At 37.0% G+C, this 72,089-nt stretch overlaps 1 long non-coding RNA gene across 1 annotated transcript; it reads right to left on the bottom strand.

Moving 5' to 3' along the window:
* Positions 1-38,825: 38,825 nt before the first annotated feature.
* On the bottom strand, positions 38,826-67,555 carry LOC131504327 (uncharacterized). Its single transcript, XR_009257920.1, has 4 exons — positions 67,498-67,555; positions 67,300-67,364; positions 41,269-41,341; positions 38,826-39,024 (listed from the first exon to the last, which is right to left on the bottom strand). It is a non-coding gene; the product is annotated as an uncharacterized LOC131504327 (long non-coding RNA).
* Positions 67,556-72,089: the final 4,534 nt, after the last annotated feature.

Here is a 72,089-nt window from a genome sequence, read left to right as displayed (position 1 = left end):
TTACATTTGATGGTTGGTCTTCTCTCTCCTGGGGCCATTGAGATGCCATCTATGGCAATACTAATGGGCTGCAAACTGCTAAGTATTTGTTCAGCCTGGAGAACCATGTTGACAGGGGCAGGGGTGGGGTCAGAGAGAAAAGGTGCCCCAGCAGCAGCAGCTGTAGCAACTGGGTGACTGTCCCACTGTCCATGGCCCTGTAGCGTCTGCCTGCTTTAGGGCAGTTTTGTTTTGTTTTTTTTTCTCCTGAGCTTGAGACCCTGGTGACACCTGTAGCAACCACACTTTGGAAGATATACTAACCTACTCTAAAGAATAACTCTAATAATACTGAGAATCCAAAAAAATAGTAACTTTTGGGTTAGACATCCATAAGAGGTGACTCAAGGGCATGTCATTAATCCTATGCTAAAGGAATCTGGCAAAATTCACATCTCTACAATGTATAATGAAATATTATCACCTTAGTCATACTGTATGATCTTTGTGCGCTTCACCTTTCCTATCTTTAAATGAGAAGTTTGGCTTTGATAATATTAATGGTACCTTCAAATTCCATGTTTCCATACTTTGTAGTCTAGGCAGGTGAGTTACCATGAATACCATTCACTGTTACAACTATGACACCACTCTTTGTACTACTGTGCAGTTCCCATGGGTATTATATATCTGAAGTTAGAAGTAATAACTGCTTTTTGCTCTCCTGTATAGTGAACCAAGCAAGAAACAGAACTTCATTTGTTCGTAGGACAAGATGTCAAACTCTCATAAACCTCTGTGTATGTGTAATATTCACACTCACATCTGTGTGTGTGAGTGTAAAAGAGAGAGACACAGAGACAAAGAAAACAGAGATTTTTCAGCGATATGGGGAAGAAATTTATTGGTTTTGGGGGAAAATAAGCAAGGAATGATACAAGAAGGGAGCAGCTGAATACGAGGAAATGTTTTTATGGTGTTTCATAATGTACCATGCCTAAGTCCATAGATTCCATGCTAGATTTTCTCTCTAAACAGTTGTGAATATAAGAGTTTCACTTAGTCTGTGGAATGAGTAATTACCAATGATATTTTGGAGCTCCAGTGGCAGAATCTACAATGTACTTTCTGCCTTTATGCTCGTGTTTAACATTATTGTTATATTAAGTATCAGTAATGCAGGCATTTATAATCCTTTTTAAAAATTCTGAAATTTCTTATGCCACTTGAAAGAAACTATATTTTGTTAGAGAGTATTAAGAAACTAAGTCAATTTTTGCTTTGTAAGTCTGTTGTTACGGTAATATAAATGTACTTGTAACATAAGGACAGATCCAGAAAATTAAAGAATGGGAGAAAATTGTGATGTTCTGTAATGGGAGGTTAGATTTTATGAAAAAATTAAGCCAGTGAAGTGCAAAGAGTTTTGTAAATTCATGACTACAGAGTCCGCCATGGTTGACTGGCTCTACAGGATCAGCTTCACACTGGGCATCTGCATTTTATGAGCACCCTGGACATGCAAGTAGGATGAGACTACTGTGGGCACCCTTGCAGTTCTGCCAACTCTTTTCAGGTCATATATGCTGTTATTCACACTTGCATAATGAATTTAATGCTTCTAGAAGAGACGTAAGTTAGGTGTTTGTGTTTCTCTTTTTTCCAACGCTGTTTATCATTTCTTTGCATCTATGTGCTATTGAAACTCCATGTGTCTCTTCATCCTCCATTCCTGTGAGAGCCCGTCTCCTTTGGAACCCATGTCTCTATCAGAAGAGGTATAATAATTTAGGAAATAAGGCATCTGTGGGGCACACAAGCAAAGATGTGTATGTTTTCTCTAAGGGGTCAATCATGGGGAAAAAAATTAGCACAAATGCTGGTCTTGATATTTTATGTCAATATTTCCTTAGAACTTTCTCCACAGAATTCCAGTTACTGGGTAAAATAGTTTATTGTTGTTGGTGGTGGTGTGATAATATGTGATATGATGGAATGCCTAACAGCTCAAAAGTGAGTAACCATTTATTAAAGGCCTGTTAAGTGCATAGAGTCATGGTAAATCTCAGCATGTGGTGGGAAGTACTCTTGGTAGTAAAAATAGAGACAGAGACCCATGGCTGCTAAAGAAACTTGAACTGTCGGTGCTTGAAAGAGTTAGGCTTTCCAGAGGAGGTAACCTTGGAACTATACTACAAAGAAAGAAAAAGACTGTACCACTTTGGAAGTGTTTGCTTTTTGTAATGTGGATATGTGTGTGTAGTGCTTGGCACAATGTAGGCAATCAGGAGTTCACTGTTGACTGAACGAGTGAGTGAATAAACAAACACATAGGTGAGGTTTATGCATGCTAGTTTTCTGTGTTATTTTCAATAACTGAACAAAAAGATTTTTTATGACTTTTTCTTTTCTTTTTCTTGCCCCCATCCCTCCCTACCAAGCTTTCAAAGCTAGAAATTCTTTGTGTGATGTGATCATATTTGAAATTTCAAGAGAGTATTTTACTAGTACAAATAACATATTGGGGTGGATATTTTCTCCTCTCTTGGACCATGTAATGCACTATTGAGAGCACTGTAAAAACAAACAAAAAACAAAATGAGACAAAACCCAAAAAAGCAACAGTACCTAGTACATGAAATCTATGCATGCATTTACAGCCTCAGCTTTGGGGTTTCTTTAGACTTTAGCATGTCTGTCATATTCTCTATCTCACTGTTGCACAGTGAATGGTTGGAAATTTAAAACCTAGTCTTAAATATGCACATGTAAAATATACAAATTATGTGCTCATTCATTTCCGAAATGGAAAACTACATTTTACTGATTTTTTTAAAAATGTTTCTCCTCCTGCTTATGCTTCTCAGTCCCAAGTAAATCCCACATTTTGCCAAGACACTGAGACATAATTCTGGTTCCATCCTTGGGATCCATGGATTTCTCCCAGGATTGTAGTAACTATGTTCCTTTGTAAGGAGTCAAGATATATAGATCTTTTGTTAACTCCATTCTGTTGTAATTTTAGCAGAATTCATTGCATATGCAGGTGGGATATATTACCATTTAGATGGGGTTTTTTTCGTTGTTTTTTTATTTGTTTCATGATGATAATAGAACCATAGGCAGAGGTGTGAATCAGGCCATTATAGGTCTTTCCTTTCTTGTAAGCTGTTATAGTACCTTATCTTATGACCTCATACACATCTGGTATGATTTTTAAGGAGTTTCCTTTCTCTAAAAAATATTCTTTTAGTAAAGTACTTTTGAAAAATGAGAGGTCTTCGAAATTAAAAAAAAGAATTTATAATGATGGATTTCAGGTAGCACAACTGACTCATGGCGAGTATGTGAAGTAAGCTGAAATTAATCATGGGGAAAACTATAGGGAAGGAAATCTTCAGATTAATTAAAGAGAAACTGACTAAACGAGAGCACAGAAATGATGTCCTGATTGTTGGTAAACAGAGAGAATGGATGAAACCAGCAAAAGAGAGGAAAAAAAGGTTGTTTTAAGCATAGGAAAAAAATTCAGTTAACTGAGGTGGACAGTGGTTAGTACAACTACCTAAAGATTCTTCAATTTGACAAGCATATATGAAAAATATTGTGGAATATAAGGCCAGTTTTGGATCCTGTCATCATATCTTTCAACTATATGTCTTTGTGCACATATATATTTACATACACACCATATGTATTTATGTATATGAACTAAATGGTTAAACTGTAAAACTTTTAATTATCTGCCACCAGGGTTTAGGAGCCATGAAACTACGCAAGTAATATCAGAGTCTCTACTTTTTTCCCATGTAAAAATCATTTTTTTTAGTTTAGACTCTAATCAGGAACAGAACACATGAGAGAATCAGATGATACATGTGTCTAAACATAGTGGCATAGTGGCCAGGAGCCAGAGGCAGAGAGTATTCAGGTTGGAGAGCTTCAAGGCCAGAAAAACAGAATAAGACATTTGAGGATTAGTAAATTAAATATAAAATAATTACAGAATCTAGAATACAGTGGGAGAGTCAAACTCCCAAATAAGTGTGGTTGAAGAAAGAGGGATGTTTATCCTGGCAAAGATAAGCATCCATAGAGGCCATGATTACATACCTAAAGGATCATGAAGTGGAAAACAAATTATGTTAATTTTACAGTGTTTTTAACAAAGGTATGGAATTTAGTGAAGAAGCTGGAGGGTTCTGGGATTTTCATTCCCAACACATAAAACTTGGTCATTACCTAGTAGCGTAGAACTAAAATTAATGAGAAGAAGCAAATAGGTAAGAGACTTCTGCTCATTAAAGCAGGAACCTTCCAAAAGTTCCTGCTTCCCAAAGATGGCATATGCTGCTTCCCGACCTTAAGAGCCCCTCATCAGGAGAAAGATTCAGGGTTAGGTTGAGTAATCATGGTTGGAAGATGTTGTAATGTAATGTAAGCCTTTGATTTTGATTAGTCCATGGTTACTTAACTCTCTGATTTTTCATCTACAGAATGGGAATGTACTAGCACTAGCCAAGGTCATGGTTTTAGTGAGAAGTGGATCTGGGATTTGAATCAAGGCCATCTTACATCTGAGCAGAACTCTTAACAACTATATAAATTATTAGAAAGATGTCTCAGGAAAGTCCCGGGTTAAAAGATTTAGCTATTACTATTACTATTACTATTACTATTACTATTACTATTATATACTTAAATAATATTTAGAATGTAGTGAGAGCATTCAGGTTTACTGACAAAGAGTGAAGGGGCTAGACTTAAGCTTTCAGACCTTGGCTCTGTCATTTACTAACTGTAGGACTGTAACTTTAGTGCCTCAGTATCTTCATCTGTAGAATGGGGATAATAATAGTACTGAAAGTGGTTGTAGGTGAAATGATAATGTAAAGTCCTCAGAACAATATCTGGCCCATAATAAGTACTCAATAAATGTCACTGCATTATGATTATTAGCTACGTACAAAAGATCATTTTTAGCCAAGGCAGGGTAGAAATAAAGTATCAGAGATGCCTGTGACACAGAAAGGTCCTCAGAGGTGCTTGCAATTTCATGAGGAAGATTAACATGTGCACAAATAATATAGGTAATTTATCTATGTAGTTCTGTGTTTGAAGGTTATTCTCAGAGTAGATATTGAGTACATGCTACATATGAGAATGCCCATGTTAAGTTTCCAAATTGAAACATTGGTGTGAAGATGAGGAAATGCTGTATGTACGAGACCACCTGTGTCTTAGGGAGCATGAGGAGAGGAGAGCAGGCCAGATGGAAGGAGTGTCTCTGAAATCTGCTCCATCAACATGATTGATGGTCATACCTTCTGGATATAAGACATTTTATTTTTGTCTTTGCTTTAGGTTCTCATTTGTGAGCACACACAGTCCTCCCTGCAAAAAACCAATTCAGTAATACTAATAGTATCTTACCACACATTTTCGTATAAAGAAGTTGCAAATAAAGAAGTTTCACAAGATACCTCAAAGACTGAGAGGTGATCAGTATGTTAAACAATTAATATCCAATATTCAGCAAAAGATGCATAACTTCACTAGTGGAAAATGTTAGATATAAATAGTCAGTAGACTGTTGCCAGAAAAATGCTCCTTGGCATGTGAAATAATCAAGTAAAATTCTTGAAAGATGAATTACTTTCTTGATTTGCATAACTTGGATTCAATACATTTACACAATATTTGCATTGGAAACATATCTCAAGCCAACCAATGGAAAGAATACATGATTTTACCAACATGCTTATACATTAATAACATTACTTGGCAATCTGATGTTTCAAGACCCAGGGTGAATTACTTATTAAAAACCCATATACAGCTATCTGTCTTTATCTTTCTTTCTGTATGAGCCATAATGGCTCTGATTGTTTTCAAAATTATATTTGGACAGGATATGACTGTTACATGAGACCTCTCAAACCAATATCATTTCCCTCACTCATAAAATACATTATACTGCTGTGTGCATTGAGCCAAATCATTAATGAAGGAAACATAACCTAACCTTTATGCCACTGATTTGACCAGCAGTTACACTGTAGCAAGCTAACATCTTGGAAATTGTTTAAAAAGTGAACCTAACATGATTATGAATATTTATGGTAGATTCACTTATTTCTTGAAAATTCATCCTGCCATCTGAACCATTTAATTATTCTTAACTGTTTTCTAAGAGGCTTAACTTTGAGATAGAAAAACAGTATCTGAGTCTTACGTTATTTGTGAAATCAAATAACTGTATTCCTGGAGTACATCCCTTCTCTGTATTTATTTAAACATGCAATAGCTATAATAACTAGTTAAAATCTGTGAAATGTGCAAATTAGGAAGTACATTAACACAGTCCTCACCCTTTTCAGCTTTTAAAAAATATTTGACTTTCTATTACTATCGTAAAGGGCTGCTGAAGTTTCAATTTAGCAGCTGTAACCCATACTTACCAGCAAACTGCTTTATCTGTAGTATTTTCATTTTCTGGACAAGGTAAATCTAGACATTTGAATTTATCAATGACTAAAACTTTTGCATTGGCATATAGTGAAGGAGTTCATATTTGAGATTAAAAAGAGTAAATGACCCTGAATTACAGATTAACTATAAATAGTTTTATTTAATTACCATTTTTACCCAAAACAGTCTTACAAAAATAGAATGTAATTGAATTCTGCCTAACAGGTGTGAATGAGTGAATGTAATTTATCTTGTAGGGAGTGTCTCTGGCTCAGAAAAAGCAACTATGAATGAATTTAATTTAGAGGTTGCAAACAAGGAGGATGGAGCTTCACACAGGGCCACTGACTGTGATGCGGGGCAGCACCCAGCAGGCAAGCAGCAGCGCTGAGATGTGACCTGCAGATATACTTATTTGGGCTTACCTAGTCTTTTTGTCTTTTTTTTTAATCCACCCTGAAAGGGCTGGAGTGCATGGGACTCAATCTCAGGTTCAGTAGAATGTCTTCCTCTTCTTATTGTTTCCACTCATTTATGACACCTGTCTGGTTGCCATCTGGCTTGTCTGTCCCTTATTTAAATAGTGATCAGAGAACAAAGGAATCTGCCTTGAAGAAAACTGGTCTCAAAGCATTCTAAGATATATGATTGTTGATCCTCTATTCTGAAAACAAGGGCATCTGTGCGACAGATGCTTTGATGGTGAGAAAATTACCCTCCTTTACTAAGGTATATTTCCTAGAAATATCTACAACCCGGTTCTAGAAAATTCACTATTTCAGGTATCTAATGTAATCCTGAGTGATTTAAGCCTTCGTGTTTGTCATTTTGCCAGTTATCACTTTATCTTACATATGTCATCCCTTGTAATTGAGATTGCTTTAAAGTATACAAATGTGTGGTTAGTAACAAAATAGTCATTTGTAGAGTCCTTACCAGTGTTTCCAAATTGGAACCTGATTTTCAGAGCCCACTCACAAAACACTGAAGCATCCATCATGCAAAATTATGGAATTTAGACTCTATTGAAGGTGATTCACTCATGGGCAAATAACACATGAGTGCAGTCCTTTCTTCTGTTGGATAAATTTCTGCAATTCTAAAGCTAGGATTCATTAGGAGTAAAGAAACAGACCTGCACTAAACAGTGATTCAGTCATAGGGGATGTCTGTCTAATGGTTCCAGCTGTGACCCTTATCTTCAGAGCAGACACAAGCATCACTATCCCTTAACTATTTTTGGAAGGAAGCTGCTTCCTCCTGGCTAGGAAGAAAAAAAAAAAAGGAAGAAGAGGTAGACTGATGTCTCTTTTGCCATCTCCTCCAGTGTTCTTTTTTGTTAAAGAGTACTTTGCATTCTTTTAAGCAGGATGGCCTGAGAAGGCATTGTGTCTAAATGATCCTCTGGGCTGTTATCAGCCACTGAGGTGCATCGATATGCATGGGGTTGATAAAAATGTTTAAAAGCTTCTAACTGTAGAAGCTTTGGGGGGGGTGGTCAGAGTCTAGAGAGATGCACAAGACAGAGTGGTTTTCTCCCTTTTGGACCCAGGATGTGGAGCAGAGCTTTTGGCTGTCAGTTAAATGTGAGGTATTGGTTGGCACAATTGGAATGAGGAATGAAGATAACTCAGTGTTGTTTAGTACCATTAGAATATTGCAGGCTTTTTAAAAAAGAAAACCAAAAGCATTGGACAAAACTTGGTAAAAATATTGCAGAAAAGTCGTTTCTCACAGAGAATAGCAGAGACTCCATCAATGGCAAGGTGACTTTTTAGGGCAAGAGTGGCCATAGATAAGGAACATCAAGAGAACTGATGCCCTTAGCATTCATGAATTATCCGAGACCCATAGAAATAACTGATGGTGGCAAAATTTGGGATTATGAACCAACCCATTTGGCACCCACCATGAGCAGGTGAAGTCCCAGAACATTTGAGTTATGCTTGTGGCCAATAACAATGCAAAAAGTCCATTATTCACTTTGTTGTCTGTGACATGAAATCACATGGCACTGCATAATGATAAAGTAAACTGCAAAAAGTGCATTCAAGTACTGCTTAGAGTCTGCCTTAAATTGTGAAAATGTTGAGTGGAAAGCTGAAAACCTGCCAGTGCCCATCTATGGTTTATAGTAGATAAGCCATTAGTCTTGGCTAGGTATATCACTTCGTACATTATCGTGCATGCAAAATGTGAACTCCCAAGACCTGTGGGGTATTTAGCATCCAGTAGAGATAGGCCTTTAAGAAAGAGTCTGGATAAAATCACTGCCTCAGAAACAGATATGGTTTTGGGAGGCTACTAATCATTTGAGAAACAATGGATTAGAGGATAGAACCTTATTGTATTAGTTAATTAAAAGCCAATTAGTGCCCTCCCCCTATAAATCAGCAAATAACCTCACCTGAACTATTAAATTATTTTGCAAATTATTGTGATTATAAAAGCTTGGAATGGAGAATTCTAATAACAGAGACTAGTAGAGATTTAATTGGGTCATATCATACAAAGATATCCACTGACATGGAAACTGACATGGAAAACCAGCTTCTATACAAAATTGGAAAATGGGCTAACTATATTGATTATTTCAGGGAAAATAGAGAAAGAGAAGCTTTAAATCAAATCAAGGAAAGCCTGTCTTATGTCAAGATTAAACCAGAAACTGAAAACTCTGATATAAATTAAACCAATGTTCTGTGAGCCCTTAGGAAAAGAGAAGAACACTAAGACCCAGCTTGAGGTTTTAAAGAACAATTCAGCTAAACCACTTCCTTTTTTTTTGTAAAGGATTATTAAAATAATAAATTTGTACATCACCTACATGACTTCAATGAAATATATGGTAAGTTTTCCTGTGATATCACTGCAGTTAAGATGCAGAACTGTAGATGTGTATAGTTTTATGGATTTGTAATTGGTCAGTGTCCCCAAAGACTGTGAATCAAACAAGGTTAATGTAGAGGGAGATCATAGTGATGTGTCATCAAGCTCTCTCCCCAAGGTACCAAGATAGGGCACTGTCTAAGGAGTATACCAGTTACCATGGTGATAAGAGAATTTACTGATCACACTTCATCAGGGCTCATTGACCAGCTTAGCTCACTGATTGTCGGGTCTACAGGGGCATGAGGAAGCAACCTGTCTATTAATCCACGAGCAGTGGGAACAATATTGCCTGAAGAAAATGACTCAAATTGTAGCCAACATGCTCGACATAGGTATTCTTAAACACACACACACACACACACACACACACACACACAAACACAAACAGTAAAACAAACAGAAGCAAGTCCTTAGAGGGAAATGATGAATCAATTTCAGATAGCCAGTTAGATTTTTGAAATTCAAAAATAGGGAAAGACACATATAACCTTAGCTATTTTGGAAAAAGGGACACCTAACTTAAATCTCAGGTCAAAAAAATCTATTTAGTAATTGGAAATAGCTTAAGAGGACAAATATTTCCCCTAAAAATCTTTCAGGAAATTAGAAATGTCATAACTGAAAATAGCTGGTCTGGAAAAGATAAAGGTGGCTCCAATAATTTTGTCTGGGAACTAAGTAAAGGAATGGAGCTTTGGACCAAGAAACTTCAAAGGTGGACACTAGAGAGAAGATGTGAGTCCTGTAGGGACTTGAAAATTTGAAGTGGTTGGACAGATTTTTTTTTTTTAATTTCTCAGCGAGGCAAGGCTATTTTAGTTAAAAACATCAAAAGGAGATACACTCAAATAATAGGAGTTTTCAAAGAGTGGGGACTTTGTCCAATTAGGTTCATTTGGAGTTACCAGGTTACAAAAACTAGCCAAGTTTTGTTTGTGATTGCATAAAGCAGCGGTTGGTTTGATATGTTTTTCAAAATAGGTTTAAGGCTTCTTTTTTTTTTAAACTTTTTTAAATGTTTATTTCTGAGACAGAGAGAGACAGAGCACGAGCAGGGGAGGAGCAGAGAGAGAGGCAGACACAGAATCAGATAACAGGCTCCAGGCTCCGAACACAGAGTCCGATGCAGGGCTTGAACTCACAAACCGTGAGATCATGACCTGAGCTGAAGCTGGTCGCTCAACCGACTGAGCCACCCAGGCGCCCCAAAATAGGTTTAAGTCTTCTGATCCTTCGAGGGATGAGCTGCTGTAGGAGCACAGCCTTAGGCTAAGGGTCATTCTGAATGTTGGTAAGAGTCCAAGAAAGACTGGGAGCACCCTAGAGAAGCAGGTCAGGACCATAAGAGCTTTACCTTAGAAAAGGTATAAGCTAGAGAAAAATTAGGCTTCTTTTATGACAGTAGAAATTGATTAACTATCTTGTTACTCTAGGTTATTCTCATCACCTATCATGATGTCTTGCAAATAAATAGGCATTTAGTCAATGCCAGTGTAAATAAATTCAATAAATATCAAATTTCACTGAAAGGGAGAGAGAGAGAAATAGAGAAAAAGAAAGAGAGATAGAATTTGGTCTGATGCAAAGAAATACAGGGAAGGGTAACTAGCAACATTTTGTGCATATGTTCCTTTTTTTGTTTTTTTTAATGTTTATTCCTGAGAGAAAGAGAGTGAGAGAGTGTGTGCATGCATGAGCGAGCAGGGAGGGGCAGAGAGAGAAGGAGACAGAGGATCCAAAGCAGGCCTGGGCTAACAGCAGAGACCCATGTGGAGCTTGAACCCATGAACCACGAGATCGTGAGCTAAGCCGAAGTCAGACGCTCAACTGACTGAGCCACCACAGGTATCCCAACCTGTATTCCACCACTACACTGTCCTACTTGTTTTACATATATTATCTTTTTCTTTTTCTTTTTTTTTTAATCATCTTGGCAAACTTCAGTTGTTATTATTCCTACTTTACCGGGGAAGGCTCAGAGATATTACAGATTATCCCAAGGTGACACTGTTAGTAAGTATTGGCGTTGCAATTTTAAACCATGTCTTTTAGGTTCCAAAGGTACATATTCTTGCCACCACACCAAGTTGTCAGAAGAGCTCAGTGATTTCAAAATAGATCAGATTTCCTCACAAAGCAGCTAGCTCTCTGTCTCTAGAAATTATAGTATCTTTAGTATTGGAAGGGATCCTTGAGATGGAATTCTCCAAGTCTTTCATGCTATGGATGAGGAATTAAAGCCAAGAGAAGTAAGGAGGCATGCCCAAATGCACAGCAAGAATGGGGCAATGTAAAGCTGTACCTCCTTTTGTGTAACCCCCAACACACTTTTGGCTGTTTATCAAATGTCTATCCTGCACACCAAATAATATATTCTACCCATAAAGTCAGGGGCCTTGATGGTCTTACTTTTTTCATATCCCAGACCTACCATCCATAACAGGATTTAATAAATATTGAATGAAAGAATGAACAAATGAATGAATAGAACCAGAACTTGAATTCAAGTTTTTCACACTGACGTGTTGGAGAGTTTGTGATAATTTATGAGTAGCGGTTCTGTGTTAGAAATGAGCTGCACCGGATAGTCACTCTAGTCCCTTCAAGCACTAGCATCTACAAAACTAAATCAGCTGGTTTCCTGATCTCTCTGCTGCATCCTAGCTAAATTTCTATTTTAGCATTTACCACAGTGCACTGAAAAAAATGTTTACATCTCTGTCTTTCCTACTAGATTAAAATTACATGAGAACTGGGGCTGAGTGTGTCCTTGTAATAGTTTCCAGCACTTAATGTGGGGCCTTGTACCTCACAGGTGCTCATCAAATCTTCATTGACCTGAATTGCTATAAATTCAACTAGGATTCTTAGAATGTATTTAGATATCTATCACTTTGCTTCGTGTGTTAAGTACTCCTGGTTGAAGATATGTGGGAAGGTGTTTATTGAATTGATTGGCTTTCCAGTTTGGTTTTTATTTGAACAGAGTTAGGTAGGTTAGGTAGGTTTTATTTGAACAGAGATCAGGCATTGCAAAGAAACCTGTGATCTCCTTGGCCTATATGGCACAGGGCCTTTCACAGATCCAGGTACGCTTTTGAATTCGGTGTGAATTCTGCATTTATAGAAAGATCTGGTGCTCAAAATTAGCTTCATTAGGCAGTTGGACTTTAACAGAGTGGCATGAGATCAGGAAGGACTCTTTTAGTAATAGGTACAGAAAGACATAGTGTGCATAGATGAATTCTCCTTTAAATAAAAACTGAGTCAGATTTTAGAATGAAATTCTGTAGTGCTGTCAAACTGTTTGAAACTGGAGTTGGCAGTTGTCCTTTCAAACTGTTATTTCAGAGCACGTGTCCCAGAAGGGACAGCTAAGAATGTTTGTCATATTTGAACTCTTTCCAGAGCCATTCAGCAGGATACTGGCAGTCCACTTTCCGTGTTAATTATTTCTGCCCTGATTGCCTGGCAACACATAACATGGGAAGTATTATACTTTGCTATTTGTGAATGCTTCCAGCTGAATGAAGGAAGAAAATGGAATACAAAGTCAGCTGGAGATGCAACTTAATAAGTTAGGTGTTTTTTGATTGAAAATTTGTTATGGATGAAGTGGTTTGTAATCCCATGATTGTATGTGTTAACCACAAATTCAGAGTTTGAGAGTATCACAGTGGGTCTTGGTGGAAAGAAAACACTGACTGATCTTAATAGCCACCACACTAAAATCTATGAACATGAATGGTCTCCTTTATAGGAAGAGTGGACTTGCTATAAGCCCACATTATTTTATTATTTTATTTTATTTCCTTATTAGTTTGTTTGTTTTACATTGTTGCATCTGGAAGTTTAATTCAGATAAAGGAAAGTAAGAATCAAGTGGGATGGACAAAGACGTCATCACTGCCACAAAAGCAACAACAGTGAGGATTGGGGTAAACTGGAAAGTAATAAGGGTTTTTGATCAGTGACTTAGGCTCAATAGGAGATTCTTAGCACACTGCTAGGAGAAAGCTCTGCCTATGTCTGTGGTCATTAGAAAACAATGACACATTTATGCATTATTTCCACAACTTCAATAATTACTTAAAATGATTCTCTGAAATCATTCTCTTAAAATGATTCTCTTTTCTTCTTGCTGTGTTCATGAAAGCTGCCATGAATGACAGCATCAAACATGGTAGTGTTGCATTCCGTGCTGCTAGGTAATGCGAAATGATGATCCAGTAGAAATCAGTGCCGAAAAGGAGTTGAAAATGCAATTATTAATGTGTTCAGAGATACCTTTTTATTGATGAAGTAAGTACTGAGTTGTAAGGGCTCAGTAAACAATCCATACCGTAAAAAAATTGTATGTGAAGATCGAGATCAATCTTGAAAATAGACTTTTTCCATAATAATTTGGACTTCAAATATTTATTCAGATTATTAGATTGTTACATCCTCAGTTAAACTAGATTAAAAAAAGATAAAAGCCCAAGCATATTCTTAGAGCAGATACACTTAGTTGCACATGTAAAATCCCTGTAAAAACCGTACCAAGTACAGACAAAAAGTTGGGGGCAGAAAAGTGGCCTTTAGGCCATTTCCTTTAGTCCTGCTTTCTACACGGGTTAGTTTAGAGCCAAAAAGAGGAATTAGAACTGTGTCTTCCCATGGGTATTGTAAAGATTAAATTAAGTAAGAAATCCCAAATTCCTTAGGCGAGCTTGAGTTAAAATGGGATTATTTTGATAATAGCCATATTTTTCTGCTTCCTTGTTTGTTTGTTTCTTTGTTTGTTTGTTTTTAGTGCCCTAACTGCCAATACCCCAGGCTTTCCCCTGTCCTCACCTTTTAGGGAAAATATACCCTTTTGGGAGTCCTCATATGTGTTTCTAGGCCAGCACAGTCTTTTCTTCCATCATTTAGGACTCTTTCTTCCTCAGTTATGGCCATAAACAAGATCTTTCCTTTTGTTCTCTGTTTCCTGCACTGCCACTTCCTCTTTGTTCTGAACCCTGCCCACAGTGAGCTGCTGTTTGTTTTGTTTTTTTGTTTGTTTTGGTGTTTTTTTGTTTTGTTTTGTTTTTTGCCACAATAATACCAGTACTATTCTAGAGTCCTTAAAGTGCCAAAGTGTGGAGGTATTTGGTGGAAGTGGAGGTGAATGCTGCTCTCACCTTTTTTGTGTGAGGCACTCTCGTAGGCAGCAGAACAGTATTGCTTCCACTCTGATGTCTTGCAGATTTCCTAGATGCAAAGGAAAGCTCTTTTAATCATTCAAACTTTTTAAAAATTTAAATCCAAGTTAATTAATATATAGTGTAATAATGATTTCAGGAGTAGAATTTTGTGATCCATCACTTACATAAAACACACAGTGCTCATCCCAAGTACCCTCCCTAAAGCCCATTTACCCATTTAGACCATCCCCCCACCCTGTATCCCTCCAGCAGTCCTCAGTTTACCTGTATTTAAGACTGTCTTATGGTTTGCCTCCCTCTCTGCTTTTATCTTATTTTTGCTCCCTTCCCCTATGTTCATCTTAAACATTCAAACTTATACTCTTCCTGGGACTTCAGACCCAAGTTCATGAAGGTTAACCTAAGAGGCAAAGCTATGTGAATAAATATCAGCAAATGTTTTGAGGTCCATACCCCCTCTGCCCTTAGACCAAACTTGTCTGTCCAGGTCTTTTTATGTAAACCTTGTGGGGAAATTCCCCCTGATAAGGCTTCTCAATATCTTATGCAAGTAAACTTCTAGCAGTATAGACTCATTTCATCTGATAAAACAGTTTAAAACTGTTTTACTCCTAATAGTAGAGATATAATGTAGAAAAGAGGTAGCAATTGTGGTCTGGGGGTCACATTCGTCCTGGTGCTTATGTTGATATGGTCTGGCCAGCTAATTGTATTTTATGTTATTAAGTGGTTGGAAAAAAAATAAAATGGAGAATATTTTGTGATGTGAAAATTTTAAATTCCATATCCATTAATACAGTTTTATTGGAAAACAGCCATACCCATTTTTTGCAAATTGTCTGTGGCTGTTTTCACACTACAATGGCAGAATTGGGTAGTTGAGCCATCATAAACCTCAAATATTTAGCATCTGGTTCTTTAGGGGAAAAGTTTACCTACTCCTGACAGAGTAAAGATGGAACCACCACTTTAGGTGAAGGTCTGTATTGTGGAGTTTGACTTTTTAGCAAGAGCTCAATAAACATTAGTTTCAGTTATCCCTTTCTAACACATTACAGTATGGTGATTTGCAGTCTTTTTCTCCTCCCTCCCTCTCCTTCCTTCCCACCTTCCCCTCCCCATCCCCTCCCTCCTCCCCTCTCTCCCTTCCTTCTTCCCTTCCTTCCTTCCTCTCTTTTTCTTTCATCTGCAATAACTTTTACCTTTCCTGGTGAGTATTTCACTCATTCCTTAATTTTTCTCAGTGTATGACAAGAAGTGACTTTAAAATATTTTATGTCAGATCAGTGTTTCTTAAAAATTTCATTCTAAAGTGCAATTTTAATATACTCTAATTAATAATAGTCAAAACATTAAAGACATTTTGATTTTTTTCTCAATTAAATGTCAAACATGGTTGTTTCATTTACTTTAGATAAATTTTGCTAGAAAAAGCATGACTTATGGGCAAATACATTTTAAAATATCATTTGAGGACCAAAAGTATATTAAAATGTATATGGAAGCTTAACTGTGTATTTATAATATTAAACATTGGCAATTTTGAGCATTGGCACTTTTATGAATTGATATTTGATATTCTTGCACTTTGTGTTTAAAAATGTGTTTTGCAATTTCATTTTTATGTAAGTTTAAAAGTTTTATATAAACTTAAGTATTTTATACAATATTTATATGATTTACCTTCTTGTTATTTAATGTTTGTTTTATGATTAATGAAATAAGAAAAGTCTCAGGCTTCTGTTTGCAAACAATTTAACAGAAATAGCACAGTATGTAAGTGGATAATCTTTCTTATAAAAGAAAAGGCAAAATGAGTGATCATTATTTTTTCACCTTTTTATTTTGTTTTTAAAGTAATAGACGTATCTTGATATTATACAATTATTTTATTTAGGTGAATAAACTTTATTAACCATGAATATTTTTTAAAAAGTTTATCTATTCTGAGAGAGAGAGAGAGAGAGAGAGAGAGAGAGAGAGAGAGAGAGAATGTGTCAGCAGAGGGGAGCAGAGAGAGAGAGAGGGAGAGAGAGAGAATCCCAAGCATTGTGCTCACAGCACAGAGCCTCATGCAGGGCTCGAACTCACGAACCGTGAGATCATGACCTGAGCTGAAGTCAAGAGTCAGACGCTCAACCCACTGAGCCACCCAGGTGCCCCTGAAAAAATTTTTTTTTTTTTAATCATGAACAGCGTGAAGGTAAGGATGTATCTTCATTTTCACATTTCAGGGATTAGCAAAATGAGTACTTTTTGGGTGAGTTGATTATGGAATGGATAAATAATTATCTTTAACTTTGTATGCCACTAGCATAATCACCCAGCACAAACATCTTCACCATCTCGGCCATGAGATGTCTTATCTTTCCCCACTCCTACTCAGCACATAGCTGCCTGGCCCCGTGAGTGCTCTTACTTTTTCTGGAGGAGGGTATTGCTTTCTCTGTATTGAAGTCGTATCTCCTGACAATGGATGCTGCCATCATCCTAAAGTAAGGAAAACAGGCTCCATCCATTTGTTTGAAAGGACAGCATGAGGTTATAGCAGAATAAGCTTGTGCTATTTGTTTTCTATGGCAGTGTTCTCCAAACATTTGAGTGTGTACCTTGTTTATACATTTTTTAGTATACTCCTTCATAGGTAGATAGATGCATAGATACATAGATGGATGTGGATAGATGGATTAATGAGTGTAGTGATGAGGATAGATGGATCTGAATGAATTACTTCAGATAAGTATATAAATAACCTTTAATTTTGACAATTCTTTTAAATACATTGCCTCAAGATATCTAGTGCACATAAATGTAGTAGATAACATTTTTTTATATAGTTCTATCCTATTTCAAATAATTGTGAGCATCCATTATAGAAGACAATGTAACGCATAAATCACTTGAAAATGTCATAAATCATGATGTCCTGAGAGTTAACAAATGTTGGACTACTTAGCATATCGTATGTGATGGAAGGCTGATCACATATGGCCCTGGTGCATGTATCAGTATCTAGATGTGCAATAAAAATTATTTAAAGTAGTTTTTCTACTTTTTCTATAGAAGACATAAGTAGAAATTCTAACATATTACCTTACATTCCAGTGGATTGTCTTGCACATCTTCTGGGTAAAAGAAGCTCATTTTTGGCAATTATTTTGTTGTACCTCTGGATGTGTGGCTTTTTCAGTTCATTACATTCCTTCTCCTGATGTAATAATTCTAAAGATTTGTGTCAGGAGACAAAAATGAATTAACTTTAGTGTGCTGCCTTTAAAATTTTCTGTTCTGTCATCTAGCCCTAATCCTGGATACCTCCAGACTAACATCCCTCCAGACTAACATCCTTCCTTATTTAGAGCATGGCCTGGAAGGCTAAAGAATGGCAGTCATTCCTCAACAAATGAGCAGGTCTAGGTGCGAGGTTCAGTGGGTTTATTCTCTATGTCTCTTTGGAGCTATCAAGCCCTCCTGTAGTTAGACACATTTAGTCCTACTCTGTCAACCTATTCATGCATTCCTGGTGTTCTCATTAGTTTTGTAGATTGGAGCTCATTTTAGGACCTCAGATAAATTAGTAATCTTGCAGGAGTCTCATCCTTAGAGAGTTGAAACAAGTCAGCATGTAGGGGATAGGGAGGAGATAGTATGTAAGTTTTGTTCCACATGCTAGTATCAGTTATTTTGTGGATGTTTAGTCATATATGAGCAATGAGTAAAGGGTTGGGAAATAGGGTGTCAAACTTTTGAGGTGCTTTGATTCCAAGGTTGATATTAAATTCTGCATTCAAACATTACCATATATAAAATGGAAATAGCAACTAGTAGAAGTCTTATTAATAGGCCAGAAGTGCTTAAATGTCCACCATTAGAATCATGCTCTTGGACTAAGATGTTCATTACCCAGAATTAGGATAGAAACACTAATCTTAGAAGAAAAGCTTATTCATTCATTCGAAAATATTTCTTTGGTACCTACTTACCTACTGTGTATTCACTGCTTGGCCCTGGGTATAAAAGGAGGGCAGTGTTAAAAAAACAATTTCCAGAACTTATCAATTCACAAATTGAATACTGAATGACCACTTTCTGTTTAGAACTGTGCTTTGGTATTGTGTGGAAACAAAAAGCGTATGGGGCGCCTGGGTGGCGCAGTCGGTTAAGCGTCCGACTTCAGCCAGGTCACGATCTCACGGTCCGTGAGTTCGAGCCCCGCGTCAGGCTCTGGGCTGATGGCTCGGAGCCTGGAGCCTGTTTCCAATTCTGTGTCTCCCTCTCTCTCTGCCCCTCCCCCGTTCATGCTCTGTCTCTCTCTGTCCCAAAAATAAATAAAAAACGTTGGAAAAAAAAAATTAAAAAAAAAAAAAAAATAGGCCAGAAGTGCTTAAATGTCCACCATTAGAATCATGCTCTTGGACTAAGATGTTCATTACCCAGAATTAGGATAGAAACACTAATCTTAGAAGAAAAGCTTATTCATTCATTCGAAAATATTTCTTTGGTACCTACTTACCTACTGTGTATTCACTGCTTGGCCCTGGGTATAAAAGGAGGGCAGTGTTAAAAAAACAATTTCCAGAACTTATCAATTCACAAATTGAATACTGAATGACCACTTTCTGTTTAGAACTGTGCTTTGGTATTGTGTGGAAACAAAAAGCGTATGGGGCGCCTGGGTGGCGCAATCGGTTAAGCGTCCGACTTCAGCCAGGTCACGATCTCGCGGTCCGTGAGTTCGAGCCCCGCGTCGGGCTCTGGGCTGATGGCTCGGAGCCTGGAGCCTGTTTCCAATTCTGTGTCTCCCTCTCTCTCTGCCCCTCCCCCGTTCATGCTCTGTCTCTCTCTGTCCCAAAAATAAAATAAAAAACGTTGAAAAAAAAAATTAAAAAAAAAAAAAAAAAGAAACAAGCGTAAAAGGAGGTCACACAACCTATTTAGTTGAGTAGGTTCTGAGAGAAGATACTTACTGTCTTACAGAAATCTTGTCCTTTTTATACTTTGGTGCATCCATGTGAAAATTTGGAATAATAGCTTCATTACAGGTGTTAAGATTTAGTTCATTCATGATGATGATAAGATCTCTAAGTCAGAAGCCTCCTTAGGTAAGGGGATCATTTAAGTGTCATAAGTAGAGAATATAATTGCATTCATGTTCATATATTGAATAAATTCTACCTTGTAAACATTGACTGAGTCTCATTAAGACGAAGTAATAAGATTCTCTGCTAACAAATACCATTTTCTCGAGTATGCATTTGCTTCTACAAGATCAAAATCCTCCTTCTGAGAAGAGTTGCCAGTGACATGTTTAAAAGACCCATTTTAACAGGAAAAGTTACAAAGCCAAGTAAGTTTAATTGCATGTCACCTCTTGGTTTTGACAAAATATAATGGCACAAGTTGCTAGTAAACTTAATTATGTAGATTTATTTTAGCTTAACAAAATATATGCTATATAGAGTAAGTGGTTAGCTATGAGCCAAGTTTTAACTTGATCTTCTTTTTTTATTACAGTGAAAATGCTCATGAAAGAATGATTTAAATTAATGAACTTTACCAGTGTAATTGTTGTCAAAAACAGTTTTATACTGGAAAAATACCCCTTCTTATGTTATAAGGAAATATATAAGGACCCCTTTTCAATGCGTAAGCAGAAATTTGCTAACGATATTACAACTCCTTGTCTGGCCTTGTGCCTCTGCCAAGACTCCCCAGAATTTCCATAATTACTCTCTAACTACTAGTGTTCAACTTTTTTTGAAGCCACTTCTTAGAATATGTTGTATGGGGACAGAGATTGTTAACTAAATGAAGATTCATGGTCTTTTGATGACACCCACCCTACCCCATTCCTCCCCATGCTATTTTTTTTTTGCCCATTTCTTCAGTTCCATTATTCTTCTTTTGTGCACTAAAATGAAAAACAAAAACAAAAAAACCCCAAAAGTTGGAGGCATATTTGACTCCTCCTTCTCTTTCAGCACCTCCCACTCTTTCTTAAATATTTTCTGATGTCAGTGTTTCCCATTCATTCTCCTTTCTATCACCTAGCCTGGGAGAGAGCAATTGCCTTTTCATTTATCCCCTGGTCTTCCTCCTCTTTAACCAATCCAGTACCTATGATTAATATAACTAAGATAGAGATTTTATCACTGCCCTGCTCAGTGTTTATATATAGCCAGGAAAAAGTTCAAAACCTTCTCTTGACCTTTAACCTCTTCCATATGACAACTTATGTCTATCAATCCATGTGCATTTTCATTCTTGCCAGGCTTGACACCATATCCAGACCACAGCATTTTCAGCTTTGGTTTTGTTTTTGTTCAGAGTGTTCCCATTTCCTGTTATTCCTTCTCCCTCATCAAATCTTTCCCAACTTTCCTGACTCAGCTGAAATCCTAACTTATTTACATAGCTTCTCCAAGTTTCCCAGCTCCAATTGATTAATTCTTCAAGGTAAAAGAAATCTCAGAAACTATGTAAATGTGCCTCTTCATTGTACACAAAAAGAAATTGTTAGTCCTAGTTAGAGGCAGTCATGGTTAGAAACAAACCTGTGATTTGAGCCCCTTTGCTTTCCTTCCTGCTTTATCTTGTTGCCTTTCTAACCTGCTTGAAGAAGTGATGGCATTTAAGAGTTATATATTCTCTGTTTGGTGATTAAGGATATACTACCTTGCATTACTGCCGAACTATTTTATCTGTATGTGCTTGTTCTTGCTCTCTATTCTGTAGGCTCTGAAAAATAAGGGACTGTGTATCACATGCCCTTCAGTGGTAAGCAAATTCAAGCAATTGTAAATACTTAGTGCTTGGAAGGCTTGAATGTAGCCTTTAAAATTAGATCTAAAATTCTAATGAGGTCCCTGGTTTGTTTTTTGGTTTTTTTTTTTTGCTAATGTGTTCCACTTGAACATTAAATCATATTTTATTCTTAAAGAATAACAAACTGTTTAGATATTCAGCATTTAGCCAAGTAATGAAGCAAAGGGTATGAAGATTGGATAGTATTAGAAGGTAGAATTCAGATATTTAGGTTAAGAAATAAATCCAAATACCTTAATGCAATTTGCTAATTAAAAGATAATTTCCAAAATAAAATTAAGATGACATGTTTTGCCAAATTGTTGGATTTTCTTCAAAATCATTTTTTATATAGTTGATTAATATTATTGGATTAAGGGGAAATATTAGTATATGCATAGTAATGTCATTATTCCTTTGGTAAATAAAAGAATTTTTTTTCTTCCTATGTCTTGTTTGTAGCCTGTAACACTTGGGGAATCTCCAATAATTAATTAACTAGACAAGCTTTTGAACTATAGAGAGACATACATGAAGTCTAGCTTCTCCTGATATAAAAGAAATTGTCCTTGACCTATAGATACCAACTCCTGATATTGTCTCCTCATTAGGGGCAAACTAAAAATTATCTGTAACATTAACAATATCCAAATATAATAACACAGTAAACAGTTTAAATTTAGGACAGAAAAAATATGTTATCTCTCATTAATTACCACCTTGCTGATGAACAACAGTGATGATCTATGAGTTAATGCAAAGTCAATGGAACAAAAGTTAATTTTTTAAAATGTCATTTACCATCCTGAGAAAGTCTACATGCAACATTACATTTCTCACTTTCTGCAAGTCTTGGAAAGACATAAAATTTTCCTGGTTTCGTCAGCAGTGAAAATGCCTTCACACGGGCCTATAGTTGATGACATTGTAGTGAAAGCTCTCCAAACACTAATTGGAAATTAAAAAAAAAATCTTGACAACACCTCACTACATCATAGTTATGTTTCATCACCTTAGACATTCATTATCACTCACCACATACACATATGTTAATGGGAAAAATTATTTAGAATTGTCTTGTATTGCAGAGTCAAAGTATTTCTCTTTCTCTTTTTTAATCTTGTTAAATTATTTTTGGGTGACTAACAACATGTGATATTGAATTGTAATTTTATATGTGTCTTATTGTGCAGAGCAATATAGATGCCCCCCCCCCCATTTTTAAAGAAATTCTTTAGAGACAGTTCTTCCAAAGAAAAAATTGAAATATTAGGTTTCCTCACAACATTAAGAGAAAGACATTAGGGATGCCTGGGTGGCTCAGTCGGTTAAGTGTCCGACTTTGGCTCAGGTCATGATCTCATGGTTCATGGATTCAAGCCCGCATAAGGTTCTGTCCTGACAGCTCAGAGCCTGGAGGCTGCTTCAGATTCTGTGTCTCCCTCTCTCTCTGACCCTCCCCAACTCGTACTCTGTCTCTGTCTCTGTCTCTCTCTCAGAAAGAAACAAACATTAAAAAAATTTTTAAAAAAGGATGATCCTTTAAAAAAAAAAGACATTATGCACTCTTTTCATATTTATGTGATTTATTAGAAGATCATCACTATCTATATGACTTTAATTTTCTTAGTATTTGAAAAATTATTTCAATTTTTTTTCATCAATGAAATATTAATTGACATTTTAGTTGTTTATGATGATTAATGAAAATTATTGAATGAGGTACATAGAGTACATTTTAATATTTGAGAACAAAGAATAACAACAAGAGAAGAAAATACTGCTTAGTTTGTACAAGGGACTGTAAGGAATTTGGAATATAGTCTACGGCCATACCACCCTGAACGTGCCCGATCTCGTCTGATCTCGGAAGCTAAGCAGGGTCAGGCCTGGTTAGTACTTGAATGGAATATGATAAAGATTTAGTAAACTCCCCTCTGCCTGTTTCTCCACTTTGTAACCCACAAAGAGTTACCCCAGGTCTTCTTGCAAAATTATAAATAAAAAAGAAAGCCTCAATTTGTGTGTGATTTGTAGAATGAGGTTTATAATGACTATAAAATACTAAATACAATGCATACAATAATAAAATTAAATATTAAGTACATACAATATATTGTACATATTAATACAGCCAGTACATTTGGCCACACCATTTTCTGTAGCTTTAGCTTGGGTTCTGTCTTCACAGGATCCTTTATTTTGGATAAGTCTAATATGACTATATTGTATATGGAGACTATCCAAAGGAAATAACTTCTTTGTTCTCCTCATAAAGTTCATATAAAGGATATCCTATAAATGTATGATGTGACATAATACATAATAGTTCTTAGCCAGGCCAATATTCCATCTCTTTCCTACCCATTCATTTGTATAGCCATGAACTTCTGCATGAAAACAGTAGCTACATCAATGGATAGGACTACTGTACTTTCTAGAAATACCTAATTATGCTCCTGAATTCTTCACACTACCTATACAATTATAAATTTGTGACCTGGAAGTAAAAATATGCTGAAGATGTATTATCCTCAGCTATTGATTGTTAACCAAATCACAATAAAATTCCCACACAGTGGTAAATAATGTTCATTGAGTAATATTATATTCATGGCATCTAAGTTAAAAACAAAGAATTCCTCAAGCTTGTAGGAGAAAATAACAGTTTAACCATGGTAACAAATAAACCAGAACTGGTTTTAAACTTATTTAATCAATAAATGATAGTTTGCTTCTTTTAATTCGCTGCTGAAAGCCAACAAACCAGTGATAGCATCATGTCTTCAAGGTTAGTCAATCAGTGGTGGGCTTATTCCAGTGAATAAAAGCCAACATAGACATTAACCCACTCCTACAGCACAAACTGCATTTCTAAGGCTGATGTTAATAACTCTTGCCTCTTGAATTAAGATGTCCTCAAGTTGAGCACTTCTTGAGTATCCTAAAAAAGTTTGGCTATTTGTTTACTGAGTGAGTCTGTGCCTGGCTAACATAAACCCTTATTAATTCAGGATAAAATAGATTACTAATCCTTTTCATTTCTGATATTGAATGGTGTTCTCTCTCTATGACAAAGTGTTAACTAATTTTATTTTTATATTAGCTCCATGAAGTAGATACCATTATTTTCTCCATTTTAGAGAGTAGGGAACTGAGATACAAGGAAGTTAAGAAATTTTCTCAAGGCTACAACTACTCAAGTGTCACGTAGCTGGTAAGAGTCCAAGCAATCTGCCTCAAGCCTAGACTCCTAACAACTTTGCTACACTGCCTCTTACACCTTGTAAAAGAGGCCTAGGAAAGTTCCCACAGTCTCTCACAGACTAGAAGAAAGAAGCAAAGTTTCAGAAAAATGACTGCAGTGTTTTTCCCCTTCACTTTTATCAGTTTGAAGCAAGAGTGATTTATGAGGATGTGAATAAAAAGTGAAGCACTTTAAAGTATTATTTGGGGGATTGTAAAATATGAAATCATCAAAATATGGATTATGTGTGTCTGAAGAACTACTTGGTGAATAACCTTCTACTCCATTTGTGAACCGTTTTCTTTCTTGTTATTTATTTGTTTGTTTATTTTTTAGGAAAAAAAAATCTCCTGTGGTTGCTGCTGCCAGACACAACCCATAATTCTCATCTGCTTTTCTTTTGGGGCAGTTTGGCTGGAAGTATGCAGTACCCAAGTACCAGTTTGACCCAAAATTATATAGGCTAAACAGTACTTCCTCAGTGGAGAAGTGAAAACTTATTAAAAGAGGCCAGGGAGTTTGTTTGGTGCTTCATGATTAGGTGATTAGTAATGAAATTATTATTAGTATGTACAAAAGTATTACTAAAAGGTTCTTGGTGGTAGGTGCATCATATTAAGCAGTTACTAATGCAAAAAAACCCCCCAACATATAATTAAAGAATGGATGGGTATGATTAATGTGAGTTCCTCCAGTAAGCACCAAAATATTAAAATTAAAACAGCAATTGTTAACAAAGAACTCTTAAAACTAGACAGTAAGAAACAAAACAAAACAGAAAACAAGCCAATTAAAAAATGGGCAAGAATATAAACAGACACTTCACCAAACAAGATATACAGATGGCAAAAGGCATATTAAAAGATGCTTAATATATTTGTCATTAGGGAATTAAACAAAAAAAACTACTCAGTGTCTTGCATTCAAGAAAGATCTGATTGATTTTATCGTTTCATGTGTTTCTAAAAGGTATCTTCCCTTACCTAACTCTGGGCTGGATTTTATGATCCCCAAGTGATTAAGATTATTACACCTTTTTTTGGTATATAAATGCTTTTACAGACTACTGCACACATCATAGGTGTGTGATAAATTTTGGTTCAAAATATATCTTTTGTAAAAAAACATATACAGTAGTATACAGTAGTAATTTTTTTTTTGAGGCAGAGATCACAAGCAGGAAAGGGGCAGAGAGAGAGTGAGAGAGAGAATCTCAAGCAGGGTCTACCCTAGTGCAGAACCCAATGTGTAGCTCAAACTCAAGAACTGTGAGATTGTGACCTGAGCCGAAGTGAAGAGTTGGATGCTTAACCATCCAGGCATCCCATACAGTAGTAACTTTTTATTCATTATGAAAATCTCCGACTTTAGTTGGTTTACTTCATTTACATCTAATGTAATTACGAATATAGTTGGGTTTCAGTCAGCCTTTGCTGTCTGTCCCTCTATTTTATCTTTTCCTGCTTTTTGTGTAAATTGATATTTTTTTGTATTGTTTTCTTATTTAAAACTTTTTAGCCAGTGGGTGCTCTAAGCATTACAATATGCATTCTTAACTACAGTGTGTTTAGAATAATATTATGCCAATTATTAAAAATATAAATACCTAACAATAATATGTTCTATTTATTTTCATCCATTGTATTATGTAGTCATATATTTTACTTCTACATACTTTATAAACCCCACAATAAAATGTTACTGTTTTTGATTAAATAGTAACTGTCCTTTAAAAAAAAATAGAGTATTTAAAAAAAATGGTTAACTACGTATTTATCATTTCATGTTATTCATTCTTTCTGTAAGTACAAATTTCCATATTGTATCATGTTTTTTTCCTTTCTCCAGTGTTGTAACATAGCTTTCCTAGAAGCAAATACTGTTAAGCTTTTGTTTATCTAAAAATGTTGGCCAGGAGGAGGTTAAACTTTCACTCTTCACAGAGGACATGATACTCTATTTGGAAAACCCAAAAGATTCCACCAAAAAACTGCTAGCTCTGATTCATGAATTCAGCAAAGTTGCAGGATGTAAAATCAATGCACAGAAATCAGTTGCATTCCTATACACCAACAATGAAGTGACAGAAAGAGAAATCAAGGAATCGGTCCCATTTACAGTTGCACAAAAAGCCATAAAATACCTAGGAATAAATCTAACCAAAGAGGTGAAAAATCTGTACACTTAAAACTATAGAAAGCCTATGAAAGAAATTGAAGAAGACACAAAAAAATGGAAAAAGATTCCATGCTCCTGGATAGGAAGAATATTGTTAAAATGTCGATACTACCCAAAGCAGTCTACATATTCAGTGCAATCCCTATCAAAGTAACACCAGCTTTCTTCACAGAGCTAGAACAAATAATCCTGAAATTTGTATGGAACCAGAAAAGACCCCAAATAGCCAAAGCAATCTTGAAAAAGAAAACCAAAGCAGGAGACATCACAATCCCAGACTTCAGCCTATGCTACAAAGCTATAATCATCAAGACAGTATGGTACTGGCATAAGAGCAGACACTCAGATCAACGGAACAGAATAGAGAACCCAGAAATGGACCCACAAACGTATGGCCAATTAATCTTTGACAAAGCAGGAAAGAATATCCAATGGAATAAAGACAGTCTCTTCAGCAAGTGGTGCTGGGAAAACTGGACAGAGACATGCAGAAGAATGAACCTGGACCACGTTCTTACACCATACACAAAAATAAACTCAAAATGGATGAAAAACCTAAATGTAAGACAGGAAGCCACCAAAATCCTAGAGGAGAAAGCAGGCAAAAACCTCTTTGATCTTGGCCACAACAACTTGTTACTCAACACGTCTCTGGAGAAAAGGGAAACAAAAGCAAAAATGAACTACTGGGACCTCATCAAAATAAAAAGCTTCTGCACAGTGAAAGAAAATATCAATAAAACTATAAGGCAACAGACAGAATGGGAGAAGATATTTGCAAATGACTTATCAGATAAAGGGTTACTATCCAAAATCTAGAAAGAACTTATCAAACTCAACACCCAAAAAAACAAATAATCCAGTGAAGAAATGGGTGAAAGACATGAATAGACACTTCTCCAAGGAAGACATCCAGATGGCCAACCGACACATGAAAAAATGCTCAACATCACTCATCATCAGGGAAATACAAATCAAAACCACAATGAGATACCACCTCACAGAATGGCTAACATTAACAACTCAGGCAACAACAGATGATGGCGAGGATGTGGAGAAAGAGGATCTCTGTTGCACTGTTGGTGGCAATGCAAGCTGGTGCAGCCACTCTGGAAAACAGTATGGAGGTTCCTCAAAAAACTAAAAATAAAACTACCCTACGACCCAGGAATTGCACTACTAGACATTTATCCAAGGGATACAGGTGTGCTGTTTCAAAGGGACACATGCACCCCCATGTTTATAACAGCACTATCAACAATAGCCAAAGTATGGAAAGAGCCCAAATGTCCATCAATGGATGAATGGATAAAGAAGGTGTGGTATATATATACAATGGAGTATTACTCAGCAATCAAAAAGAATGAAATCTTGTCATTTGCAACTATGTGGATGGAACTGGAGGGTATTATGCTAAGCGAAATTAGTCAGAGAAAGATAAAAATCATATGACTTCGCTCATATGAGGACCTTAAGAGAAAAAACAGATGAACATAAGGGAAGGGAAACAAAAATAATATAAAAACAGGGAGGGGGATAAAACAGAAGAGACTCATAAATATGGAGAACAAACTGAGGGTTGCTGGAGGGGTTGTGGGAGAGGGGATGGGCTAAATGGGTAAGGGGCATTAAGGAATCTGCTCCTGAAATCATTGTTTCACTATATGCTAACTAATTTGGATGTAAATTTTGAAAAATAAAAAATAAAATTAAAAAAAATCTTTATTCTGCATATTTGAAGAACATTTTCACTGGATATAGAAATTGGGTTTGCTTGCCATAATTTAAAGATAACACTTATTTTGGGGGCTCCATTGTTTCTGATTAGATTCATCATTATTCTTATACATGGGATGTCTTTCTTCTCTAGCTACTTTTTTCCCCCTCTAACTTCTTTTTATTTTTTAAATTTAAATCCATTTTATAGTCCAATCTATTTAAATCCATTATATAGTCCAATAATGATTTCAGGAATAGGATTTAGTGATTCATCACTTACATATAACACCCAGTGCTCATCCCAAAAAGTGTTCTCATTAATACTTCTTGCCCATTTAGCCTGTCCCCCGAGCCAGTATTCCTCCAGCAACCTTCAGTTTGTTCTCTGTATTTAAGAGTCTCTTATGGTTTGTTTCCCTCTCTGTTTTTATATTATTTTTGCTTCCTTTCCCTTATGTTCATCTGTTTCATATCTTAAATTCCACATATGAGTTAAATCATATGATATTTGTCTTTCTCTGACTTATTTTGCTTAGCATAATACACTCTACTTTCCATCCACATTGTTGGAAATGGCAAGGTTTCGTTGTTTTTGATTGCCAAATACTATTCCATTGTGTGTGTGTGTGTGTGTGTGTGTGTGTGTGTGTGTGTGTGTGTGTGTCTTTATCCATTCATCAGTTGTTGGACATTTGGGCTCTTTTGACATTTTGGCTATTGTTGATCATGGTGCTGTAAACATTGGGGTGCATGTGCCCCTTTGAATCAGCATTTTTGTATCCTTTGGATAAATACCTACTAGTGAAATTGCTGGGTTGTGGGGTACTTTAGTTTTAATTTTCTGAGGAACCTCTGTGCTGTTTTCCACAGTGGCTGCACCAGTTTGCATTCCCACCAGCAATGCAAAAGGGTTCCCCTTTCTCCACATCCTCGCCAATATCTCTTGTTGCCTGAGTTGTTAATGTTAGCCATTCTGACAAGTGTGAGGTGGTATCTCATTGTGGTTTTGATTTGTATTTCCCTGATGATGAGTAATGTTGAACATTTTTTCATGTGTCTGTTAGCCATCTGGATGTCTTCTTTGGAGAAATGTCTATTTATGTCTTTTGTCCATTTCTTCACTGGATTATTTGGTTTTTGGGTGATTGAGTTTGATAAGTTCTTTATAGATTTTGGATAGTAACCCTTTATCTGATATGTCATTTGCAAATATCTTCTCCCATTCTGTCGGTTGCCTTTTAGTTTTGCTGATTGTTTCCTTCGTTGTGCAGGAGTTTTTTATTTTGATGAGGTCCCAATAGTTCATTTTTGCTTTTGTTTCCCTTGCCTCCGGAGAGAAGTCAAGAAGTTGCTGTGGCTGAGGTCAGAGAGGTTTTTGCCTGTTTTCTCCTCTAGGATTTTGATGGATTTCTGTCTTATATTTAGCTTGCTTCATCCATTTTGAGTTTATTTTTGTGTATAGTGTAAGAAAGTGGTCCAGGTTCATTCTTCTGTGTGTCACTGTCCAGTTTTCCCAACACCACTTGCTGAAGAGACTGTCTTTTCTCCACTGGATATTCTTTCCTGCTTTGTCAAAGATTAGTGGGCCATACGTTTGTGGGTCCATTTCTGGGTTCTGTATTCTATTGATCTAAGTGTCTGGGTTTTTTTATGAGTACCATACTGTGTTGATGATTACAGCTTTCTAATACAGCTTGAAGTCCAGAATTGTGATGCTTCCTGCTTTGGTTTTCTTTTTCATGATTTCTTTGGCTATTTGGGGTCTTTTCTAGTTCCACACAAATTTTAGGATTATTTGTTCTATCTCTGTGAAGAATGCTGGTGTTATTTCGACAGGGATTGTCTTGAATATGTAGATTGCTTTGGGTAGTATCGACATTTTAACAATATTTGTTCTTCAAGTCCATGAGCATGGAATGTTTTTCTTTCTTGTGTGTGTGTGGTCTTCAATTTATTTCATAAGCTTTCTGTAGTTTTCAATGTATATATTTTTCACCTCTTTGGTTAGGTTTATTCCTAGGTATTTTATGATTTTTGGTGCAATTGTAAATGGGATAAATTCATTGATTTCTTTTTCTGCTGCTTCATTATTGGTGTATAGGAATGGAACTGATTTCTGTGAATTTTTTAATATCCTGTGACTTTGCTGAGTTCATGGATCAGTTCCAGCAGTTTCTTGGTGGAATCTTTTGGGTTTTCCATATAAAGTATCATGTTGTCTGTGAAAGTTTGATTTTCTCTTTGCTGATTTGGATGACTTTTATTCCTTTGTGTTGTCTGATTGCTGAGGCTAGGACTTCCAACACTATGTTGAATAACAGTGGTGAGGGTGGACATTCTTGTCATGTTCCTGACCTTAGGGGGAAAGTACTCAGGTTTTTTCTCACTAAGGATGATATTAGCAGTGGGTCTTTTGTATATGGCTTTTATGATCTTGAGATATGATCCTTCTATCCCTACTTTATTCAAGGTTTTTGTCAAGAAAGGATGTTGCATTTTGTCAGTGCTTTCTGTGGTTCTTATTCTTTCTTTTATTAATGTGATGTATCACATTGATTTTCAGACATTGAACCAGCCCTGCATCCCAGGAATAAACCCCACTTGATTGTGGTGAATGATTTTTTAATGTATTGTTGTATCTGGTTTGCTAGTATCTTACTGAGAATTTTTGCATCCATGTTCGTAAGGGAGATTGGTCTGTAGGTCTCCTTTTTAGTCTTTGTCTGACTTTGGAATCAAGGTAATGCTGACCTAGTAGAATTAGTTTGGAAGTTTCCCTTCTATTTCTGTTTTTTGGAACAGCTTCAAAAGAGTAGGTGTTAACTCTTCTTTAAATGTTTGGGAGAATTCCCCTGGAAAGTCATCCAGCCCTGGACTCTTGTTTTTGGGGGGATTTTTGATTACTGATTCAATGTCTTTACTGGCTATGGGTCTGTTCAAATTTTCTACTTCTTCTTGTTTCAGTTTTGGTAGTTTATATGTTTCTAGGATTTGTCCATTTCTTTCAGATTGCCTAATTTCTTGGCATAAAATTGCTCATAGTATTCTCTTATTATTGTTTGTATTTCTGTTGTGTTGGTTGTGATCTCTCCTTTTCATTCATGATTTTATTTATTTGCGTTCTTTCCTTTTTGATCCGTCTGGCTAGGAGTGTATCAATTTTGTTAATTCTTTCAAAGAACCCCCTCCTGGTTTCATTGAGATGTTCTTTTTTTTATTTCAGTATCATTGATTTCTGCTCTAATATTTATTATTTCCCTTCTTCTGCTGGTTTGGAGCTTTATATCCTGTTATTTTTCCAGCTCTTTAAGGTATAAGGCTAGGTTGTGTATCTGTGACCTTCCTTGCTTCTTTAGAAAGGCCTGGATTGCTATCCACTTCCCTCTTTTGACCACCTTTGCTGCATCCCAGAGGTTTGGGCTGTTGTGTTTTCATTTTCATTGGCTTCAATGTACTTTTTAATTTCCTCTTTAATTTCTTGATTAACCATTCATTCTACTAAGATGTTCTTTAATCTCCAACTATTCATGATCTTTCCAAATTTTTTCTTCTGGTTGATTTCAAGTTTCATAGCTTTATGGTCTGAAAACATACAAGTTATGATCATGATCTTTTTGTACTTGTTGAGGACTGATTTTTGTACCCTTATGTGATCTGTTGTGGAGAATGTTCCTTATGCACTCAAGAAGAATGTGTATTCTGCTGCTTTTTCATGAAATGTTCTGAATACATCTGTTAAGTTCGTCCAGTCCAGTGTGTCATTGAAAGCCATTTTTTTCTTGTTGATTTTCTGTTTAGATGATCTGTCCTTTGCTATGAGTGGGGTGTTGAAATCTCCTACTATTATAGTATTATTAACAATGAATTTCTTTATGTCTCTGATTAATTGATTTATATATTTGGGTTCTTCCACATTTGGGATATATAAATATTTATAATTACAGATCTTCTTAGTGGATAGACCCCTTAATTTTGATATAATGCCCTTTTTCATCTCCTGTTACAGTTTTTGTTTTATAGTCTAGATTGTCTGATATAAGTATGGCTACTCCGGCTTCCTTTTGATGACTATTAACATGATATTTAGTTCTCCATCCCCTTAATTTCAATCTGCATGTCTTTAGGTCTAAAATGGGTCTCCTTTGGGGCGCCTTAGTGGCTCAGTTGGTTGAGCAACTTTGGCTCAGGTCATGATCTCACAGTTTGTAAGTTCGAGCCCTGCATCGGGCTCTGTGCTGACAGCTCAGAGCTTGGAGCCTGCTTTGGATTCTGTCTCCTTCTCTCTCTGTTCCTCCCCACTTGTGCTGTCTCTCTGCCTCTCAAAAATAAATACATGTAAAATGGGTCTCCTTTAAGCAGCATGTAGATGGGTCTTCTTTTCTTATCTATTCTGATACCCCATATCTTTTGTTTGGAGTGTTTAGTCCATTGATATTTAGAGTGAGCACTGAAAGATATGAATTTAGTGCCATTTTGGTACCTGTGGAGTTGGTGTTTCTGTTGATTATCTCTGGCCCTTTCAAGTCTTTTTGTTTTGTTTTGTTTTGTTTTGGTCTTTTTTGTTTAAAACAATCTTTTCTCCAAAGAGTCCCCCTTAAAACATCTTGCAGGGCTGGTTTAATGGTCACAAATTCCTTTAGTTTTTGTCTGGGAAACTCTTTATCTCTCCTTCTGTTTTGAATGACAGCCTCTGGATAAAGAATTCTTGGTTGCATATTTTTTTGTGATTCAGCACATTGAATATATCCACTCCTTTCTGGCCTGCCAAGTTTCTGTGGATAGGTCTATTGTGAACCTGATCTGCCTTCCCTTATAGGTTAAGGACTTTTTTTTCCCCCTTGCTGCTTTCATATATCTTTCCTTGTCTGTATTTTGTGAATTTAACTATGATATGCCTTGTTTATGGATTTTTTTTTGTTTAATCTAATGGGAGTTCTCTGTGCTTCTTGGATTTTTATGTGTGTGTCCTTCCCCAGATAAGAAAGTTTTTCACTATAATTTGCTCACAATAAAACTTCTGCCCCTTTTTCTCTCTGTTCATCTTTTGGAACTCCTGTGATTTGGATGTTATTCCTTTGTAATAAGTCTTTGTATCATGCTCTTTTGTCTTAGTTTCCATCTTTTTCTGCTTCATTATTCTACATAATTTTGTTTCTTATATCATGGATTCACCTCTTTGCTTTAGGATTCGTCCATCCTTGCCATCGTGGTTTCCATTCAGTATTGCATCTCAGTTATAACATTTTTTATTTGTCCTGACTAGGTATTACTTTTTTATCTCCACAGAAAGGGATTCTATGCTTTCTTCAACCCCAGCTAGTATTCTTATTATTGTGGTTCTAAATTCTAGTTCAGACATCTTGCTTATATCTGTGTTGATTAAGCCCCTGGCTGTCATTTCTTCATGTAGTTTTTTTTGGGGTGAATTCTTTCATTTTGTCATTTTGGAGGAAGATAAAAATTAATAAAATAAAAAATACAAATTAACAAAACAAAAAATCAAATAAAGGAAGCTAGATCCCAACTGTGTTTTGGTTTGCTTGTTGAAAAAAACTTGATAGAGAAAAAAGAGAAAGAAAAGCAGGAAAAGAAAAAAAAAAAGGTTAAGAAAAAGATTAAAAATTAAAACTGTATAATAAAATGGAATAAAATGAAATAACAAAAACGAAGTAGAATAAAAATTTTTAAAAATAAAAATAAAGTAAAAAGTAAAAGAAATAATTTTAAAAATTAAAAGAAAATAAAAGTTATTTTTTCTTTCTGTATTGAAGAAAAAGAAAAGAAAGGGTAAAAAAAAGCAATTTAAACAAAGTCAGAAGCCAAAAAAAAAAAAAGACTAATAAATGAATCAGCAAACAGAATGAAACCTGAATGAAGTTACATACCGTTTCCCCTATAACTGAATCTGTGCAGCGCTTTATAGTTTGTGCACTAAGTAGGAGGAAGACTTGTGCTGGTCTTCTAAAGGGATGTGCTTGGAGGGCCAAGTTGGGCCTGGTTTGGTGTAATGGCTCCATTCTCCACTAGGTGTGGCACTACTTAGCTTACTGGGCTGGATCTGTGTGTGTATGCACATGCCGATGCAAGGGAGTGGTGGAAATGGCTTCATGCAGCTCCTTAGTCTCTGGTACAGGGACTTGGAACTCTTACTGACCCCATGGTCAAGCATCCGTTCTTTGCCTTAGGTCTCTGTCCACTCCCCCCCTTTGCCCTGTACATGCTCAAGCCATCCACCTGCCAGGCGACATCTCCCTCCAAAGTTTCATCTCAGATGGGGTTGTGTTTCAAAACCCCACACTTTAGAGATCCCTGTGGCTTGGACCCCCGTCAACTCTCTGGGGAAGAGTCTCACTGAGCAATGGCGGGGTGCCAGCTTGCCCCAGGGAACATTTGTACGATCACACAGTGGCAGAGATTCAGAGAGTATGACAAATCACAACACACAGCCAGCACCAGGTTTCACCACACTCTGGTGTCTTTGTCCCAATACCAGCAAACGTGGCTGCTCTCTGGGGTCTGTGGGGACGTTTGCCTATAGGGAGGCCATATGACCTCTACCAAATACTCTCCAAGCAGGGGAACTGTTTCTCCCTGTGTGGCACTTGGACCCCTTAGACCCCACTGCCTGCTTCTGGGGATTCACCTTGCTTCCTCACCAGAGCACTACCAGACACTGAGCTCTGAAACTTCAGACTCTGGGATCCACTCTTTATAGAATCCTGATGGTATTGAACCCTCTCCTTTATTCCTGTCAATGGTTTTAGGGAACACATTTCTTGTTCAGTCCCCTGCAAGTGTTTTCACTCTTTCTCTCCAACTACTTTCAGGGGAGTGTTTTTCCTGCACTCTCTCAATGTGCTGCACTCTCCCCCTTTTTCTGTCCTCTCTCTGCAGAAAGAGCTCCCTACCTTCCGTGGCTTTTCTCTCCCCCAGGTCAACTCTCTGCACCATGTACCTGCTGAGTTCTGTCCTTCAAGTTATACAGATTATTCTGTTAATCCTTAGATCAATTTCCTAGGTGTACAAAATGGTTTGGTGCTGATCTAGCTGCATTTCAGGATGAGACAAGCTGAGGGTCTCCCATGCTGCTCCGCCATCTTAACTCCTCCTCTTTTCTCTAGCTACTTTTATAATTTTTTTCATGTTTGGTTTTTATTATTTGGCAGTGATACATCTAGCTGTAGTTTTCTTTGAATTTATAAGGTTTGGATTCATTGATTAATATTGTCCCACAGGTTACTGAAACTATTCTTTTTTTGTTTATCATCTTTCTGCACCATGATTTTCAGATCAGGTAATTTCTTTTAATCTGTCTTAAAAATCAATAATAATTTCTTCAGTTTCCAATATACTGTTAAGGCTGTCCAGTGATTGTATTTTTCATTTCAGATATGGTACTGTGAATTCTAAAAATCTCTGTTTGCATTACTGAGCTGTTGACTCATATATCTACCTTTACTTTTAAGACCTTGGACATATTCATAAAATAGTTTTAAAGTCTTTGTGAATTTCACATTTTCTGAGTCATCTTCTGTGTTTTTTATTGACTGTGTTTTTCCCCTTAATTTAAGAGCCATTTTGCTGTTTCTTCACATATCTAGTAAGTTTTAAATGTATGTTGGTCATTGTTAATGGTACATTGGAGGGAGACTGAATTTTGCTGTTTTCCTTTAAATGCTGCTTAATTTTGTCCTAGGAGGCAGTTATATTACCATTAGGGTATTCTTGATTTTGTCAGGCTTAGTTTTATGCTATGTTAGGATGTGTATGTTTTTCTTTTTCTTAGTCCTAGGGACATGGCCCTTACTCTAGAGTACAGCTTTTGATCCTGAGGCATAGTCTTATGATTGTCTCAACTGATGCTTTAAGTGTCCAGTAAGACCTCATCATTCTCTGGATGGTCCTAAACTATAAATTTTCCATCTCTTCATAATTGTCATATTTCCATTTAACTCTTAGTTTCAGAACAGACTCTGAGGCTATGTGTGGTCTTGTGTTAGGGGTCAGCTAAGAACACACCTAGTCCTAAGTCAATGACATGTGAAAAACCCTCAGTCAGACTTCTGAGGTTCTCCTTTACAGTATCTGCCTCTCTGAAGCCCTGTCCTGCAAATTCAGTCATTTCAGTAGCCCTGTCATTCTGCCTGCTCTACTCAGCAAGACTAGTCTCTTTACATGGGCATCACCTTCTTGCACTATTGGCTTAAAAAGTGCTCCCAGGAAGGGGCGCCTGGGTGGCGCAGTCGGTTAAGCGTCCGACTTCAGCCAGGTCACGATCTCGCGGTCTGTGAGTTCGAGCCCCGCGTCAGGCTCTGGGCTGATGGCTCGGAGCCTGGAGCCTGTTTCCAATTCTGTGTGTCTCCCTCTCTCTCTGCCCCTTCCCCGTTCATGCTCTGTCTCTCTCTGTCCCAAAAATAAATTAAAAAAACGTTGAAAAAAAAAAAAAAAGTGCTCCCAGGTAGAAGGTCTGACCACTCACATGGGTAGGTAAATCTTAAAGGCGCATTTTCAATGTAACTATACCTGAAATAAGTAAGTAAATACGACAGACTATACCTTAATGATGAAAGTCCAATGATATGCAAACCTTTGATAAAAACATGCCACCACCAGCATGTTTGATGATCTCTCCATTGTGAAATGGACTTAAGTTTTAGGTTTGATAAATTAATTTTGCTCTCTTGGTGTTGGCATATGATTATAAGGTACAGGTAGATAAAATTCAACACAGGTGATAAAGCCCTATGCATTTGGTAAGGTAAATTTAATAGAGGAATTTTTGAAAATTTAAACTGATGCCAGAAAATAGGGACCCAAGAAAATATAAAAAAGTTAGAGATATAAGAGAAAACAATCCTTGCATATAATTTCCTATTGTTGGGGAAGAAGAATTTCCTATGCCCTTTAATATCCTTCTGGCTGGACTTAGAATCAAATTGGCATGAGACAGATTAACAGACAGTCAAGAAACATGATGCTTATATGAGCTAAGGAGATGGGTAGCGGTCTGAGGATACAAAGGGGAGAGAGATCCTTAGCCAGAAGATAAAAGGAGATGTTTGTAAAACAAAGATGCCCTATTCAGGTAACTTTCCTAGGTAAAGAGGAATCTCTGTTAATAGCTTTCTTCTTGATAAAGCAGGCAATTGAGGGGAAAGTAAGGAGCTTTTTTCAAATCTACTGGGTTTGGATTGCTTCTAACTCAAAATAATGTTCATGCCAAAGTGGCCCAACTTGGCATGGCCTGCCCTTGGCCTCTACACTATCACACTATCCAACTCAGCTACTAAGGAGTTGAGATCTTCCTAGTACCTAAGTGAAAGTTAATTGAAAACTAAAATACTTAATTTTTAAAAGTGTTTTTATTATTTTAGAGTGATCAGGAATGCTATGGGGATTCCCATGGGTTTTACAGAGGTAGGAAAATGACCATTTCCATAGAATGAGTTTGAGATGGAAATACTGGGAGACAAAAATTTATTGGTAATTGTACCCCCAGATCCCTGCTTACTCAATGTAAATATTATATAAGAAATCACTAGATGGCTGCTATAATGTAATTTTATTGAAGGTATTAATGGTAGTCATGGTAGTAGTAGTAGGGGTCATGGTAATAATATTCCATGAGCTTAGTTGATATTTCTAAGGAGGAGATTAAAGGACGAACTGAAAATTCTAAAAACAATAACATTGATGTATTTTTCAAATAAAATGATTTTCTAGTTTCTTTTTCATAATACCTCAATGACATCTTCACAGATTTTAATGTTTTATAAAATATTAGATTTTCCCTTGATATTATTTGCCTTTCCTTGATATGGTTTGAAGATGACATGGAATGGGTTGCTCAGTCTCACCTTTTTGGAGGGACTGTGTAATGCTTACATTTTCTGTGTCCCCACCCTACTTCTCCATTCATCCTTTAACAATTGTAGGTAAATTGGTATTGTCTCCTGAGATTGCTCTCTCTCAAGCCCATTCTGAAATCTATTATTGACCACAATACTTTTCTAATGGAAACCAATGGCCATTCATAACTGATAAGTGTTAATGCTCAAGATGGACTCCTTTTCTGTATAAAGGCCAACTGATCATTGTAGTTCATGCGTTAATTAGCCAGTTTGCTAGTAAACAAGGAAATACATACTTTCAAAGTCCTTTGCTTTTAAATAGTTACAAATTCATGGATTTGGAAAGTTCTCTTCAGGAGAACCAAGGTCTGCCAACTTTTATATTTTTTCATCAGGAAAATAGGGCCAAAGATGTTATGAGGAAACTATAAATATAATTTTCATGTTATATTGAAATGTCAATTGAAGTAAATAATCGAGAAATCTCAAGTAAGCTGTATTTTCATAAATGCTTAAAAGCACAGGAAAATGCTTTTTATTATCTTTTTCTTTTAAATAATGGAACATATTACACCTACAGGGTGAACATTCATTAGGGTTGAAAAATACAGGAACCATAGACATTAGTGCCTCCTTTATTTCTTCTTCCTTCTGGATATTCTTTTCAGTTGTTAGTTTTTGTAAAGTAAAAAACCTGGTAAGAACATATAAGTATTCATTAGATATCTGGAGGAGTAAACACAAAGAAATAAGTTTTCAATGAATGCAAATTAGTAAGTGTTATTGTTGTTTTCTTTATTTCACTCTAAGGAACCCACACCACTGAACAAGTTTTAAGTGCCATTTATCTTCATGTATCAGCCTCAAACCAGAAATTAAAAAAGAAAATCCAATCTGACTGACAGGTATGATCAGTAATAACAGGTTTACTTTGATTTTAATTTCACATTAGAAAGATATATCCTTCACTTGATGCCTTCTTGTACTTTGTACTCCATGTTAAAACAGGAACAATGCAAGCACTTTTAGGGATACAGAAGTATGCTGTGTTTTTTATTCTATTTGGTATGGTTTCTGTATTCATAACTGAAACCTTTGCTAGTATTTCCATGTGTTCTATCATCTAAAGGGTTTAGTCTTCTGCCTGTTCCATTTCTCATATTCCGTTGGCCTTTCTGGTTATTTCAGAAAAACAACCACCAACTTTGCCATTGCCTGGGAGGGTTTAGAGCAAAACTCTTGAGGTCAAATCTCTGATTTACTACCTGGCCTATTCATGTTACATCTTCGAATCTCAGTTTTCATATTTATAAAATGGTGAATAATCATTATAATAATTATTATCTCCAGGGACCATGGAAAGATGTAGTTGATAATGGATACTTATATAAAACATTCAACATAGCACATAATGAAATTATAAGAAATGGTAGCCTCTTTGTTTCTCATAAACATCTAAAAGGTTGTTGAACCTCTTCTCTATTCCACATGTTCTACATTCATAATGACATTGACAAATAGGTAGTTTTTGATGAAGTTTTGGGGTGATGGTGGGGGGTGTCCAGAGCCGACGGCCAAGAAAGAATTCTTGAAAATGTCTTTGGTGCAAAAAGGTGATTTTATTAAAGCATGGGGACAGGACCCATGGGCAGGAAGAGCTGCACTAGAGTTGTGACGGGTAACTCATTATATACCCTCAGGTTGGGAGGAGGGTAGGGACAGTGTAAGTCTCTAAGGAATTTTGGAATCAAGGTTTCCAGGACCTTGAGGGCCTAGCTGTTGCTAGGAAAATGCCATTTATTACTGTTTGGTAAAACCTCAGTCATGAGACCCTTTGGATGTATATCAGGGGGCCATAAGCTTGCAGTATGATTGCCAGAATATATCTTGGGGGAGTTGAGATAAAGGAAGTTTCCAAAGAAATTTTCATATGTTAATGTAGATTTACAGGTTCCTGGGGGATCAGGATGATGTTAAGCTAAGATTCCCTTTTGCCCCTGGCAAAGTGTCATCATTGAGGCAGCTGAGCTCCTAGAGGGAGGTCACTCTGCCTGTTTCAAGTACTTGTCAGTGGGCTGTAGGCAGTAAGGGAATTTAATTTTTCATTTGCCTTTGCTTCCTGCATCACCATGGCAAACACTTAAATCACCTTACATCTTGATGAGGGTGATCTTCAGGCTCCAAGAAATGGAGTCTATAGATTTCTGGAGATTAGGCTATGGATAAGATTGCCTTTTTCTTACAGTTTACTAAATTATCTATAAACTGAAGGAGACTCCCGGCCTGGATCACTGTGATCTCTATCAGTCAACCGTTTGCTTTCTTTCCTTTCCTCTGTTCTTGGGCAGCCAGGAGTGTCCAAGGAATATCACACATATCTCAAGGGGTGGGGGTGGGGGGCGCAGGGGGGGTATGGTGCTATTAGCCTGTACTTTGCCCTCAGGTTGCCCCACGCTCCCTCATCAGTTTTTATTTACATGAAAAGCATCTCTTAAAATTCCCCACTCCACTTAAACATCCATTTGTCATATAAACAGATATGGTCATCAACATGTAAGAAGGCATCTTTTCAAGTTTGTGAAAGAAACAGGATTTAAATTTCCAACTTATGATTTAACAATTTAATATTTTAAGATATGCCTTTACATAGCAAAATTGGCACTTACTGGATAGCAGCTAATAACACTATTTTGAATAAGATATCCAGGATATGCAGATCTTTACAAGCCTGAAAAACTAAACTGTAACTACCAAATGGAATTTTTTACTGTCATTGATTTACATGGTTATAAAGCCAGCAAGAAAAAAACTACCAAATTATGACTGTGTAGGGGTAGAAAAGTTTCCCTTTTCTTTTAGGTTCTTTGGATGATCTAATATTTAAATTGATATAAGACAGATAAACAGGAATAAAACAGAAGTTTAATAACACATTTACCTCCTGTATATATGGGGGAGTCCAAGCCAGGAAAACTGAGTAAGATCTCCAGAGCAGTGGCCAAAGCCTTCACCTTCATAAAGAAGACAAAAGAGAAAAGATGTTGGGGATAGAGAGTCAGTTATGGGAGGTTACTAGGAAAAGAATAGTAAACAAGGATAAGGTTGTTGTCCATGCAGATTTAAGTCCTTGCTGTCTTCATTGAGTTTCTAGAGGTTGAGTCTTCCTGGTGTGGCTAGGGAGACACTTTTACAAGTGGGTATTTCCCTTATAAATGCATCTCTTATGAAAGGGTAATTCCTAGTAAGTTTTCAGAGGTTCACTTTGCTGTTTCTTAAACATAAACAGTTAAGAATAATCAAGATGCCAAAGAGGCATAATTTGGGGTGGTAAAATTTGCTCTCCTTCAACTGTAAATACCTTTAGGAATAATTTTTATTATTTTTTATTATTATTTTTTTATTTTTTATTATTTTTATTATATTATACTTGAATTTCATTTTTTATAGCAGAAATGTAGATAATGCCAATAATTGATCTGTTAGGTTCATTTATAACATTCTACTTTATTGTTTTATATGAAATTTATTGTCAAATTGGTTTCCATACAACACCCAGTGCTCCTCCCAACAGGTGCCCTCCTCAATGCCCATCACCCACCCTCCCGTCCCTCCCACTCCCCATCAACCCTCAGTTTATTCTCAGTTTTTAAGAGTCTCTTATGGTTTGGCTCTCACCCTCTCTAACTTTTCTTTTTCCCTTGCCCTCCTTCATGGTTTTCTGTTAAGTTTCTTTGGATCCACATAAGAGTGAAAACATATGGTATCTGTCTTTCTCTGTATGACTTACTTCACTTAACATTAACACTCTCCAGTTCCATCCACATTGCTACAAAAGGCCATATTTCATTCTTTCTCATTGCCAAGTAGTATTCCATTGTGTATATAAACCACAATTTCTTTATCCATTCATTGGTTGATGGACATTTAGGCTCTTTCCATAATTTGGCTATTGTTGAGAGTGCTGCTATAAACATTGGGGTACAAGTGCCCCTATGCATCAGCACTCCTCTATCCCTTGGGTAAATTCCTAGCAGTGCTACTGCTGGGTCATAGGGTAGATCTATTTTTAATTTTTTGAGAAACCTCCACGCTGTTTTCCAGAGTGGCTGCACCAGTTTGCATTCCCAGCAACAGTGCAAGAGGGTTCCCATTTCTCCACATCCTCTCCAGCATCTATAGTCTCCTGATTTGTTCATTTTAGCCACTCTGACTGGTGTGAGGTGGTATCTCAGTGTGGTTTTGATTAGTATTTCCCTGATGAGGAGCGACGTTGAACATCTTTTCAGGTGACTGTTGGCCATCTGGATGTCTTCTTTAGAGAAGTGTCTATTCATGTCTTCTGCCCATTTCTTCACTGGATTATTTGGTTTTTGGGCATTGAGTTTGGTGAGTTCTTTATAGATTTTGGATACTAAGCCTTTGTCTGATATGTCATTTGCAAATATCTTTTCCTATTCCATTGGTTGCCTTTTAGTTTTGTTGGTTGTTTCCTTTGCAGTGCAGAAGCTTTTTATCTTCATGAGGTCCCAATAGTTCATTTTTGCGTCTAATTCCCTTGTGTTTGGAGATGTGTCAAGTAAGAAATTGCTGTGGCTGAGGTCAGAGAGGTTTTTTCCTGCTTTTTCCTCTAGGGTTTTGTTGGTGTCCTGTCTCACATTCAGGTCTTTTATCTATTTTGAGTTTATTTCTGTGAATGGCGTAAGAAAGTGGTCTAGTTTCATTCTTCTACAGCATTCTACTTTAACTATCTAGCACAGCAAATTTTGTCTCATTTTGTTTTCTATTTAATTCATTTAAAATATTGTTTTAATTTAATAGTATTATTCATAAACTTTTCAGCAAATTACTCTTCTAAGTGTTATTGCAGGTATACAGATGAGTATGATGTGGTCCTAACATACTAAGAAGTATGCATGTCAATAGGGAATACAGACATACCCAACAATGCATAGAAACAAAAAATGGGACAGGGAGGCAAGTAGACTTCTGTCTCCTAGACCATACCCAGTAGGTAACTCCCTTAATTACTGAGGTCATCTTTGTAAAATATAAAGCATTTTGCTTCTTTGGTCTTTATTTTTTTCTCCCGTCCCAGTTTTAATGAACAATTAGTGTTATTCCAAAATAACTAATCTGTTAAAAAATGTGAGTAGTAGGGGGTGCCTGGGTGGCTCAGTCGGTTAAGCGGCCGACTTCGGCTCAGGTCATGATTTCGTGGTCCGTGAGCTCGAGCCCCATGTCAGGCTCTGTGCTGACAGCTCAGAGCCTGGAGCCTGTTTCAGATTCTGTGTCTCCCTCTCTCTGACCCTCCCCCATTCATGCTCTGTCTCTCTCTGTCTCAAAAATAAATAAATGTTAAAAAAAAATTTAAAAAAATGTGAGTAGTAGAATTTATATACTTAACTAGCAAGTGCATGGATATAATTTCTTTCAGGTATAGTGCATTTTGACTTTTTTGCCACCTTTGCCTTCTTTTCTGGCATATAAAATGCATATTTTAGATAAAATAAATTCATTTTTCTCCAGAAAGAGCTCATATTTAAAAATAAGCTTAAACAAAGCATAATGACCTAACTCTAAAACTTTATATTTCTCTGTCAGTAGAAATTTCTCTCCCCGTGATCAAATAAATCCAAAGCAGCATGTGATAATACCATGAAATTAAGTAAAAGGGACCCAGAGGAACGTAAGTTTGTCATGTGTATGACATTTGAAAAACTACATGTATGCTTGTGGGTAGCTGGCTGGCTCAGAAGGTAGAGCAGGCAACTCTTGATCTCAGGGTTGTAAATTTTTGAGCCACACATTAGGTGTAGAGATTACTTAAGTCAAATCTTCACACACAAAAAAATGCATGTATACTTGATGGCGAAGACAAGATTCTCCCCTCAAAGACCAAGAAATTATATAGTCATAATTTGTCTCCTTGCAGATAGCTCTTCACTTGTTTGACTAAGGGCACTGTTACCCACAAATCCTATAGCTTTATCCCACAACTTTAATAAGAGGATACGCTGATAAATTTATGTTGAGCCATCCATATTTTTTCCCTAAAGTGCTTTAATTTAGTTTGATGACTTAGAACTTGCCTTATTAGATAAGAGTCTTCAACTTCTTTTGTGCAGAGAAATAATATTTTTTAATGTATAATTTTGGCAAAACTCCTTGACTTGTATCTCATTCAACACAAGAGAATACTCGTTTTTAACATGGATGCTAAAATGATCCATTTTGTATGTGTCGGATTAGGAAGAACCAATCAAGAATAACTGCTTTTATTCCAGATCTTAGTGAGTCACAGGGTAAAACACTATCAAAGTGGACTGTACCTATATATATGGTGTAATATGTATATATATGTGTGTGTGTATATATATATATATATATATATATGGTATACACATTTTAATAAATATATATATTTACATACATGTATGTATTTTCACCCTCTCAGGATCAATTTTAATATGTGATTTTTCTTAAGCTTTGAATCAGATATCAGATACAGGTCAATGAAGTTTGTATTTTTAAAAATAACAATGCAATCTGTAATATAATCTGAGATGCATTTATTCAACATTTCCCCTCCAAATTGCTGCCTCAGGTAGGAGCAGCCATAGGTAGTAAGTAGTGAGTCAGGAATTTAGGGGTTCTGGATCCTGGTTGAGTATCTTTCTATCTTATCATGATCAACAGTCTGAAGGAAACTCTTTAAAATCATGTATTGTTTAGGGGCACCTGGGTGCCTCAGTCAGTTAAACATCCAACTTCAGCTCAGGTCATGATCTCACAGTCCATGAGTTCAAGCCCCACGTCAGGCCTTGTGCTGACAGCTCAGAGCCTGGAGCCTGCTTCAGATTCCGTGTCTCCCTCTCTCTCTCTGCCCGTCCCCTGTTCACACTCTGTCTCTGTCTCTGTATCTCTCTCAAAAATAAACATTTAAAAGAAAACCATATTGTTTACCATGATCTATTCAGCATTTAGCAAAGTGGTCTGTCTAGTGAAACATTTATAGATGCTTTAAAGCCGTGTCTGGTTAAGAGCTTCATAATACCTGGTAATAAACATATCCCCTGTTCTCTGAATCTTCATGTGGTGATAATAAGAAGCCCATAAGTGTAGATCTAGTCCTCTTCAGGGGTCCTTTAGTGAAAACTCAAAAGTGCAGGAGCGGGTTACCCCACAGAGCATGCTGAACCTTAAGAGTATCAGGGTCATCAAACCATATGGTTTCATTTGAGGCTGATTTGAGGATATGGAGAAAGATTTGTCCCCCAAATCTTGACTCTCAATTCCCAATAAATGTAATTGTGATTTTGGATCCAAAAGATGCTGTTCCCAGGCAAGCCCAAAAGTTTTAAAAGCAACAAGTTGCAAAATGGAGCCTGGCATATTGAACCCCTTTTTGCAGGAATTTTACATTTCTGTAGAATTGTCACTCTGAGTGGATCTTGGGGACATGGAACAACAGTGTTCACAATTTTTCACACCTGTGGAAAGTGCTGGGGGAGCATGGACCACTATAAGGCCTTTAAGGTTGGGTCAACTGAGATTTATATTCTGTCTCTTGTTACTTGTTACTTTGTATCCCACCTGTAAAGTGGGATGAGGATATGTATCTCACACTGTTGGGAGGATCAACAGAGCTAAGTTTGTTACCAGTGAGAGAGTCCTCCTTGTGTGAATGGAGGTCTCATTCCTTGGATTCCCCATGAGATGATTTACACAGGGATTCATGCTCCCATAAAGACAGCCAGAAGGAAAGTGACAAGCATAAAGCAACTTATTAAAAAGAAAGTACACTCAAGGTGGGAGAGCAGGCAGGTTCTGTGAGGTGGAACCAACCCTAGGTCATTTTGGAATTGGATATTTGTTACATCTCTCTGGGCTGGGAGGAGCTGGGAGGTATGGTGGGGTGATCTCTAAAGGAAGCTATTTCTAATCATATGGGAGATTTCTCCCACAGGTTGGGAGGGGGAGCTTTTGGACCCTGCAAAGATTGTGCCAGAACCCTCATGCACCCCTTTCTCCAAGGGGTGGGGGTGGGAGGCTGTACCTGCAATATAAATGAATTATAATGAATCTAGAAGTTACCCTGCGGCAGAGGGGGAAGAGGAGAGCCATGCTATGTACTGTGGCTCTTGATCTGTCACCCCAAGTTCTTGGAAGCCACAGGTCAGGATGTTGTGCCCCTGGGCTTTTAATGTGTAGTTTATCACCATCCTTGCCTCCAGCTCACCTCTCTATTGTTCCCCTTCAGGGATTTGGGACTCTGCCCTGGGGGTGTTCCTTCCACTGCTCCTGTCTAGCTTCTACCTAACAAGTTCACAATGGTCTATAGTGGAGAGGGAATAAGGATAATGCCAATTATACCTTCTGACCATGGGACATATTTGAAAAGGAGCAGGAAGTCCCACTCATTTATTTTTTCTGCCACAATGAAAAAAAAAAAAGGAAAAAACATATCTTTGTCTGGAAATTATCTTAAAAGCCATATCTTTTTCTTTTGCTGTCAGTGGAAATGGAAAATAGGTGGCCTAATGTGACATTCTGTCATGGAAATCATATAGAAAGCTTACAGCTTTCTCTGCTGAAGAAATTTAAGGAAATTAAGCTGTCGCCTTCCTTATTTGTGATACTTGTTTATGAAGTATTGTTCTAGAGCAGTTGTTTTCCAACTATGGTTCTTTGAAATCTGCCTCAGAATTATTTGAGGTGCTTGTTAAAAATGTAGATTCAGGGCCTAACCCCAGAGTGAATGGAAACATAGTGTGTTTCAGTTGATAGCTTCTGGAGAGAACTGCATGTTTACACAAGCCTGCCCATCAGGTGGTACAAATGTGCCCCAAAGCTGAAGATGTACACCAAGAGCAGCAGTCTCCAAATATTTGACCACCCATCCACTTAGTAAACTTATGACATCCCCCACACGTGTGGGTATATGTTCTGTTCACTCTTGATTATGGACATTGTCAAACATACCCCAAATTTGAGAAATATACTAAGGATTAGAAATATAACTAGAAATTAAATATCTTCTTTCTTTTTTATATATTGGTCTTACAAACTGCCTGGGATGCAAGAATTATATTTTGTACCTCTGGCCAAAGGTTGGGTTGACTTCACATGTGGAGGATAATAAAAATCCAACTCCATGTGTTATTCTATTGTAAAACATAATATAACCCCTGTCTCTCATCTAATTTTAATGAATCTTAATATTTTTCCAAATTTACTTTAGAAGTTTTTATTTTTTGTTATTTTGTTTCAAATTTGAATGTAAATTCTAGTAAGTTACCATATAGTCTAACATTGGTTTCAGGTGTCAGAATTTTTTTAAATAATGAAAAAATATAGAAGCATTTAAAATCCCTGTTCTCTCTCTCTTCCTTTTAACTGCAGAGTAGCTGTTATTCTGAAATGTAAGCATTATGATCTCAATTACGATTTTACACTATATCTCCACAGACATTTATCTACAAACAAGTCTCTTTTTTTTCCCTCCCTCATTCTCCAAGAGAATTGTTACATGTGATTTAATCATTGTATAAGTATTTGTCTGCTTAGCTCAGTATTGTGGACTTAAGATTTATACATATTGATACCTTTAACACTAGTTTATTTTAACTACTGTAATATTTCATTACACGAATATACATATGTGAGAAAGTTTTTCTTAAGACTGGAATTTCTGGCTTGTACATTTGGTTGATGAATAGTTTCATTTTTCAGAAATCTTAAGTAATGTCAGTTATTAAGGTATAAAAAACGTGTCTTGCTTTAAATTGCATTTAACTCATGATTAGAGGGATGGCCATATTTTTATGTTTATGACCCTTTGTTTTCATTTTCACTGAACTGCCTACTCATTTTGTTCATTTTTTTTTTCTGTTGGGTTCTTTGGCTTTTCCTTATTGATTTGTGGATATTAACCTTTTATTTGTTTATAGATATTGTAAATACCTTTTTTTCAGTGAGTCACTTGCCTTTTAACTTTTTCCTTTGTGCACAACAGCTCTACAATTTTATGTTAATGAAATTTATAATTTTTTAAAGGTTTTTAGAATTATCGAATCATCAGAACCATAATGTCGTAAAGATATTCTTTTATTTATTTTTTTTCTTCTAAAAGTTTAGCATTAATTTTAGTATGTAGGTCTTTGGTTCATCTACAGTTTTCGTTAAGTGTAATTTTCAACTTACATGAAGGAAAATTGTTATTTCTGAACAGTTTTGTGAGTTTTGGCAGATTCATACATTTGTGTAACCACTACAACAGTTAAGATATAGTGGTGATATATGAGAACAGTTCCATCACCTCAAGAACCCCCTCATGTTACCCTGTGTGCTCATTTTCTACCCACTCCTGACAACTACTGATCTGTTCTTTATTCCTACAGTTTCCTTTTCTAGAAAGTCATAGAAATGGAATCATACAATATGTTACCTTTGAGTCTGATTTCATTCACTTAGCATAATGTATTTGAGATTCAGCCATGTTGTTGCATGTATCAATAATCTGTTCTTTTTATTGCTAAATAGTATTCCCTTGTATGGATGTACCACACTTTGTTTTTCCATTAACCCAATGGAAGACATTTAGATTGTTTCCAGTTTGGGGTGATTACGAATATGCTGCCAAAACATTCTTGAACAGGTTTTTGTGTGAAACATATGTTTTCATTTCTCTAGGGTAAATACCAAGGATAAGTGTTTGTTTTACTTTATAAGAATTTGCCAAAGTGTTCCCAGAGTGGTTGTTTTAATTATGCCACATATGAAAATTCCAGTCATTCTGCATCTTTGTCAACATTTTAGATATTGTCTTTTCTTTTTCTGTCAATTTTTCTTTTCTTTCTTTCCTTTCCTTTTCTGTCCTATCCCGTCCTTCCTATCCTTTCTGTCCTTCCCTCCCTCCCTCTTCCTTCCTTCCTTCCTTCTTTCCTTCCTTCATTCTTCCTTCTTTCCTACCCTTCTTCCTTCTTTCCTTCCTTCTTTCCTTCCTTCGTTCCTTCCTTCCTTCCTTCCTTTTTTTTCTTTTCTCTTTTCTTTCTTTCTTTCTTTCTTTCTTTCTTTCTTTCTTTCTTTCTTTTTTCTGTTATCATTATTGTTTTAATTTTAGCCATTCTAATTGGACTGTAGTAGTATCCCATTCTCGTCTTAATTTACATTTTCTTAATGATTAATGATTTTGAGCTTTTTTCCCATGGGCTTGTTTGCCATCCATATATCTTCTTTGGGGAAATATATATTCAACTATTTGCCTGGGGTGTGTGTGTGTTTGTTTTCTCATTGTTGGGTTTTAAAAGTTACTTGTGTATTCTATATATAAGTCATTTGTTAGGTGTATGATTTGTAAATATTTTCTCCCAGTAGTAAGCTTTAGGCTTATTTTTGCATGTGAACTTATCCATTCACTTTCATTTTTAGTATCTCATCCTTTTTTCAGGGCACAGTTTACTTTGATTATGTGTAACATTAATAGTTCCAAATTGGTGTGCCTCAGTACACTGGGTGGTATTGATCTCCCCAGGCTTTCAAGGTGGCTCAGTAGATCTGAGGACCAGGGGTTCCCAGTTGAGCACAGCCTTGTTTGTTTACCCCCATATGACGTAGAGTAGTCCTGATGTTCTAAGTGTGTTGTTATGTAAACAAGTTTGGGAAATACCACATCAACAGCTCTTTCAGTGTGCATCTGTAGCTTCAACTCATGTTGTCTTTGAATGTCTGAAACGTTTTTCATAACCTAGCTTTACAATTTGACATAGACAGTTATTTTTCTTTATCACTTTAACAATATTACTTTATTATGTATTGCTGCTGATGAGACATATTATGTCAGATTAATCTTCATTCTTTTATTCATAATCTTTCTTTCCCCTTGGATAACTTTTGAGATTATTTCTTTATCCTTGATGGTTTTACATTTCACACTGATGCATTTAGGTATGGGTTTATTTTCATTTATCTTGTGAAGAACACTTTGAATTTGAGGACTAATGTTTTATTTCTTTTTTCAATTTGGAAAGATGCCCATCTATTTTAAATCTTCACATTTTGTGTCTCTATCACTTTTTTTTTTAAAGCCCAGAACTCTCATGTTGGAACGCTTTTATTCTCCATGTTTCCTAACTACTCTTTTACTGTGGTGTTGTTTTAATTGCTTTGTGACTCTGTGCTGCCTTCTGGACTAAGACTTCAGCACTATCATCCACTTCACTGTTCTCTCTCCTCATCTGTCTGACCCTGTGTCCAGGCTAAGTTTTATTCCATCTTTTTGTATTTTTATCTCCCCATCATTGCTATATTTTTATATTCAAAATTTCCACTTATATATTTATTTTTATATTGTAATAGAATTCTAAGATAGCCCTCAATGACCCATGTCTTATCCAAGCTCCTTTTCCTGAATATAGATGGGATCTAAGCAATGAAATATGGGGAAGGTGATGGAATATTATTCCCATTATTATGTTTACTTGTATGGCAAAGTGGAAGAGAGTTTGCAGATGTAATCAAAGTCTCCAGTCTGTTGACTGTAGGGTAATCAAAAATGAGATTATCCCAGGTTGGCCTGTTCCTAAACAGTTGAGACATTTTAAAGAAGGTCTAGGGGTCAGAGATGGGAGCAGCAGAAATGCTCTTTTACATGGCCTTGAAGAAGCAAATTGCCATGATTTTTAAAGCCTCAAGGAGATGAATTTTAACAGCAACTTCATGAACTTTGAAGAGGTCCCGACTCTCAGATGACATCATAGCCTTGGATAACACTATGATTACAACCTGACAGACCCTGAGCAGAGGACAGAGATAAGCTGTGTCTGGCCTCCAGACCTGCAGAAACTGTGAGAAAATAAATCTGTATTGTCTTTAGCCGTAAAGTTGTGGTAATCTGTTTCTCAGAAATAGAAAACTAATATATATATTTATAAATTCTTATTTCATCATTTTCTGTTTTGATTTCAAGATTCCTTGTTTCTTTTTCAAATATTACTCTCACATTTATTTCGGTTTTACTCTTATTGATTTTAAAAGCTTTCTAATTTTGTTTTTATTTCCTCTTGCCTGCATTAAGTTAATTTTTTTGACTGTCAAAGCTACATTTGGTTTTTGTAATTTTGGGTTTTAGGCTCACTTAAATAGGAAATTCTCTCTCTTTACTCCTTCTCACTACCCTGTCTATATCTCTCTTTGGTATCTATTCCTTTGGCCTGCCTCCAGAGGGCCATTGGTTAAGAAGGAGATCTTGTGTCATCAGTTCATAACTTGCAGGCATTTTTTTTTTTTTTTAGGTTCTGTTGTGGAGATATTTCGGGTTGCCCTTCAGCCTGTCTAGGCCATGTATTCATGGGATATCTAACCCAGGAAGCAGTTTTTTAAGATTTCTTTCTAGAACAGGGGAGCTCCATCCCAGCCACCGGTTGGTCATAAGCAGTTAGCCTGGTCTCTCTCTTAACGTAAGGTCCTTTTGGTATTTCTTGCCACTCAGCAACTTCCAGCCCCAGGTCTACTTTTGAATCAAAAGTTCATCTGGCTTGTAGCTTTAGCTCTGCTCATGACCCTATGCCATTTTAGGATCTCAGGTATATTTACCTTTTTGGAGCCCAGCCTTTTCTCTTTAATTACAAATATTTATTATTGCCATTTAGTTGTGGGGGGGGGAGGCATAATTCAAAACTATCAAAAGGCTTATAGCCCTATTAGTTTATCAGGTATATCACTGCTACTCCAGGAATGCGATATTCTTACTAACATTTGCATGTTAATGTGTATTCACACACCCTCTTAAGATACTTATCACATCCTTTTGTTTGTCATTTTCTGACTACTATCTCTTCTACATGAAAATAGTAGTGGGTCCCTGGCATCTATTTTATACAATGAATCCTCAATGGCCAGAGTTGCTCGGATTGGTGGTTGGTATCTAGGTAACCTAAGGAAATCAGAGGTGTTTCCCTGAGAATTTGAAATTGAGAGGGAGAGAAGATGACAAAGAAAGAAAAGCTGTTGGTTTTCATGGGGATTACTTGTGTGAAGCAAGCTTAGGCCAAGTCTACCACCACATAAAGGAAGAAGTAGAAATTCTTTTGCAGAAAGAGTGAAGGTACACAGAGAAAAATAGGGATTAGAGATGGTCAGAAGGCTTTCTAGTTCCTGATCTTCTACCTGTCCTAAATTTTAGTTTTAAAAACTACCAACATTTCCTTTACAATAGATGTATTTGTTTTGGGGATACTTTAATTTCTGTTATGTACAAGTAAATTGAGTTCTAACTGTCTGTGAGATAAAATTCTATTGTTCACTTAGCTAAGCTGCACCTATGCCTCCCAGAATCTCCTTCCATTACTGTTCTGGGTTAGAGTTGGCTAAAGAGTGGTACTTGCATGAGATTTGGGTGGTAGAAGGATAACAGTGTCCAGTGCTCTCTGAAGGTTGTAATGGTTGGTCATGGTGACAGACCATTCATGGTGACATGAATGAGCATAGCTTGTTAGTTCCAGTTTGTCCTTTAAACTATCCTCTGCCCCAGATCCAACTCTCTTGCCTGCTCCAGACTTTACTGACCAAGAGAGACCTCAGGCTCATCACCAAATATTTGTTAGAAACTTCTCCATCAGCTTCCCTGAGTGAGTTCCATGAGTTCCACTTACATGTCTGGACATGCTTGGGTTTCGCGGATTGACTGGTTTACAACTTGTCTGGTTTCTTTTCTTTTTTTTTTAATGTTTATTTTTGAGCGTGAAAGAGACAGAGGGCAAGCGGGGACGGACAGAGAGAGAAGGAGACACAGAATCCGAAGCAGGCTCCAGGCTCTGAGCTGTCAGCACAGAGCCTGATGTGGGGCCTGAACTCACAAACTGTGAGATCATGACCTAGGCCGATGTCAGACGCTTAACCGACTGAGCCACCCAGGTGTCCCTTGTCTGAATTCTTAATTTTCCTTTCCAGGCATTAATTTCCCACTCCTCCCACAATTATGGAAGGTATAATTGCTATAGTAAATCTCTTATCCCATAGTTCGTAGTCATTTTGCTTCTCGATTGAACTCTGACTGGTATACTGATGTAACTCGTGTCAAAACGTTGCCTCAGAAGTGTGATTGCTGACCAATTTCCTCAATATTATTGCTCACTAAAGGACTAGTTTCCATGCCTTCTGTAATGTTCCTTTGAGAGTTTTCTGTTCCAGTAAAGAACTTTTCATTATAAATATTATTAAATACAGTGTAATATATTTGAAATCAAAATATGTATCTTTTACATAATATCTATTGAGCACTTACTGTCTGCTAGGCAACACTCAAGTACTGGGGATGCAATAGTAATCAAGATAAAAGTATTCCTGATTATATAGAGCTTTGCATTCTAGTCAGAGGTGAAGATATACAAAAGACTAATAAATGAGTAAGATAATTTCAGATAGTGGTTGTACTATGGTGGTTGTTCACTTAGCAAAGCTGGACCTATGCTTCCCAGAATCTCCTTCCATTACTGTTCTGGGTTAGAGTTGGCTAAAGAGTGGTACTTGCATGAGATTTGGGTGGTACTTGCATGAGATTTCCTCAGAAGGAAGATCTGAGATTGGGTAACTGGCTATGGCAGTTTTTTAAAGATGTGAGTGGTCAAAGAAAGTCACTCTGAGAAGTCTTTCAGAGACCAAATGACATGGAAGACCAGCTATCTGGAGATTTTAGGACCCAGCATTCCAGGCAGGTGGAAACAGCACAGGCCAAGGCCTAAGTGGTGAAAGAACTTAGTAAGTTCTAGGAAAGGAGAAGAGAAAGGTAAGGGTAAAATAATGTATGGCCTTACAGGCCACAGAAAAGAGTTTGAACCTTTATTCTAAGTGCAATGAAATGCCAGTGCCAGAACTAAGTTTCTTGTGGTGTGTTTTGTTTTAAATCTGTCTCTTATAACTGGATGGAGGATGAAGATAGTGGGGGCAAGACTGGAAGCAAAGACTACTATACCTAGTATGCTGAGGAAACAAGACTCAAGATGTATAATCATGTAGCACCTTTCTGTTTTCTTTCCTTGTCCCTTTATTATTTATATCAGTAAGGCAAATTCTTCACGGACCTTCAATGAAAATTTGAGTCATTCGGTGTCTTTTTAGAGTACTTTTGGATAGCAAGTTTTAGAGTCACTTCAAGTTACTTCATAAATTAGAGTGTGCAATCCCACAGAATGATCATGACTTCAGTTTTCATTCAAAGTTCAAGCCTGCTACATGTAGGAAGTCCACATTCTGGGCAGGAGTTGTGCTTGACTTTTTTCTCACTTCCCATTCCATGGTTTCTGTGCCTTGGAAAGAGACTTGGAGGGAAGAAGATAAGAACATCTGAGATAGGAAAGTTCTGACTTGCCTGGCACTTTCACTCTCTCTGTGTCTGTCTAATGTTTAGAGCTTATGCTTTCCTTTCTGAGTACTTTCATGGATTCATCAGAGAGCTCACCTCCACCCCGAGCCCTGTCGACCATTCACTTGAAATCTTATTGACGAATGATGTTCTCTCCTTCATTCAACTACTTTTGAAGTCCTTTTGGGTAGTCCTGTGGGGCATGATATAGGCCAACCTGACATCGGCTCTCTTGGATCATGTGAACATCATTTGATATACAAGAAACATTTAGGCATAATTTCCCTGAAAAACTCGAGGAGTTTTTCTGACCCATCACCCATCTAGCCCATCTCCCACCCACCTCCCTCTGTCATCCCATAGTTTGTTCTCTATCATTAAGTCTGACCAATTTAGCCACCTCTCCTTTAGTCCTTTACACACTTCTCTTTCCTTTTGAATTTTCCAGGCAGGAGTCAAACACCAGTTGATTGTTTGCTCTTCACTGACACAAACCAGTCTTCTTCCCATAGTGCTAAATATACCCAGGTTTATATCTCATGTCATCAAATATTCCACCTGCTACCACCCTTTTACAGTCTAACACAACACATGAGTCATTCCTCACTTGTTCTGTGAAGCGTAGCAAAGTGGTTTAGAATATAATTAGGGATCTAGACAGCTTGGGATCAAATATGAGTTCAACTTATTAGCTGTGTGACTTTCAGTGAATTGCTTAAGTTGTTTGTACCCAAATTTCTTAGTTTGAAAAATAGTAATAGTAGCTCATATACTTCTGTAAGGCTAGACGAGTCAATATTTGTATAGATTAGTATCTGGCTCATTGTAAGCACTCAATAGCTGTTGCCTGTTATTCTCTGAAAATTTGAATTCCTAGATCACTGTCTCTCTTCCTACATCTCTTTCTCTCCAACACTGTTGTGCTTTTAGTTCTTTTTCTTTTTTAATTTAAATTTCAGTTAGTGCAGTGCAGTATTGGTTTCAGGAGTAGAATTCAGTGATTCATCATTTACATACAACACCCAGTGCACATCGCAAGTGCCTTCCTTAGTACCCATCGCCCACCTAGCCCATCTCCCATCCTCTTCCCTCTGTCAGCCCATAGTTTGTTCTCAGTTCATTAAGAGTCACTTGTAGTTTGTTTCCCTCTCTTCTCTTCCCCCACCTTCCAGTATGTGCATCTGTTTTGTTTCATAAATTCCACATATGAGTGAAAGCATATGGTATTAGTCTTTCTCTGATTGACTTATTTTGCTTAGCATCATACATTCTAGCTCCATCCACATGATTGCAAATGGAGATTTCATTCTTTTTGATGGCTAATATTCCATTGTATATATGTACCACATCGTCTTTATCCTTTCATCAGTTGATGGACATTTGGGCTCTCTCCTTAGTTTGGCTATTGTTGATAATGCTGCTATAAACATTGGGGTGCATGTACCCCTTCAAATCTGTTTATTTGTGTCCTGTGGGTAAATACCTAGTAGTGCAATTCCTGGATTGTAAAGTAGTTCTAGTTTTAGTTTCTTGAGGAACTTCCATACTGTTCTCCAGAGTGGCTGCCCCACTTTGCATTCCCACCAACTGTGCAAGAGGGTTACCCTTCTTCTGCATCCTCACCAACACCTGTTGTTTCTTACATTGTTAACTTTAGCCATTCTGACAGATGTGAGGTGGTATCTCATCATGGTTTTGACTTGTATTTCTCTGATGATGAGTGATGTTGAGCATCTTTTCATGTATCTATTGGCCACCTGGATGTCTTCTGTGGAAAAGTGTCTCTTCGTGTGTTCTGTCCATTTCTTAACTGGGTTATTTCTTTTTGGGGTGTTGAGCTCTTTATAGATTTTGGATACTAACCCTTTATCAGGTATGTCATTTGCAAATATCTTCTCCCATTCCTTAGGCTGCCTTTTAGTTTTGTTGATTGTTTCCTTCACTGTGCAGAAGCTTTTTATCTTGATGAAGTCCCAGTAGTTCATGTTTGGTTTTATTTCCCTTGCCTTCAATGACATGTCTCGTAAGGAGTTGTATTACTTGAGTATATTATTTTCATACCTTGGCTTCCCTCTTCCTTAATTATGTCTTCTTCAGTGGAATTGTCTTCTACCTTACCTCAGAAATTTTCTTAGTTATATCCTAAACTTGGATTCAAACAGGTATAACCCTTCTGTAATCTCAATTTTAATTTTCTCGCTCTCTTATTACAACCTTCTATTTTCCCTCTGGTATCTCAATTGCTTTAATCCTTCAACCCTATCCAGAACCCATAATCTATTGCTTTTACCATATTTGCACTATCTTTCAACCCTGTCACATCTCAATTTATCTCTTATGTATTATAGTACTTCTGATTGCCTATATATTTCAAGTTTGACAATGGATGTGTAGACTTAACCCTTTGTCCATAAGCTTTATTGTATACCCTTGGCAATACCCAATTATGGTTAAATCTATCTCTGTCACTACTCAACTTCTGCATATCTGGCTGATTGCAGCTAGACAAAAATCCTATCATGCTAACTGTTCTCGCATCAAATTCATGATCCCTGACTTCAAGTGGATTCCAAATGGTGTCCATCAAATTCTGTAACATTTTCCCAGTCACTTGCCCTCCCATTGTCTTGAGGACAATTTCATGCATTCTCAACTATTGTCAGACTTCTACCTTTGCCTATATCTCAGCAGATTTTCAGTAAGAAATTGGAAGAACAAGAAGAATTGGGCACAGGTTCTCTTGACTACGTACCTACCAGAGTATAAATATACTCTTTCTTCCTCTCACCCAGGATGAATATGCGATTGTGCAGGACTAACTGCCCATGTGCATTATCTCATTTTCACTCATTGACTCAATTCCCTCTCTTATAGCATTTTCCACAACTATTGAATTATGCTCATCAGCACAAAATATGCTCTAACTCCCAATTAATTGAAAAAAAATTCCTTGACTCTAAAATTACCTCCATCTAATGTTATCTTTGTAGCAAAACTCCTTGACAGATTTTATAATTGCTGTCTTCAATTATTCTTCTCCACAACAACTAGCTATTGCCTCACCCTTAATATCATATGGACTCATGGCTTTAAATTCCACCTACACATTAGCAACTCCCCAAATTAAATTTCCAACATGTCCATTTAGATATTGACCAGAGACATCATAAGATTAGCTTTTTCCCAGCCTCTATACCCTGCTGCCCAATTCATCACCACTATTCTTTTCAGTCTTTCCCAAATGACTGACACCATCCTTCTAGTGACTGAGGCCAATAACCTTGGGTCAAGATTGACTTCTTTCTTCTAACATACTATCTATACAAGGTCATAAATGGCTTCTTTCTAACGTACTATCCAACTAGTGAAACCTGTCAGATGTATTCAGGTACATCTGACCACCTCTATTGCTTTCATCCTGGTCCATGCCATCATAATCTCTGACCTGGAATTTTGCAGTGGCTTCCTATTTCAATCCTGACTGCTTCTCCCCAGATGCCTTTCAGTCAATTCTCAATGCAACAGTGGGAGCAGTCCTGATAAACTCTATGGCATGACGAGTAATTCAGGAGGAATTTAAAAACAAAATAGAACTAAAATACTAGACATCAATAACATGAAATAGAAGAGAAGTGATAGGAATTAAAGCATCCTGAATTTCTTGTGTAAGATAACAACTCATTAAATCCGTGTATTGCATTTGGGGCTACAGGGGGTGGGGTGGGCTTTCTTTGCCATGAAGCAGTATTCGTTGAAACATTTTCTAGTATACATTTTCAATAAACCTGATGAAAGTGCTATATGCTAATTAGTCTTAAAATGGAAGGAGAATTTTTAAACTTAATTAACACTATGTTGTTTTCTGTGGCCTGTTGACAGAGACCAAGTTGTGTGGGAAACTTCCTTTAAGAATAGTATGCTTACTATATATGTTAAGTGTGGTCTTTCACATTATGAACCCATATTTTCTATTGGAAGGGCCTATTGAGAATAGGATTTTCTTTTAATAAGAAAATATTGTTAGTGAGGAAAGAAGCACAGTTAAATTTAGATATGCTAGGCTCAGAGGAAAAAAAGTAGGCATTCTTTTAATGTAAGTATGTGAAGAATCCTTTTGTAAAGTTATAATTGTCAGTCTTCTTGGTCACATGGCAGGACTTAGCGATACCCTTTTTAGCTATGTTGGAGATGTAAAATTCACATAAAATATGTGAAAGGGACAGCCTGGGTGGCTCCGTCAGTTAAGTGTCTGATTCTTAATTTTGGCTCAGGTCAGGATGCTGGGTCGTGGGATTGAGCCCCGCAGTTGGTCTCTGTGCTGAGTGTAGAACCTGCTTAGGATCCTCTCTCTCTGTGTCTCTCCCTCTGCCCTTCTCCTTCACTCATGCTTTCTCTCCCTCTAAAAAATAAAATAAAAGAAAAGAAAATAAAATAAAATAAATTAAAATAAATAACTGAAAGCAACATGAAGTGTGTTTAACCATGATATTTATTACCTATATAGAGAAACAGTTTTGATCTATCACTTGGCAATTGGGATCTCCTGCATATCCACCTCACTTTCATATTCTATAGCTCAACAGTCCTATTAATCCTATTCCTACTTTGAGCATTTGAGCTACAAGAAGAAGGCAGAGAGGGTATGAAGCTAATGTAGGCACAAGTCACACTACTCAAAAGAAGAGTTTCAGGTAATTTCTATCTCTCCTGAGTCTCCTCAGTTTCTCTAACCTTTCCCTGAAGCCCAGCTTCAGTAACTTAGGTTCAGCCTCATATATAAAGCATTTTTATTTATCTTTTTAATTTAATATTTATTTATTTATTTATTTATTTATTATTTTTTTTTTTAACATTTATTTTTTGAGAGACAGAGACCAAGCATGAGCGGGGGGAGGGAGACACAGATTCTGAAGCAGGCTCCAGGCTCTGCGCTGTCACCACAGAGCCCGACACGGGGCCTGAACTCACAAACTGTGATATCATGACCTGAGTTCAAGTCCAATCCTTAATCAACTGAGCTACCCAGGAGCCCTTGTTGATTTATTTTTGAGAGACAGAGAAAGCGCACAAGAGAGGGAGGGGAAGAGAGAGAGAGTGAGACGGAGAATCCCAAGCAGGATTCTGCACTGGGCTCAAAACCACAAACTGAGATCATGACCTGAGTAAAAATCAAGAGTCCGACACTTAACCGACAGAGCCACCCAAGCACCCAGGTGAAGCATGTTTATGTGGAAAGGTCAAGAATCTTGACTTCCCTCAACTGTATTATCTTTTTTTTTTTTTTCAGTCAACTTCAGTAGTGTTTAATTACTTTATCATTCATGTGGGGCTTTTGTTTGGCCAATCATTCCTCAGCTTGTACTAGCCAATGCTCATACAGGGTTACAGGGAATTTATTTATTAATTTATTTTTAACCATTTGACCATAGATAATACAAATGTCTATGCTTTTGTCACATGCTTGCAGGAATCTTATATTTCTATGGTATACCTTAAGTGGAACTTCCTGTCAATGGAATGCTGCCAATCCCGAATCTCCTATTAAGAAGGAAGCTTCTTTCCCCACCCCCCCTAATTTTCAGTTATTAAAATGTTATTATAAATTGCTCCCCAAAACTTTTAGTTTGGTCTAAATGCTTGATCTTGCTAATTTTTTTTTTTTCAACATTTTTTATTTATTTATTTATTTATTTTTTTGGGACAGAGAGAGACAGAGCATGAACGGGGGAGGGGCAGAGAGAGAGGGAGACACAGAATCGGAAACAGGCTCCAGGCTCCGAGCCATCAGCCCAGAGCCTGACGCGGGGCTCGAACTCACGGACCGCGAGATCGTGACCTGGCTGAAGTCGGACGCTTAACCGACTGCGCCACCCAGGCGCCCCAATCTTGCTAATTTTTGACAGGTTGCAAATTGTTTAATTCAGATTCTTCATTTTCTTATTAGTTGGATTGACATAAAAGCAGAAGCTAGATTCTCTTCTCTTTGCTGACATGGTCACATGGATGATACAGGTTAATATATACTCTTTCCCTTAAACTCCAGTAATAATTCATTAGTTTAAAAATTTTTGCAAGCTGACCAGCTCAACATTTCTTTTGCTTACTTCTGCACTAACAACACAAAGAAGTAAATTGAATAAAAGTACTGGCACTTTTAGAAAAAAACAATATCTAAAAACTAGTTATTGGAATATATACAGACCCTGAAAGAGATGGGACATTGTGCCCACATGCTAATATTTATTCATGCCATCATATTTTTACTGATTGTGTGTAACTGTACCTTGAATCATTAAGAAAGTGCAGAGGTTGGGGAATGGCATTTATTTACCTTTCCTTTGGCCGCTTTTCACTGAACTGCCTGTTGCAAATATTTTGTTTCCTTGAAGAATGACAAAATTTCCAATTTGCGTGATCCCAGTTTCTTTGTTATCTACTACACTTAAATATCTATAATTTTGCACGATTTGCTACACAGATGAAGTGAAATCACCAGGAGAAGCACAGTATACTATATTGTAATAGAATGAACAAATATAGCCGTGAACACTGGGCAGAGACTCTTGGCAGCTCTTCCCTGAAAGCTGTGGAGGACCTGCTGTGCAGAGCCCTGAGGCATTCTGACAGTGAAAAAGCACACTGATAAAGAATGTTTTAAAACATTTAATTAATAACTAAGGCCACGGTATGTATCCCTTCTAGCTCAGACAAGAGAGTTTTTTTGTTTTTTTGTTTTTTTTTTTTTTTGGTTGTTGTTTTCTTTACTCTGCAGTATTAGCAACTTTCCCAAGAGGTAATATACAAAAGATATTGGGAAATGCTAGTGTTTTTTTAATCAGTATTTTCAAATAGAAATACTGGATAAGCTTTCCAAAATGAATTATAAGGAGATAAAATGGTGACTCACCTAATAGGTACAATAATAATAATATTAGCAATATATTACTGCATGGGAAGACAATAGAGTGTTTAAAAGCTCAGACTCTGGAGTCATAGAGATCTGAGGTCAAATATTTTTTGCCAGTGAGTGACCTTGAAAAAGTTATGTAATCCTCCTGTGTTTCTTATAAAACAGGGATGGTAATAGGACCTATGCACCATGTTGTTAGGGTTAAAATAGATAATATATATAAAACACTTAGTGCCTGCAACATATTAAACTCTTAGTGTATTCTAGCTATTAATAATGAGTATTTTTGTTTTACATAATCCTCCATCCGGAGGGAAAGAGTGGCAGCATATGCTGTGCTCTAGTGCAAGGAATGTTTCAGATTCTGACCTGTTAGATATTCTCTGGAGCAGAAAATGTAGAGCCCTCTGAGGTCTGGTATCCATAAAAGAACTTACAGGGAATTCATGGTCCCATATCCTTTCATAGCTTCCTCACTGATCCTACCTTTGGGATTTTTAAGGGATACAGAAGGGGAGGGAGACAGACACTACTTACAAATTCTACCCTAAAGTAGAAAACCTGATGTTCTTAAGTCTTGCTCATACTGCAAGCATGCCTATGTGCCCATGATTTCCATGCTGGGGACCATCCTCTTAGTTCTTTCAGATGGTGATTTCTTTTCACCTGTTCACCTATTCTTTCCAGGATATGTTAGTGTGGACCTTTTTTTAAAAGTAGGTTCTACACCCAATGTGGGGCTTGCAGTCATGACCCCGACATCAAGAGTTGCATGCTCACCTACTAAGCCAGGCAGTTTCCCCTAGTGTGGACTTTCAATTCCAGTCACTATCCTCAAGAAAGCCTTTCTGACCACCAAAGTCCAGGCATGGTGTCTCTCTCATGTGCTCCTGGAGCACCCTATACTTCTGTCTCACCACCACACCCTATGGCAATTGCCCCATTTTCTTGTCTTGCTTCCCCAGCCAATCTGTAAATTTGAAAAGACAGGCAACATGGTTTGGCCAGTACTTAGCACAATGCTTGGCATATAGTGACTGCTCAATATTTTCACATGGTTCTTGTTAATGATTAAGTGAACAGGCTAGCTGTGCAGGTAGCTACAGTCCATTGCTTCTGTTCTGAAGAACATTTTTTATCCTCTGGTAGAAATATAGCCTTAAAGAATATGAAGTGAAAGGTTTTATATGGTAGTGATAGTAAAATAAATCGAATGGGGTACAGACCCTATCCACTGTTGCCCCTCTTTCATTTGCACAAAGACAAAAATATTTCAAATTGCCCGGGAAACATAAGAAGATATGAAAATATGAGTCTTGTCCACATACTTTTTATAAATTTGCTTAATTGTTGTGCACTTGGAAAGGATTAAGTTATCCTTCAGCATAAGGTAGTATACTTATAAAAGGATAATAACATTCAATGTGCATATTATAAAATTAACTGGAAATAAAATCTGTACATGCTTGTATATTTTACAGAGTACTTTCATATAAATTGTTTCACAGTAACTTAAGTCTTAATATTTTTTTTTTTTGTTCTGAATTTTCCCTTGTCAATTCCTTAGCCCGATGAAGTTTGGTAAATGACTTCAAGATCCAGAGCTCTACGTAACCTTCCCTTAGCAACCTTGGCTCTATGGACTTGACTGAAATTCTTTTGTTCGTAACCAAAGACTGACTCAGAGCTATTTTGATATTTTGTACCCATTTGACCCCAGCTATTTTCCAACAGTGGCAACAAGTTTTGTTTTGTTTCGTTTTTTTTTAAATTCAAGGTTCAGTCACATATCTGAAAGTACCCCACATCTTACTAGCTTACTAATTATCAGTCTTCAAATGACTTTCTTTTCCTCTTTAATCCTCTACTAATTTGGCAAGAACTGCCTGATACATCTAGGTTTTTCACCCTATTTCAATATCCTTGCATTGTGATTGGAAGGCTAATTTGTTCAGGACTTGTACAATGATGAGCTTTTCTCAAAACAGAAGCAGCAAGCTGCTTCACACCAACGTATACTTGGCCCCTCTCCTGTCAATCCATATGTAGCAGATGCAGATAGAATCTGTTGGTTGGCACAAGAAGCTCTGTGCACATGGCTCCTATTTTTAAGCCTCTGTTGGTATCCATGTGCAGAGAATGTGGCCTGTTACTGACGGACTCTGAATCACTCCGAAAGGAACCAGACTCAGAAATCCATGCAAGCAACCTTGAAATGAAGAACTTCCGTGTGTGTGTGTGTATGTGTGTGTGTGTGTGTGCGCGCGCGTGCATGTGTGTATGTATATTGACCAGGAAAACATGAATAATTCAACCCTCTCATACCCAGCCACTGAGATCATAGTACTCTAAATAGAATTGCAATGATTCCATGTAAATCATATCAGTCTGGAAAGGTTCAATGATTTTATTGACAGATTTTCTCTCACTCTCCACCTTTTAAAACAATACTATTACAGATGCACAGATATATGAATTAATGGCTTTTTGATTTTAAATAATTGATGCAAAAGGCCATAAGGGCAGCTTGCTATAATATGTCATTGTATGGAAAATAAAGATCCCAAAGATAATTTCAAAAACATGTTGTGTCCTGTCATTAATGATAAAAGTGCATTAATTGATTTGGCTGTCATCAAAACAAGAGAGAAGTTAGATAAGAGGTTTTTAAACTGGTTCCTAGAAAGTGAGAAAATGGTTACTTGATATTTTTTGTCGATGATTATAGTAATTCCTTATTATAAGTTAGCTTTTTAAAATCATAGGATAACTTTCAAAATACACTAAAATTCCTAAGAAGTATTCTTAGAGGAAAAAGGATTGTTATTCAAAAAACGTTTCATATTTAAAAAAAAAATTCCCTTCCCATATCTGAGCTGACACATTGTACTTTTATCTTTATCCCATTCTTATCCATACAAACAGTACCCACCCTTCATATTTTACACGTCCTATTACCCATAATACCTGGATTACATTAAGGAAGACCTAAGGTATTTCAGAACTAGTGAGTGATATGATGAAATAGAAAGATATTTTTGGAATAAGAGATCAAGAAAAGCAAGAGAGGAGCAAACATGATAGAGGAGGGTTTTTAAAAATAATACACCCTATTCCACAACAGATGCATCTTGGGGGGCCCAACACCTGTGGTGTTATCCTTAAACTCACATACACTCTCTTGTCTCAGACTTTGATTTATAGAATGTATGTCAGTTTGGGAAGATACTGTCCAATAACCTTGACTCCTGCATCCATCTGTCAACCACCAGTCCTTCCCTAAAACCAATGATGTCCAGATGGAATTTATCATCTGGGTTGTAAAGCAATATTTTTCAAATGATGAAAGGCTCATAATATCAAATGAATGGATCTTGACCAGTATTTTTTAATAAAATAGAATAAAATAGAAAACATCAGCTTGTATATACAAAATATGGAAGAGTATTAGTTTTGTGAAACATTTCTTTTGGTTATGTGTGTGTGTCTTTGTGTGAGTTTGTGTCTTATGGGTCATGATTCACATATGTTACCACTATGGGCAGTTGTCAAACAAGTTTGAAAGACACTGTATCACCCTCTTATACTCATGAGGTGGACATGGCTAGTCCTCCCATCAAGCTAGTTAGTAATTGGCAAGTAACAACCAACCTAATCTCCCACTCAGAACCTTGCTACTTCCTGACTTCCCAGTACCAGAAGCACTCTGAGCCTGACCAGCTGCAAGATCAATGACTATTTAAGTGGAGTCTTTTGACATCATCTCCATTCTACCAGGGGGTAATAAAAAAGAAGATCCAGATGTTCCTACCTCAGGGCATCTGAGAGGAAGAGAGATGATGACAGCATGCTCACTTATCAGTCTATGCATAGCCCTCACAATAAGGGAAAAAGAGCATACCTCCTTCCAGAACTCTCTACCCAGAACCACCTGTTGAAGATAACCTGTAATCAATCCTATTTCCCCATAAATCTACCTTCACCCCTTTCATATGCAGTTGAGGATAAAAGTTTTGGCACAACCACATATATTCTAAATCAAGAACAATAGAATATGCTACAGTATTTGGCTAAGTGACCATAGTAAAAACCTGGCTCTGTCTCATTCTGGAGAAGGGGGTTTCTACAAATCCACCTCATGTATCCATACCACAGAGGATGAGGAATGTATGAAAACCCATTCACTCTCCTGACTCCCATTTTTTCAAGATCATCTTTAGTTCATTTTTACCAACTTATTATTACTCCTTTCTGTAATCTCAGGCTGTTTGACTCACCTTGGCTCTGCTCTTTGGCCTCTAGTCCTTATGTCAGATCCTACCTATCATTAAGCATCTTATTTGGACATGTTTCTCTGACCTGATCCCCAGCCCTCCCTTTAGGACAGAATTTTATGCTTAATGTCTGTCTCCCTGTGCTTTCTACCTTCCTACTGCATCACCTAGGTCAGTTAGATTATACTCTACAGCTGTTCTGGAAGAGGATAGGAAATTATATATAACTCTTTTCTGCCTTTGAATTACCAGGACATATCCTAGCTGTCTTAGCCTCTGCCCATTACTACCTGTGCACTGGTGGAAGTTTTGCAAGGAGAAGGAAATCAACTACATGAAATAGGAATAAAAGACAGAATTAATGAACTGATGACTCTGTAGCCTTTGCTTTTCCCAAGTTGGAGTATGTATTATCTTCTCTACTCCTCTCTCACTTGTCATTTTTCTCTCAAGATAATTTCTAATGAGGGCTGTCTGAGATCATGGTCTTCTAGCAGCAGATCCTGAGCCAAGCAAGGCTTGAGGTGCAAGTCACTTTATTTCTCTGGAGAAACCCCTAAGGAAATGGGGGGCAGCAGGATATAGAAGGGAAGAAGGCAAGCCAGGGGCACCTTTTTCAGCTCAGTCCCAGAGTATAAACTATGTCTCAGAGTTTGAGAGTATGTCCCCTACAAGGCAAAGGAGCAGGATTTCTATACTTTCACACCAGTCGGTCTGTTGGGAAGTGCACTGGGAAGGGAAGAGCCTGGAAGCAGTAAATGCTAAACCCTAGGCACTTGTGCATCTCCTCAGTGTGAGGGGCAGGCCTCTGATGTACAGGTGGTACTGGGCTAAGGGCGCAGGGAACTTGTGAAAGGGATCCTCGGGAAGCTAGGCAAGGCACATGGGTGTGTACTACAAAGGCCTATGCTTATAGCCTTAGTCTGAAAAGTTGAAGCCATTTTCTAAAATCACGTAAGCATTTTGACTAGTGCTTCCCTTCCAATCAGAAGGAATCATGCTTCCCATCTGCTGATATTAGAGAGAATGGTGTTGCATAGCCTCTGATGGGCTTGGCCAGTATTGGATGAACTGGCCTAAAATTATTTAATGCCACTGAATGCTTCTTCTGCCCTATGCACTATTTAAATATTTTTTTATGTTTATTTATTTTTGAGAGAGAGAGAGAGAGTGTGTGTGTGTGTGTGTGTGGGCAGTGGAGGGGCAGAGAGAATAGGAGACACAGAATCTGAAGCAGGCTCCAGGCTCTGAGCTGTCAGTGCAGCTCTCAGACTCACAAACCATGAGATCATAACCTAAGCCGAAGTCAGACACTTAACTGACTGAGCTACCCAGGCACCCCATTATGCACCATTTTAAATCTGGAATATGTATTACTTCTTTTTAACACATTTAATCATCACATCAACCCAATACAATACATACCAGTATGTAGTTGAGCCAGGCAGTCTGACATTGGGTCATGTGCTTCCCTTCAGATAAGGTGGGTTCTGCAGAATTAGAAGAAACTCATGATTTCCAGGCCAAATTTCTACAAATTACACCTCTCCCTGACTCCCACACCCCAAATTAAAAAAAAAAAAAAGAATCCCAAGTTAATGGATTGAGAGCCCTAAGCCTGACCTCATTAAGCTGGATTCTTTCTAATGTGTATAATCCATGACGGCACACACAGTGTTCCTACACTGGGGATGTCATAGTCAGAGGATGATCTCCAGTGTTCTAAGATGCTTTTCTCTCCCCTAAGGGAAAATCTTCTATTCTGATGAGGCTTCAGAGCAAAGGTATAGACCTTCAGAGATCCTGACTGAACCTTAACCAAGGTTATGACACATTTTCAATGTGGAATTCACAATAAAAACAATGCCAAACTATAAATAAATATACTGAAACCTAACAATTCTTGGAATTTAGCCATGAGGATCATTTCTTTTCTTATTTAAAATATATCCAATTCTTTCAGAAAGGTATTTATTTATTTTTTTTTTCAACTTTTTTTTTTTTTTTAATTTATTTTTGGGACAGAGAGAGACAGAGCATGAACGGGGGAGGGGCAGAGAGAGAGGGAGACACAGAATCGGAAACAGGCTCCAGGCTCCGAGCCATCAGCCCAGAGCCTGACGCGGGGCTCGAACTCACGGAGCGCGAGATCGTGACCTGACTGAAGTCGGACGCTTAACCGACTGCGCCACCCAGGCGCCCCAGAAAGGTATTTAATCTCCCTTTTTTTTTTTGGTGGTGGTGGGGTGCCCCAACTCTTGGTATCTTAAGTACTAGAGTCTGACTGTTGAATAGTCAACTCTCTCTTCTCTTCTCCCCACCTCACACTTTAGTACACACACACACACACACACACACACACACACCCAACTTCACACACACCCTATACATATGCCCAATTTCACACCAAAGTTAGTCAACTTTTTCAGTGTGCAGTTCATGGGCTTCATTAATCTCACATTGTAAGAAATAATATTTCCTCCTAGAAATAACAGAGTATGTCCCTTAGGAATAGATTTAAAAGCACATAGGTTTTTCTTTCACGCAGCTGCCAGTCTTTACAAAGAATAAGAGGCATGCCCTTTTCCCCTTACTGTGCAGTTGTTTTCTCACGTATGATGCTCTTTGGTGTTGCTACAGTTTCTACTACAAACTGAATTTTCCCCCTGTTACTGCTGGTTTATATTGTTCTCCCCTGCAGAGTTCCTTACCTGGTTTACTTCCATCAACAGCAGTTTGTGAGTCTCGGATGCTTTGCTGTTTATATTGAACTGAGTTTGTGTCAGAGAAGCTGTGAATTCACTACCAGAAGGCTATGATTCTGTCCTGAAATTGTCGTAGTTACCTGGTTTCTCCTCCATTATTAGTCAGTTACAGTTTGGAATTTTATTATATTAGCTATTTTATTGAGCTGTTTTCCTAAGTGCCATTTGGACCAGAATGGAATGTAAATTATTTAACAAAAATACATGTATGAATGTAATTCTTTATCTATTTCAAAAACTGTCTTTCCAAATGTAGGATACATATTTTCTCCAGATCTTCATTTTAGGTATGCTTGTTTCTGTATTAATGAATTCCCTAGGTTTTAGATAACTAACTATTGGTAATATTTTTACATCTGTTCTCTTTACTCTAACATAACAAATTAATTTTGAATAAATGCCATCTCGTAATATAATGGAAATTGAGATTGCATTTCCTCTCTGGCATTGACTTTTTGTTATATGAGGGGCAATTCTATTAAAGTCACACCATCTTTGTCTTTCTAAGCCTTAGTTTCCCCATGTGCTCAGTGAGAAATAACATAAAAGTCCCCCTTAGTACTGTGTAGACTAATGACAAAAATTATTGGATTAATGTTTGGAAAGTGTTTCAGAATTCTCTCAAGAAAGCTATTATGTAAGTAGCAAGTACTATTATTATTTTGCTATTTCAGCTTCCTTATTTTTCATTTCTCAAAGTCAGTTGGGTCATTTACTATGGAATTTTCTGATTCCTTGACAATTTTTAATGGCTCTTTGGAGAGCCTTTTGAGGGCTGTTTAATCCCCTTGTTGATGATCCATCTGCTTGTGGAGTTCATGCTTTTTTCACAACACATTAATATTCAGGATTAAAAAAATAGTTGTAGCTATTTTGTACCTAGATGAAATTGCTTATCTTTTGGAGGAGAAATTTATGATCTTGCTTTTCAAATTGGATTTTTTACTTCTTGTAGGCTTTTTTTTTTTTCATGTGGGGATAGGTAGAAATGGAGTTTGGCAATGCCAATTATTAATGACACCATTTGGAAGAAATATAATTGAGGCAATGGTCCCCATATTATTCTCTGAAACCACTCAAATGCTTTCTTCCTGTAGTATGGCAGTCTTTATGCTTTCTACATTAGTCACAAATTAACAATGCCAATTCTTTGAGTTTGGAGCACATGCTATGAATTCCTATACATATATTATAAAATTTACATTTTCTCACAATTCCCACAATGGAAGAAAAGAAAAGGACAGCATATTTTCTGGCTTCCATATCCTCTAAACTCCTTTGAACAGGAGGTGGGACCAGGGGCTGATTTCTTCCATGGAATCTTATCATTGTAAAAGTTCTAGAATGGGTGAGAATGCTCAAACTGGTGATTTGGAGTGTACTGCTGCTTAGTGACAAAACTGTGTCTATAAAATGGCTTAAAATTTTATTCAGAGTTTATTTACACATGTAATTCCACTAAGTTTGGTCCCAAGTAAATTTAATAGACCTAAGTTTTACCTTTAGGGGTATTAAATACAGAAAGGGAAAATAGTCAAGCTCAAGTTTCCTTGTTTAGGTAGTATTCTGAAGATAATTTTTTTTTTTCTGAATGGACAATGTTAAGTGATTCTCTTTTCAAAAAGTAAATAGTACTAAGTTCTTATTCTGATAATCTGCAGTTGAAAGGAAATAATTAAGCATTACTCTTACTCTACTAAGTACATTTTTGGGTAAGCAGATAGCTCCAGCTGATGTTAATTATTCTTTTTTTTCTCTCCAGAAGAATGACAGCTAATAAATGTGGAAAGAATTAGAAAATCATAAACGTTCAATCCCCGATGAAATAGTTCTTTGGGACAGTGGTTTCCACTGGAATAGACAATTAGAGGAAAGGTTGTTGGGGAAATTTACAGTGAGAGTTCAGCTGATAACACCTGAACTGCTAATCAGCTATCACTTTTATAGAAGGACCAACCAGTGTGTGTCTCCTGAGGAACACCACCACTGACGGACTGTTTTTACCACAAAATAAGTGGACTCTGCATTTAATCAAACCTCCAGAGCTAACTTCCATTTACTAGAAAAATAGAAAATAAAAATTTAAACACAAATAAAATGACAAAAACGCACAGATATATCCAAAATGTGAGCCATTCTACAGGGTAAGTAGCCAAGTTTCTGTAATGAGACAATGATGGGGAAATAGCTACCAGAGACAAGGGACTCCTTTATTTTAAAGCAAAGAAAAGTAATGTGTACATCTTGTATGAACCCTGATTCAGTTAAACTCATAGCTAGGGCATTTTTTAGAGACATTCAGGGAAGATAATTATGGAGTGTACATTGAATGATGGCAGTGAGTTATTATTAATTCTTAGGTGTGATAATGGCATCATAATTGTTAAGGAAATGTCATATTTTTGAAAAGTTATACACTGAAATATATGAGTGAAATGCAAGGAGGTCTAGAATTTAGAATACTTCAGTGAAGATTTTAAAAAAATGGCTACATCCAATGGAGCAAAATTTTGAGGCTTACGTGGAGAAACCATTATACTTTCTTCTTTTGCATATGTTTGAAAAGTTTCAGGATAAACTAATTTCTAAATGAATAAAAAGACATGTGCTTGAGAAAGCACTTTATATTTCCTATTGTTTCACTGGCATAACAACGTCATTGAATTTTTATGCATTGTCACTGCTAAGCAGTTTCATGAAACTACTCCACCCCTTGGTAGCATCAGAACCACAGAATAGGGTTTTTTATTATTTATTTTTAAATCTTTTTTATCTTATTTATTTTTAAATTTATTTTTGCCACAAAGTCACATTAAAACTTTTAATAAATATAAGACAGCAAGCAGTTGTTGTAATAAAAACTGATAAACACTCATTTCCTTCACACTGTCAAAGGTTTGGTCTTCTGCCTGTTTTCCCATAGTTCTGATTTCCAGTCTTCCTCATCTGTTCTGGGATGGGCCAGGCAGCCTCATCCTTCTATACTTTGGTACATGTTAGTACCTTTGACTAAAATGCAGTCTCACTTTTAAACAGCTAAGCACATTTCTGCTAATATTTAAAAGTCTCAGTACAGGTACTCCATCATCTCTGAAAGTCAACTGGACTTCTTCCATCAGTTTCCTCAGTCTTCAGTGCTCCTTAGAACATTGCCCTTTTTAACTATTTTGTGTATTAGTTTCTCTGCTGAAGGGTAAGATCCTTGAAGACTGAGCAGGTACCTTGTCTTTTAATCTTTGTGTCTTCACCTAGCACAGGGCTTCACCTGTATTAGAAACTGTAAATGTTTTTTGAATAAATAAGTAAACGGACAGTTTGTTACTGTAAACCAGCTTCAAACGTAGGAAGTCATACCACTGAGATGTCCTTATCCTGAGAAATGTTTTTCAGTTTCTCTCCTTGCAGTCCCCAGGGTTTGCACTTATGACACCCTAGGCAGGAACACCAGAA

Source organism: Neofelis nebulosa, chromosome 2 (assembly GCF_028018385.1).
Source record: "Neofelis nebulosa isolate mNeoNeb1 chromosome 2, mNeoNeb1.pri, whole genome shotgun sequence".
NCBI lineage: Eukaryota > Metazoa > Chordata > Mammalia > Carnivora > Felidae > Neofelis > Neofelis nebulosa.
The sequence above is the reverse complement of the archived record's forward strand: the minus strand, read 5'-3'. Positions and strand labels throughout refer to the sequence as shown.